The sequence below is a fragment of the Pseudorca crassidens genome, chromosome 1 (assembly GCF_039906515.1).
Source record: "Pseudorca crassidens isolate mPseCra1 chromosome 1, mPseCra1.hap1, whole genome shotgun sequence".
Lineage (NCBI taxonomy): Eukaryota > Metazoa > Chordata > Mammalia > Artiodactyla > Delphinidae > Pseudorca > Pseudorca crassidens.
This window is the reverse complement of record NC_090296.1, coordinates 6,943,327-7,015,415: the sequence shown is the minus strand read 5'-3', so window position 1 is coordinate 7,015,415 and position 72,089 is coordinate 6,943,327.

The window sequence follows — 72,089 nt, the reverse complement described above, 5'->3', positions numbered from 1 at the left end:
AAGTGAGGCTGTGTGTAGGTGAGAGGAGACTGAAAAAAGGATTTTCGGTCCAAGCAGACCCAGCTCTATCCAGGCCGGCCAGGGGCTTACTTGCCTTAGAACATCAGGCACTGTTCACCATGCAGGGAAACTGCTCTCCCTCCCAGGGGGTAGGAAGGCTTGGCAGGGAGGTGGCCGACTGCTCAGTTGGTTGAGGAGATAACGGTGCTTGGGATCTGTTTATCAACCATCTTTGAATGGAAGTCCCAGAATTCCTAATTAACTAGCATCCGTGGGCCGCTAGCTCTTCTAAGAGCCCAATTGTGTCAAATCACTAACATTCTCCATGCGTCTATCTCTCCCCAAAACCTGTGCTCAGTATCTGATAAATAGAAGTTTCAAGAGACAATAATGAATGAATGGTTGGGGAGGAAGGGGCAGGCTTTGTGGAAGACCCCAAATCCCCAGAGCTCCCAAGAATTAAAGTTGATTTTCTGCCAAAAGGAGGCCTCTGTGGACAACATGCCATGAGGAAAGGGCCAGGGATGCTCAGCTGTTCTGAATTTACCCAGGAACGCAGGGGCCGCAGTCCTGGGCCACCTGGCACCCAGCTGTTCACAGCATCAGAGCCCCTGAATCCTGTCCTGGTGGGGCCCCCAGAGACCAGCTAACAGCCCTTCATTGTTCACCCTTTGCTGGGTCTGCCCAGCTCCTTAGTGACAGACACAGGACAGAGACCCATGTCATCCTGGAGGGGCCTGTCTCTCAAGTTGCATTCCCTGACCCGTGCTCCAGGCAGAGCTGACACTATTGTATCATCATTTTGTACAGGTCACCGTCCTGCTCGTACTGTCCCTTCCACCTAAACCCTCTGCCTTCTTTTCTCCTCTGGGAGAATCCCAAGTCAATGATCCAGGTTCAGCCCAGACTCCCTGGCTTGGAGAATCCTTCCTTGATTCCCTCCTTCATGGTGCTGAGTTAGGTGCCTTCCTCCACGCAGCACTTTCTGGCTGCACTGAAGTTCTCAGTGTCTGTGTCTGAGCTACACACTAGACCCTGAGCTTCTCAAAGACCCCATCGGGCTCCTGTCTATTTCTATCACCCCAGAACCCAAGGCAGAGCCTAGCAGAAAAGAATCGGTGCCCAGGTCATTCCTGGTGAATAAAAGAATGGGGGAATGAACAATGAGTGAGTGAGTCTTTTCTTTTTTAAAAAGATGTTTTAACTCTCTAAGGGCAGGGATGCTAATTTGGTTGTAAATAAATGATCTCATGGGGCTTGACTCTTGAAATCAAGCGAGTTGTAAAGAGGTATACAGGGGACTCTCCTGACATGCTTAAGGCAGACTTCAGAATGGCCCAGATGGCTCAGGGGTCAGCGAGCCCAGCCTGAGTGACAGCACACCCTGTCCGATGGACGCGTATCTCTGAGCACTCAGGAGGCCCAGCGAGGGGTCCCTGTCCACGACCCGGGCCTGAGGAGGAGGTTAAAATTTATTCCTCCCACTAGAGCTCAAAAACCACACCTCTTCTTCCACAGCAGCAAAGGTTAGCTGCTGTGTCTGTTTCTGCTGAAACACAAAAGGATTCTCAACGTGGTTGAGAGGCTCCAGGCCTAGCTGGACTAGAATGTTTTCCTCCATCGGATGAGAAGATCACGGCGTGTGCTTAGGTCCAGACACAGAGAAGTTCAGACTCATATATGGGGTGCTTTCTAAGGGGTGGTGTTTGACAATAATGCTATGGGGTGAGTGACTCAGACCACCTGGGCCTCAGTTTCTTCAGCTAGAAAACACATTGACAGCATCTCCTCTGCAGGGGACAAGAGGTACATCAGGCAGGGAAAGGGTTTGATGCCATGTCTCAAGTCTCCCTGGACTCATACCCGCTGCCTTTTTCCAGGCTGGACTTGGGGAGACCAGTGAGGGACAAGGGGCCGTTTTCTCCCAGACACACCTCCTTAAACGAGCTATTAGCTCCTACCTGCCTGGGCTCTCAGCGGCATTAAAGGTGTGGGTTTTCTTCCTTGAAGGTTCACATGCAAGATAATAAAACATCCATCTCCACCAACCTATTGCCTTTCTAAAGACCAAGCAATAAGTATTTGAATTCAATCCATCTTCCTGGTGTGAAAATCACTGTACCTCCTAAAACTCAAATAAGGTTAAGTTTATCAACTTCCTATCTGTTTCCATGTAGATATTCCTAATATAGAGTTCAATAAACGTCCTAATGCTGCAAATATATTTCAAGCCACAAGGAGCCTCTGGACATCACACAAATACTTTGGAGGCCAACAGAAATAATCATGTTTGGGGTCGGACTTTTCTCCGTGTGCAAATCTTAATGGCAAATCTCACCTGCCACGGTCTGCTCTTCCCAGATCCCGGCTTGCACTGGGCCAAGCAGTGCAAGATCTTGACTGTTGCCCACGTGGGGGAGGCACAAACCCAAAGGCTCAAGAGTAATATAAAGAAGGGAGCCTCAAAGATGTAAGTGACCAAGAGTGAGGGGCAGCTGGTGAGTCATCCGTTGGTTCACCTGGCATTTCTGAGGGCCCTCTGGGTGCAGGCACTGTTCTAGGTGTGGGGCTCTTTGGTGAGCGAGATGAAAAGAGTCAGTGCTTTCACAGAGAGCTAGAGTGTGTGAGGGGCCCAGGGAATCAGCAAACCCAGATCAATCGTCTTACAACAAAGACAGGCAGTTATATGACCCCTAAAGCAGTTTTAGGGCATAGAGAGGTTCGGGAGCTTCTGCTTTAGTTAAGCCCAGCTTGGCAGGCCTCTCTGAGGAGCTCACATGGGGGACCACGGAGATAGTGACATTGTGAGCCCCAGGCAATGCAGCTGGGCACGCTAGGCAGGGCAGCTGCAAGAGCAAAGGCCCAGAGGCAGGACTGTGCTGGGCGTACCTGAAGAGCCAGGGGATGGGGACCACAGCAGATGGCACTAGGGACAGGGCATGGTGTGAAAGGTATGGGTTTTTATCAGAGAGGAAGCAGGGGGACTGGAACATCAAGACCTGGGAAACCACCGAGGTGATGACTTTGGCTTCTCCAAGGTGGGAGGGTTAGAGGCAAGTCATGACCAGATGTAACTTAGATTTTTAAAATTTGCTCACTTGGGGAGGAAAAGGCTTGGAAGCCAGGCAGAACCAAGCCAGAAAGCCCAAGTACATCATTATTTAACTGAAGAAAGAGCTATTGTGAGGATTGAATACCCAATGTATCACTCAGCTCAACCACCACGAGCACAGAGAACCTACCTACCAACGCTGGTTTCCTTCCCAGTGTGTTTTCCCAAACCCACAGCTCCCAGCACTTATGCAGCTAACAGTATGTCTCCAGAACATATGCAGCTAATAGTGTTGCGGGAAAACAGCCCTTCCTTCTGAGGTGACCGGCCTATCCTGTGTAGCTCTTTAAACCCCGATATTTAACATTCGGTACATACTCCCTTTGGGTTCCACACACAGCCATGATAGGGACCATTTAAATTCCTGTTCCCATCCACGCCCCTCAGTCCAGAAATACAGAGACATCCTGAGAGTTTAATTTTCCTGGATGCAGCTGGCATGGACCATGCATTTACTCAAAATAATACTAATAATACTAATACTAGTGCTATAATTACCTGGATATCCACTGAGTCTCTCCCAATGCAATTTTCATAATACTAAGATAATGCAAAGTGTCTCCTTTTGCTGCTGCTTCTCAGAATAAAAGTTGTGGACAAAACACTGAAATCCTGGAACAGGGTTCAGCCAGCTCGGCTTCTGATGCTGAGAAAACTCACCCTTCTCACTGCCTCAGACCCTGTTTCAGAAATTACCTTTGTGCTATACAGTAGGTCCTTGTTGGTTATCTATTTTATACATAGTAGGATGTAAGACCAGCCTAATTCAACAGAGGCACCTGGCTCAGGCCACACAAAAGCTCAGGCTGCCCTGTTGAGGGGTGTTATCAGCAGTTCATTCTACTGCTGTGAACCCCGTGCGTCACAGGCCTATGATTTGTCAAAGTAGCAGGTGAGCCAGGAGCCTGGGCTCCAGAGCCTTCCAAAGAGCTTCACCACAGCTACTGTGCACTGACTGCCCACCCCGTGCCAGGTGCTGTCTGTGAATCTCGTCCAAATCCAGAGATATTCCTGCAAGGATTCTCATCTCCAGGGGTAAACGGAGGCTCCAGGTAGATACAGAACTTGCCCAGAATCTCAGCTAGCACGTGTCTAAGCTAAGAACTGGGGCACTCCCAACTTACATCATGCCACCCGTCACAAGGAGAACTTGTCGTGGAATCTCAGGCTTGGTTCGGGTTCCTGCAGAAGCAGAACTTGACACAACGATTAGCAAACAGGGAGTTTATTTGGGACTGCGGGAAGCACAGGTGGGGGAGGTGGACATGAGACAGTGAAGGGAAGACAGCCACAAAGGGGTACGCTACCCAGGCAAGGCCACCTCAGAGAGCAATGGGGCTTTCTCCCACCCAAGACTCCAGGAGACAATGTACAACATGCCTGGAAACCACCCACACACAAACCAGGGGCTAGGGAGCTGGGGTGTTGATCCACCCTCTTGCCATCCATTGCTGGTTGAGGGCTGTTTCCAAGGGCATTAACTACGAAGCATTTTTGACTTCCCACACCTATGGGCTTCCTACAAGGAAGAGAAACCCTCAGGCAGACATTAACCACAAATGGCCAAAGGAAGGCAAGGAGATGGCATTTTTTGAGCATCTCCTACATGCCAAGCACAGGGCATCTATCTCCGGACCTCATATAGAGATAGGCAATGCCTAATTATGATAAGGAGTGTGGGTAACTGGAGTCAACATTTATAAGCTATATGATCTTGAACAAATCTAATGTTTGCAGCAAGATGGGAAGGGTTATAATGCCCACCACGCAGAATGAAACTTGGATTGAAAGAGATTATGTGTATCAAGCAGTCAACGTAGTGTCTAGAACACAGTGAGTTCTCAGATAGGGTGAACTTATGTGAAGACCATAATACCCTTAGGTCATTCAATCCTCACACTGACCTGTGATGACAGTGAGTCTCACGGGGGTGAAACAAAGTGCCTGATGTCCTCCAAACATCAGACAGCAGAACAGTACTTGATCCAAGGCTAGGAGACACCAACTCACAGAGGGGAGTGTGGTACCCGTGAGGACCGTGTCATGATGAAGATCAGGGTGCCAGCTCCTGTCTCCCTTTGTGTGTCTTCTCCCCGCTCCAAGGAGCTCACAGCTCAGAGTAAGGGTAAGCTCCGCACCTTCTGTCTTCGCAGCGTGGATCCGGAACGCAGTGAACTTTGCAGCTGCCTTCCTCTCCAGAGGTATAATATATCCATTCCCCTAAGTGCTTGACATAGACACATTGGAGATTTGAAGGCATTCTTGAAAGCTCAGTATTTCTGTGATTAATGTTTTATTGGATGGTGGGCAACACAAATGCTACCCAGGCGCAAAAGAAATCATTTAAATAGGGAACATGGTCCTTTGCATAAAACCTCCATTTAAAAGGTTTAAAAATTTTTTTTCTTTATTTTTTAAAAGTGACTTCTGAAGAAAGCTTCAACCTGAGGAGAAGGATTAAAAGTAACACTGATGGCTTCAGGGTGAAATTTTTTTTCCTTCGGTAATTTAAGTGTCCGGATAGAGATAATGATGTCCACCTGTCAAGGCGAGAAGGCAGGAGACACTGCAGAGAAAGATAGCGGGGACCTTCACAGAGAATGTGCGGTTCCGAGAGCTTCGTTAAGGGGCTGGGAGGGAACGAGCAATTGCCCTCTCTCTGTCCTTATGCTGCCCTCTTTCTCCAAGCCTGAGAAAGGATCTGAAGGCTCCTATGATCCCCAGGAAGCTGATGAGGGCACGGGGCTCCCAGTCCTGCATGGCTCATGAATCATCACCCTCTGTGTCTGGCGCTGTGCAAAGCCCCTCACCTAAATGAAACCAGGAAGCTTCCCGGGACCCATGAGGATGGCTCCCAACATCCCTGCTTTACAAATGAGGAAACCGAAGCCCCAAGAACTCAGAGTCACTCGACCAAGATGTGGCAGAGACTCGGTCAGTCTGAGCTCCAGCCACTGTGTCACACTGCCCCACACTCCCAGTCACCCATGATCCTCAGCACGGTGCTGCCAGAGTTTGAGTTTGTGGCTCATTTCAGAGTAAAGGAATCCAGAACCAGAGAGGGGCAAGGACTTGTCTAAGGTCACACAGCCTGACCTTGAACCAGAGTGGTCTGACTCCAGGCTACTTCCCAGCTGGTGGGAGTGTGGAGGGCTTTAGCTGGTTGGCTTTCCTTCATGGCTCATTTTAGTTAGTAAATCAGGTTTTTTAATAGTTTTTGTTATAATTAGCTTCTTATGTTTTGTGCTACTGTATCAATAAAGAGTAAAATATACTTGACATTTGTGTTAACTTTGTGTTTTTTTCTTAAAAAAAAATGGGGGGCTTCCCTGGTGGCGCAGTGGCTGAGAGTCCGCCTGCTGATGCAGGGGACACGGGTTCATGCCCCAGTCCGGGAAGGATCCCACGTGCTGTGGAGCGGCTGGGCCCGTGAGCCATGGCCGCTGAGCCTGTGCGTCTGGAGCCTGTGCTCCGCAACGGGAGAGGCCAAAGCGGTGAGAGGCCCACGTACCACAAAAAAAAAAAGAAAAAAATGGGGCTGCTAAGTCACCTTGAAAGAAGTTGGTATTATAGTTATTCCACATAGCAGGTATAGACAAACCTGTAGGTGTATCTAATACACATAAGTATCACTACATACATGTTTCATGTATGTAAATATATTACATACGTATCAATTCACACACTACTCACCTCTTTGTATTGCTTAGAATTACTGACAGTCATTGAGTATGTTGATCTCTGATGCTACTCTTCTTGAACATATTGTTGCCCCATAATAAACAGGATAGATCTTATTGCAAAGCAAGACTTGAATGACGTAAAGTTTTGCCCTTGTGACTTACAATGCGGAACTCATCCTCAGAACCACTGCTCATCCTCTTTGTCCACAGGATATTCATACTATAGTCTATCTTTCCTGATAAGCCATCACATGTACCTCTCATCAAATCTCAAGGTCAGAGAGTGCTGCCTGCCTTTCTTGTGGAAAAGCCATCAAGGCCCCCGAAATGAATGTTACCTACACCCTAGGCACAAGTTTAACATTCAACCAACCAAACCCAGAGTGCAGAAATCTGTCCAGCCATTTTGGTTTGATATTGTGACAAAGAGAAAAAGATGTTAAATGTATTATATGGTTTTATGTACACCTCAATTTATTCTGCAGAGTGTCAAAGGTGGTATAAGCAAGATGTAGATCTGGATGCCTAATATATCATCTCCATTCCAGAGGGCTTCATGTTTCATTCAGTTTGAAACTAGACATAATCAGGTCATTATGTAAATAATAAAATGTGATCTGTAATTTCTTTAAAGAATAGCTGATAAGTTATCTGTGATCATTTTCGTTTTGGTGTTAAGTTCATATAGCAAGCATTACTTTACTATGAACCCCACATGTCAATAATCTATCTTAAAATATGAGCCAGGGTCTGGTGAAAGTTTAGCTCTGGTGTGGTGGGCGTGAGCTCATGCTGACCTCAGCCTTGCTTCTCAATGTGGAAGAGGCTGAGAACATGATACCTGGGTGGAGGGTCACTGTTCTGAACAGCAAGTTCATTGCCTACCATTCTTACTAACTCAATGAAATTTCCTTTGAAATTCACTGGTATCAAAATGACACTCTACCATGTAATAAGTAAGTTCAATTATATTCTCTAGTTGCATTTCAGGTCTAACCCTTCAAGAGGTTATGCCCCTTTCTTTATATTAAACTTGTATTTCTAAATAAATTTGAAACACTTAGGCAGAGTCGCTGCACGGTCTTCTTTTTATTTTCCAAGTGTATGGGGAGAATGGCTCATTTGAATGGCTGGCCCTCATCTTTCTCAAAGCAGAATTGATGTTTGGTGGGTCTTAAATCCAGTAGCTTTATTCCTTCCCTCTAAATCCTTTAATTCATAGAAGTTTCAAACATGAAGATCCTTACATCAAACTCTTGTTTTTAAGATGGTCTATCTGAAGATCAGAGAAGGAAAATGAATTAACCAAAGTCACACAGCAAGTTCATGGCAGAGCTGAGACTAGATCCAAGCAATCTGAGAGTAGGATGACCGTTCACTTCACCACACTACTTCACCCTAACTCAGAAATATTCACATTTTATGAAGAGGGTTGTGCCCCAGGTACTGCCTGTCTACCCATCTTTGGCCATGGGTCCATATTGTCCAGTGTGACTGTCCACACTTTCACCCTCCAAACTTCACCCATCAAGAATTTCTCCACCTCACCATTGCAAACACTTCTTGGATGTGCCATCATAAACCAATTTTCACTATGTCCATGTCTAGAAGGGCTGCCAAATCAGACCCCATCTTGGAGGAGAGGTTGTACTTTGTATCAGCGCATTTTCAGAGGGATGAGATGAATCTGGGTATTGCTCAGGAAAGGGGGTTAAAATAATCACAAAATAAAAAATAGGTACACTGAGCATTGTTGCCAAATATCTAAAGAAAAGTTGGTGATATACATGAGGAATTAAAATTTTATCCACAGCATGAAACTAGGGCCATTCAAGTGTTTGGTCCCTTTGTATACTAATCAAAGATCTTTCTGTCCATTACAGTTGACCAACAAAAAAAAATAAAATAAAATAAGGAAGATGTATTATCTCATGAGGAAAGAGTTTCCCAATCTAAGAATTACAAGGAAAAGCATCACAGCGGTCAAAGCAGCTCTGGGTTCATGTCTTAGCTCTGACTTACAAGCTGTGAGACTTTGTAGCTATACAAAATGATGAGCATGCCAATGATGGTCACGAGGATGATGACAGTGATGAAAAAGCGGTGATAAGGAAGACACAAAGATGATAACAGCATAAATAAAAGCTGCTTCTGGGAAAAATGTTAAGAGATCATTGCATTGGGTGGAAAGTGGGAACCAGGTGACATCTAAGGTTTCCTACTTCCCTATGATTCTGTGCCTTTTTAGTGAAATAAAAAGAACAGAGCTTTAGAGTCAGATCAACAACAGGACAGATTCACTAGGTATGAACCTATGATTTTGGTCAAATTATTTATGTTCTTTGGGCTTTTTTTTTAACCCTGGAAAATTGTGATAAAGTATCTACCATGCAGAGTGGTGGACAGAATAACACATTTTAATTTTATAACGTACCTGTTGCAGGCATATGAGACTCGCCCAATAAATATCAATTTCTGTTGAAGGATGAAAGGAAATGGCGGGTATTGGCCTAAAGTACTGATGGTTCAAAAGCCAGAATGACTGGACTGATGTTTATCAAGGACATTTTGAGAACCATGTTCAGTAGCTATGCCTTGGATCTTTAGAAAACCAAGTAATAGGGAAGGTCTCTTTGTTATCCTTGTAAGATGCCAGGTGGACTTAGGTCTGGAAATTTCCCCCCCAACCCAAATAAGCCTGGACTTCAACCTGCCTTTGAGCCTTTTCAAACTTTTTCCGATTTTGTCCAAAGTTGAATTCCAACCAGGCTGCTCACTCATTCATTTGTTCAACACACCCTTATTAATTACATACCATACACTAAGATCTGTTAAGCATGGAGGATGGATAAGTGAATATGACCAAGCCCTGACCGTGCTCTGGTGATGGGATGGAGGATAGAGACCTGCGTGCAAGCTGTCACAACATGGCGCATTAAGCGCTGAAGTAAAGATGTACACAGAATGCAAAGATGGTGTGGTGCAAAGTCTGCTGAATTCTGTCTGGGCAGCAAGTGGAGGTGAGGATTCTTCCTGGAGAGGATATGTCAATTTAGGAGAACTGGGTGAAGGGAGTAAGCAGCACAGCCCAAGATTAACTTTTGTAAGTACTGAGGGTTCTTTGTATATTCAATAAATATTTATTGAAGACCTTCTAAGGGGCATGTCTTGAGGGAAGCACTGATGCAGGGAGAGCAAGACAGACACAGAGTCTGCTCTGCACTATTTCTGAGGGAGGAAGCAGGAACTTTAAGCGTAGTTAGGAAAGTAAGTGGATGGATGGATGACACAGGAGGGAGGAAGACAAGGCATTTTTCTTTAATAATGTCAAATAGAAGGAAATCAAGACAAGAAAGCAGGGTGATGTGATGGAGAGAGATCAGAGGGGAGGGCCTCATCAGAGAGGCCTTTGCCTGTCCTTGTCCTGGAAAAGCTGTGGGCCATGACCCATGCAAAGCCCCAGGCAGCTTCTGCCGACACATACCAAATGCTCATTGGAAATAGTTCTTATCCTGGACACAGATATGTAGGGGTCTGGAATGGGTCCCTCTGATCACTGACTCCATAAATACAATGAGGTGGCCTGTGGGGGTGAGTGAGGGAAAGGAACTGGAAGCCTGGGCACTCATCAGTAACGATGCTGTGCTGAGGGCTGTGCCCACATCCCTGAGCCCCCTTTTGCTCTCCTAGCCCCATGGGGGTGCACTGGTAGTGTCCCCACGACATGACGTTCTTCATGGGGTCCTGCTTTGCATTCTATTCCCTCCTTCCCATTGAATTCCCTGCATCCAGCACACAGCCTGCCACAGAGAAATGAGTAATGATAATTGAATGAATGGAGGCACAGATGAAAGAGTGTAATTATGAGAATGGCAGTATTCCTGCTTTTCAGATAAGGAAACTGAAGCTCAGAGAGGTTATGTGATTTGCACAAGATCACAGAGCAAGAAGTTGGGAAGATGGTGTCAAGCCACAATTTATCCATCCATCCATCCATTCATTCATTCATTCATTCAATCATATTTGTAACAGACTTTGTTAAGAGCTTTGACTATGCATCCATCGGCCACTCTCTTCTGCCAGCTGGTGTTGTAAATACAGACAAGGCAGGTCACTGTCTTTAAGTTGCTCATCAAATGGAGAAATGATTGGGTTGTCAAATTCCAGAGTCCAAATTTCAAATATGTCTTCGACATGAGATGAATTCATGGAAGTTACAAGAATAAAAGTGTTGTTATAATGTAAAAAAGATCACTTTAACATTTCTGTGTCTGGGAATGCTTGTTCTGGCTGGGTGACTTCCTTCTCTCTGGAATATTCAAGGTAAGGCTGAACACTCCTTGGTCAGACCCAGGAGAGAGGTTACCCAAGCTCAGGTTGCATGTTATACTGGGTGGGCCATCAAGGGTGGGTCCCTGCCTCCTGCAGGACCCAAGGACACAGGGGCAGATCTGCAGCGTTGTGCCCTGCATGACTCCAGGCACTGAGTCCTGGAGCAACTGGCCAGCATCCAGCTTTCCGAGCAGACAGGCTCCTGCATCTGCAGCTCTGCCTAGAGGCACCCATTCCCTGAAAGAGCAGTCAGTGCACCATCTGGGACCGGCAGAAGATTTCCATCCACACTGCCACTCTCTCCTGTTTTGTTCTCTTGAGTGGGAAGAGTTACAGGAACCAGTGGTGATTTAGTAAGACTCTAAGTGGAGCTTCTCAGAGGTAATGAGGTCAGCTTCTATGGAGGTCATGCTAGAGAAAAGAGCAAAAGTTAGAAAAGCAGTGGGACAAAGACGTCTCCAATATCTCTGGTCCCACAGCAGTAAGAACGCACAGGTGGCAGCCAATGTGTCTGGTGCAGGATGACTGCTTCTTGTCACTCTGCAAGTTGACCCCTTAGGTGTGGGTGGGACTAACTGGGGTCACGACTAGCATTCAGGGAGGACAGGCTTTCATGGGCCAGTGCTTCATACATACAAAGCATCCAGCAAGCTTCTGAACAACCTGGCAGGTTGTTCCGCATTTCACAGAAGGAACCATAGGCTCAAAGAGGTGGGATAAAATATCCATGGTCATGTAGGTAGTGAAGGCCAAAGTCACAGGCCTTTCACTGCCTCACTCTCTCGTCTTCTTGGTGTGTTTATAGAAGTCAAATAAAAGAGACAACTTCAACTGACAGATTAGAAAAATCACTGGCCCGTCTTCTTCCACACAAGGTGGTCTAATCCACTTGGGCAATCTTCACTGGGTTAGATTTGACCTGCCTACATGTATGTTTCTCCCAACAGACTTAGCTCATTTGTGGTAAAGAAAATAGTTAACCCATGGTTATATCCCAGAGCCTATAGCAGGGACCTGGCACATAGCTGAGTCTTGAGTGTAGGGAACACAACGTATGAGATGGTGATTGCCTGAATCATTAGCAGGGTCTCTAGCTTCTAAGCCATTCCCCCTTGCCTAGGCCAGTCCTAGCATGGTGTGCAGTGCCCACACCATGTCCAAGGTCACTAAGCTATTAAGCAAAGATAATATTCAAACTCTGTTATTCCATTTCACCTTGCCACCAATACCACATCATACTACAGACAGACTGATGTGGTAGCCAAAGCCATCCAATGGGCACTGATCATGTACTTCCTATAAGCCACCGGGCAGTAGGTTAGACTGGAGAGAAGATTCCCTTACAGACAAGTAGGGGACAAATACCTTAGCATGGAAACAGTAAGTTGTCAGTTTCCACCAAGACGCTGTATCAAGGTAAATGCTGGCTGCAAAATGCCAGAGGTACCATGACGTGAAGATGTGACCCTGTGTGGGATTGGAGAAGGGGATCGTGTTGACAAGGCCCTGAGATGGGCTATACCCCCGTCATAAGCCTGCATGACCCTTTGAGGTCCCTGTGACAACTCTGTGCTAGAAGACTGTGCGTTTGCAAGGCCCAGAGCATGGGAGGAGCTAATGGCTAAAGAGATGTTTCTAGAAGCCCCCAAGAGCCACACAAGGACCCGAGAGTCCTCATCTGGGTCCTGGGCATGGGGGGCTTGGTTTAGAGATGGGAGGAATACACTCAGAAACACTTAGCGGGGGGCAGAGCGGATGTCTATTGCAGAGGGACACACAGATGGTCCGCTGCTGGGAGACACTGGGAAAAGCTTCCAGAGAATGGTACTCTGGAGCTAGATGTTTGAAATGCAGAGATGGGGGACGGGCCTGGAGGCCGGGGTCACCGAAGGGACAAAGGCAAGGAGATTTTTTCTGGGGAAACAAGCGTTGTCCCAGAAAACCTTGCTGGAGCGCCTGTCACATGTGAGAATTTGTGTGAAGCTCAGGGAGGACATGTGGAGGGGTGAAGAGTCAACTTGTCCAGTCCTCCCCAACCTCCCAGTTCACTGGGCCAAGCCAGCAGTCACCTCTCACAAGGCAGATCAAGACATAAGGCTAAAAAGACAGATCGGAATTGTAGGTGAAGAGAAGTGGGAGAGATGAGGTCCCGACAGCTGGATTTAAGCCCTACATCAGGACGTCATTCAGAGCTAGAATGCTTCTGCGGAAGAATCAGAAGTCCCCTGATTTAAAACAAAAGCGAAGAAACAAAAAGCACACAATAACTTAGCAAATTTATTCGGGGGGAGGGGTGTCAGGTACGGATGTTCAAAATGCCATTTGTTGCCTTCCTGGGATGGCCCCAGACTTTTACAATTCTTAATCTTCCCTTGGAGAAGGCAGAGGAAGCCCGCGGGGACCCCAGGGCCCTTAGCAGAACCCACCAAAAAATGTTGTGTCTTTGCATTCAGAGGATGGGCTCTTCTGGAGAAGATTACTTGATGAGCTGTCATTAACATCCACAGGGAATTAAGGGAGCTTGGGGAAAGAACAACATATACATAGGGTATTATGGGGAGGGATTATCAGGTTTCAGTCAAATGCTGTGTCCTCACCTGTTATTGATTTTCTTCTCTGTTTGAAGATGGAGATTTAAACTGAGGGAGGGGAACAGACCCTGAACTGCCCTTTCCTCTCAAGGCTGGGAGGACCGGAGCCACATGGGGGTGGCCAGATGACAGCAGAGGGTGCGGAGACGGAGGGAGGATTTGCTCATCTTCTGATGAAGCACCAAATGCCTTTGGCTCTGTGCCTCTCCTTCCTTGCTATTTTTGGGCCATCGTAGCATACAAATCTGAATCTCCCATCTTGAAACCTCTCTCTCTGAACTCTGGGTCGACAGCTTATCCTCTTCTCTTCCGGAAACTGCCCTGTTCCTCACACCTGAAGCTCCAAACAGGAAGCTCTCACCTCCAGCAATTCCTTCCCCTGTGGTTTGGGTACCCTCCACCACAGTTGCTCAAGACAGAAAGTGGGGCCCCACTCCCTCTCCTGAATTCCTAGCATCCTAAAGATTTTATCTCCTCAGGTTTTCTTGATTCATTTCCTACATCACTACAATTTCTATTCACCCTCAAAGTCATCCTGCACCTAGAGGACACAGTCCCAGTTCCTTAGCAAGACTTAGAACGTCCTTCTCGATTTGACTGGACCTCTCTCTACGTCCTCGTGTCTTTCAATTCCAACAACACCAAAGAGCTTGCGTCTCCCAGCTTAGACTGTGCACCAGGTGACTTCACACTTTCCACTTCCTTGATCTGTTCATGACTTTCCTGACTCATATGAGGCTTCAGCTCCTCCAGGAAGTCTTTGCTGATTCCCCCCAGGCTGGGTTGGGTACAATTTCCATCATGAGTAACCATGTATTCGTGGTTACGCCCTGACCCAGTACGCTACAGTTTGTCACTACTCAACACTGTCACGAGTGACGTTGTGTGTCTGTGTCACCCACTGGACCGTGGGCTCCTTGGGCTAAACCTCTCTCTACCCCAGAACCCACTTCAGTTCATGCAACTGCCTGTGCTCACAAAGTATGTGTCCAAAGAATGCATAATGAATTTCCTTTCCCTGGAGAACAGAGCTGCACTCGTTGCTCAAGAATTTCTCCCTAAGATCAGCTTGGTGCTTTGTGACCACACAGAGGGGTGGGATAGGGAGGGTGGGAGGGAGACGCAAGAGGGAGGGAATATGGGGATATATGTATACATAGAGCTGATTCACTTTGTTATACAGCAGAAACTAGCACAACATTGTAAAGCAATTATACTCCAATAAAGATGTTAAAAAAAAAAAAAAGAATTTCTCCCTAAAGAGTCTCAGAACTGTAGGGAAACTCTTCCCACCCCCACTTCACAAATGTGGAAACTGAGGCCCTGGGAGGGAAAAGCTCTTTGCCACTCCTGGACTGGCCTGGGTGCCCGACACTGGTCCTGGACTCCTCTGCTGGCAGCAAACCGTCTCTCTCACTCTCCTCTCTGCTGATGCTGACCCCTGGGCCAACCAGAAGCAGCGCTCAGGACCCCCCACCTTACCCTGAATCAGCTTCAGTTACACTAAGAATTGGAGTCAGATAGAGGCAGAAATAGGGTTGAAAAGAGGCTTGAAACTGTTGTCAGAGACTATATCCCAGCTTCCTGAGAACCCCCGCTGTCAGTGACTTCTAGAGGCCAAGACAGTAATCAGAGTCTGCCCAAACTCTGACGTCCCATTCAGCATGTTCTTGTGAAATTCCAATTCTGTGATGTGTGTAGACCTATCCTTGACTCACCTGCTAGACTATAGGATCCTGTAGGGCAGCCCTGGGGGTCTCATTCCTATACCTATCAGCCCCCAATACCTCGAGTCAAAAGCCAGGCAAACAGTAGGTGTTCAGGAAAGAGTGGTTGAAAGAATTTAGTTCTCCTGACTCTCAGAGTAGGGCATCGCCATCATCTCAGGCAGGTTAGAACCCAAGCCAGCAGGAAGCACCAACAAGGATGTGGTGCTTATGCACCTGGCCCTGGGCTATGCTTTTACATCATTGCCTCATTTCATCCTCAGCCCCATCACAGGAAACAGTCACTGCTATGGTTCCCATTTTAGAGATGGGGAGACTGAGGTTGTGTAACCTGCTTATGCATTTAAGCCCTGGTTCACTTGACCCCATAGGCTTAAGTCTCTCAATTTGTGATAGAAAACAAAACAAAACAAAACAAAACTGGATGACAAGAAGGAGAAACATCTGCAGCCAATGTCAGGCTCAGTCAAAGTGTTGAGTGAGCCGGAAGCCGGGGTGGTGACCCAAGATCCGTTTGGATCACATCTAATTAAGACACGTTCTTTTTCTTTTATTCTGTTTCTTTTGTCATGGCTGCACTATTGGCTTGTGCTGTCTAAAGAGAAAATAGTTAATTGGTTTATTTAGCCAACTATAGATGTAGTCAGTATTATTCTTCATTGTGTGAATTAAATTAAATAGTTTATTTACCCCCATGCATTTCATTCAGTTCATTTAATTTAATTTCATAGTTATAACATGGGGAACAAACTAACTAGATTTTCCCCTTTGGGATGGAAATGGGCAAATATTTTGGTTCTGAATTAACAGGCAGCAAAGCTGATATTTATAATAAATCATCCATTGTTAGTCATCCTGATAATTATTCTGTGAATGGTCTAAAACAGACATGGGCATGTAATAGACATATTGTTGGCTTTTACTGCAGTTTAGTTCTTTGTGTTAATGAACAATCTAAACTGGAAACTGAGAGATGCCTCCAGAGCAAATTGGTTTGTTTCACAGGCAGGAATTGAATACCTACTATGTGCCCACCCCCCTGAAACAGCTTCATATGTGTTCTCCATCACACCAGCTCCTGCTGTAAACATGTCTACATCTTCCGTCTCCCACAGGAAGATGTCCAAGCCCCTTAGCAAGACTTGCAGGAGCCCCATGACCTGGTCCCACTCGCTTCCCACCCTCAACTCCAGGTCCTTGCCCTCTGTACCCCACTTTCCCCCCAGATTTGCTAAAGGCATTATCAATGCTAAACTCTTGGCACTCGTGCTAACATGCTGAGCTGCACTGGGATGGTGGGTCTTTGTTTCCTCTGTCCTCTCCCTGGTGAGCTCTGATTAGTCCTTCAAACGTTGGCTTAGTGTCTACCCTGCTCTAAGCACTGTGCCCTATAACATCAGCAGCACAGTTGATACCACCCTCCTTTATCCTTTAAGCAAATGAGCATCACATCCTGATGCAAGTGGTCCCATCACCCACCGTAAGGGTGTGGCCTTTGCCATCCTGGATAAAGGAGGAGCCCCGTCTCTACCTCCTCCTTTCTCATCTGAAACCCTCACATCCCTAAAATAGGCTGATAATAATACCTTCCTTGTACAGTTGTTTGTTTTCAGGACTAAATGAGGTTACAGTGTGTAAAGGATTAAATGACAATGTACGTAAAAGTAAGCCTCTAATAAACATTAATCGTCACTATCTGATTATATATCACACGTTGTACTAGACTGTGAGTTGGTGGTGAACCAAGACTTTGTTATTCACGGTTCCCTGTGACTAGCACAGTGCTTTGAATAGAACTGTTTTTCTTTGATAAATGAATATTTCATAATTGATGAAGATTGCTAGAGAATTTCAGGTGACAATTAAGATTCATTCAGGCAATGAAAAAGGAGAGAAGAAAGGGGCCCAGAGCTCTGTAATTTGAGGGGCACCAAAAATTGCAGACAAAAGCTCCCTGCTCTTCCATAGGTCTGGAACCTCCCATGGAGGATGGAACTGGATATTAGGAAAAGGGTTGATTTCAGGAGCAAGCAGAGAGCCTGCAGCCCAAAACTTACATCAGTTGGGAAGCTTTGAGCAGGTATAAGTTCCCCCTGAAAAAAACACAGCCCTTTCATCTTTCTTCCCCTAATAATGAATAAACTCCTGAGCAGTCCTTTGGGGATAATAGAGCAGAATTGTAAGGAGTGTAGGAGACACTTTCTTTGAATGAGAGGAACAGATTCAGAAAGAAAAGAAGCTCAAAGCTGACAGATTCACGTTTGGCTCTCATCTTGGTCCATCATGAGGTGTGTCATCTGGGGCCGATCACCACCTCCTGGGGTTGAAGATCCCTCACCTGTGAAAAGGGGAGACAACAGGAGTGTGGCGGGGGTGAGCTGAAGTCAGGGAGTGCCCGGGAGAAAGTTGGGAAGAAGTGGAAGTGGTCACAGGCGGCATCACTCTTGCCCACGCCCGGCACAGCAGCCCTGCGATACCCGCTTTCCACGCACTTAGGGCTGCGTATCAATTAGTCCCAGGCCTTAAAGCTGAATGCAATTAATTCTATAATGTGCTGCTCTTCCTGCTGCATTCCAGTGAAATCACATCATGAGATCAGGGTACGATGAAGGATTTCTGACAAAGGGAAGGCAGTTCTGAGTCAACCCTCCATATGGCCTTCATGTAAGGGTCTGGTCCAGGATGCCTGAGCCAAGTGAGGACCTTGGATGTTCTGCCACATGCTCTGCAAAGGGGAAACACATGGAGGTCCTGAGTGATGGCTCCTCATTCCAGGGGAGTGCGACCAGAGCTAGAGAAAGAATGAGAGATAGGCAGGAAAGGGCAATCAGGACCTAGGAGTGGTTTCTTCCTCGAAGCCACATCCAGCTGCTTTTCCCTGCATCCTCTCCGCAAAGATGCTGGGAAATAGGAGTTTTTATATTATTTTTATTGTGGTAAAATAGACATACCATAAAACTTACCATCTTAATAATTTTTAAATATACTATTCGGCGGCATTAAGTACTTTCATGTTGTTGTGCAGCCGTCACCACCATCCATCTCCAGAAATCTATCATCATCCCAAACGAAACACATCCTCTCCATTCAAGAATAACCTCCTCATGTCCTCCCACTACCAGCCCCTGGAAACCACTATTCTATTCTCTGTCTCTATGAATTTGCCTATTCTTGATGGCTCGTGTAAGTGGAATCGTATATATTTGTCGTTTTACACCTGGCTTATTTTACTCAGCACAATGTCCTTAAAGATCATTCATGCTTTATCATATATCAGAATTTCATCCATTTTTAAGGCTGAATAATATTTCATTCTATAGATAGAATGTTACTTCATTTTGTTCACCCATTCCTCTGTTGATGGACATTTGGGTTGTCTCCACGTTTGGCTATTGTGAATAACGCTGCTATGAACACTGTTGTACAAGTATCTGTTCAAGCACTTTCCTTCAATTCTTTTGAGTGCATACCCAGATGTGAAATGGCTGCATTTTATGATAATTCTACATTTAACTTCCTGGGTAACTGCCGTTCCGTCTTCTACAGTGGCTGTGTCATTTACATTCCCACCAGCAATGCTCAAGGATTCCAATTTCCCCACATTCTCAGCAACTCCTTTTGCTTTCTTTTGGGGGGGGGGTATCATTTCTAGATTAGGGGTATTGCTCCTTCCAATAACGTAGGGATTCTGCTAATAAGGACGGCATGGGGAATGGACCTTGGGAGGAAAGAAAGTTGTTTTTTGGTTTTTTTTTTTTTTCGTCCTGGTACCTAATAATGTAACTACCAAATTACAAAGACTAAAAATTTGATTGAACTACCAGAAAAACACAGGTAAACCCCCAACCCAAATGAGCTTCTCTGACACACCTAAAGCAAAAAATGATAAAACAGGTGTAACACAAGTAAAAGATACAGTGGAGTTGAAATTCACTATTGAAATGCTGATGTACCACACACATGTAAGTACATAGGTGTAGAATAACTTATAGATATACTGCTAGAGGCAGAAAATGTGTATACCCAACAGACAGAAAATGTATATCTTTTACATTTGGTGCATATGGAAAATTACAAAAATTGATCATGTTCTAAGTCTAATCCTCCTCTCTTCTCCCAAAATATGTATCATGCAAATCATGGTCACAGTACAATTAGAAATCAACAGCAAAAAAGATAACCAAGAAGAAGGACAATGCACTTTGGAGTGAGGAAATAACAGTGTCTGCAGGCCCTGGACCAGGATGAGGGGGAGCTGGGACTCCAAAGGCAGGCTTCACCCACCACCCACGGCACCCCTCTCCACCCAAGCTCCATTGCTTGACCACCTCTGGGTTTATACTTTGGGTTAGTTCTTGTGTTCACAAATGGCCAAGGAAGACTTACGTCTAGAAATTCCAGCTGGGTGAATCTTTATCATGAGGATTAGAAAGTAGAATTTCAAGGATCTTTGCTTGTCTCTGTGGATCGCGGTTCAGGACCCATGTTCTCTGTGAGCTGAGCTCAGATCACAGCCTCCCAGCTAAACATCCAAGTGCAGCCTGTGCTCAGAGGTCAGAGCATGCCTCACGCCTGCCTTTCTTCTGGTACCCTTGCTCTCTCCCAATTTTCTTTCTTTCTTTCTAGAGAATGAAGATTCTATGACCTTGCAGCCCAGTGGCAACTTTGAGCAGGTGGCCAAATCCAGACCACCGGACTGTTTCTGTAAGGCCTGCAAATCCCAAATGGTTTTTACATTTTTAAGAGTACCACTAGTTCATAACCTATAAATTAGTCATTTTATCGTCAAATAGCATCTTCTTTGTCCTTTTTTTGCCAGGTATTAATATTGACATACCAACTTTCTTTAAGTGAGGGTTTTGCCTGGATGTCTCTTTCCATCTATTTTCTTTTTTTTTTTAATTGAAGTATAGTTGATTTACAACGTTTTGTTAGCTTCAGGTATACAGTACAGTGATTCAGTTATATATATATTCTTTTTCAGATTCTTTTCCCTTATAGGTAATTATAAAACACTGACTATAGTTCCCTGTGCTTTACAGTAGGACCTTGTTATTTATCTATTTTACATATAGTAGTGTGTACATGTTAATTCCAAACTCTTAATTTATCCCTTCCCCCCCACCTTCTCTTTCTCCTTTGGTGACGGTAAGTTTGTTTTCTATGTCTGTGGGTCTGTTTCTGTTTTGTAAGTAAGTTCACTTGTATCTTTTTCTTTTTCTTTTTTTTTTTAGCCATTCATTTTCAATCTTTGGAACTATTTGTTCAGCAAGATCTCTTGCAAACAGCATTTTGTCATATTTTGGTGGGTCTGTTTTAGGTGAGTTTAACTTCTTTTATGTTGGAGTTACTCAAATTTGGTGCTTATTTCTACCTTCTCTATACTTTCTACTATGTTTTTTGTTTTCTTATTTTTCCCCTTTCTCTCTTTCCACTTGATGATTGAGGTTTCTTTAATACTTTTTATTTTACTCCAACTAATGTAGGAATTGTACATTCTCTTTATTTTTTAATGTCTCTCAACATTTTTCAATACATGTATGAATTTTTTTTCTGAAAGACACAAATATCATCTGTACCACCATGTCCTAAGCAAGACAATCTGCATAGATTATTTGCTTTTTCCCCAAAACTCCCTATCTGATTACTTTGTCGTCTGAAATTTAGTTCCAGCTTGTTTTACACATTTAATTTTTTTTCAAGGATGATTATAATACTATTATTATTAGTTAGCAGTCTTTATTTAGAGGTCTGAACTTTTCTAGCTTGTTCTCTCTTTCAACTGTTACGGTGTTGGAGGTTTCCTTTGTTAAGCACATGTTGTAAGGGACATTTTATTTTCAAAAACAAGTATTTTTGTACATGGAAGTTAGCATTACCTTTTCTATCCTAACTCCCTGTTATTATTTAAAAGTCTCTTTTCCTCCACAGCCGTCTTTCCTTTTCTTGTGGCTGCTTTGCAGCCTTTATTTTTTTCAGGATGTGAAAAACACTTTAAGTTTCTTTTCAGATTTCTTTGTGATCTTTTCTTTTCATCACATGACTATTCTTCCACTCCTTGCAGTTTTGTGTGTCTCCCATGGGCTTCAGCTTCCTTCAGTGTTTTGTGATTCTTGGTTATGTGGTCATCATTGCCCTGGGGAATTTCTATTTTTTGCATCCTGGGATTCTCAGGGTGCATTGTCATGGCTTCCAATCATGGCATGTGTCTGAGTTTGGACCCCATGCTCTATGTTGCACTTGTCTCAGGACAGACTTTACCCTTTGGTGGCTTTGGGCCCTGCCACGGGCAGAAGATACTGCTCAAGTCTCCAGACTAGAGAGGGCTTTAAACCAGACCCCTGGGTAGACAGACAGCAGTGCAGACTCTAGAAATGGGGGTCAGGTAGCAGATTTCCAGCCCTCACTTCAGATTCACAGATTTAAGTGCAGTCTTCAGCCACACCCAGATCCCAGATGTAGCCCCAGCCCTTCCTAGGACTCAAAGCCATGACCAACTTCATACTTGGAACTGGACTCTTCCCAGCACTCCCTTGGGCCTCAGGGATTCAGACCCTCCTAATCACAGCAAGAGCCCTCTTTTCAGGAAATATTTCCATGTCTGGTATCTGGAGACTCCCCTTTCTTATTTTAGGTCACTGTTATGTGTTTAGTACACCTTGCCAATATTTTCCCCATCTTCCCCATGTGTGCACAGAAGTAGGGTAAAATGACAGCAATTATTCTGTGTACCGTCTTGAGCTAAAATTCTCATTGCTATGTGAGTATAATGGAGTAATCATAACCATCTCTCAGGATTATTTTTGAAGCGAAGAAAGATAAAAGCTTTGGAAACCATGAAGTGCCTAAAATATAACAGTCCTTATTCTTTTTTTTACATCTTAGCAAAACCCCACAGATTCAGTGTCAATGAGAGAAAGTCAGATTAACTGGGGGTAGCACTGATTTCTGTGGATATCAGTGCAATGATAGAAGGGTTCTAGGGCGAAATAACTTGGGAAAAAGCAGCAAGTTATAGCACCCACTCGGAGGTTCCAAATATATATCTGTGTATTACAGGCTTTGAAAAACCCTACTGAAAGGACACTAATGTAGATTCGTTTAATCTCATATTTCCAAAGTGCATTGATCATGAAAACCTTTTTAATATAGTGACGAAGATATACATGAATGATTGAATCAGGGCACACAGTAAGGAATCCTGATTTTGTGAAAAGACCAAATGATCTAAGCGTTCTAAATGAGGCTTTACTAATATTAGGCACAGAATTAGCAAGAAATTTTAGACAGTACCAAGACATCATAGGAAGTAATATATTGAAAAAACTGCAATCCAAAATAGGTTTACCTTAATTAGTAATGTATCAAATACAAGAATTTGATTCATACCTCAGAATGTCCTGAAAGACCAATAAACTGAAGGCCCACTATGAGGATGCTTAATGAGACTGGGGCCCTTTAAGTAGAATGGGCTCATATCATAGATATGAGTTTGAATATTAATTTCAACCTCCCTTAGCCTCAGTGTTATCTTCTGTGAAATGGGAATGATATCAACCACAGCAGCATGTTATAAACATCCAACACACAGGGACCACTGGATAAATACACATTCTCTTCTGCTGTATCCACAGCACACCCCCCCACGGTGAAGAGGACATTGAATGAAAACCATATGCATCAACTTGCAAAGTTGTGACTACTGGTGGTGAAAGAAATTCTCTTATTTTCTAGACCCATATTATGTCTTAAATATTAGAGAGCTGGCAGATTATGGAATTTTAGACCTTACATATTAAATATTAGACAACTAATAGACTGTGAGATTTTAGAGCTGGAATGGGTCTGATAGTTCATTTATTTAGATCCTCTCAATGCTTAGAAAAAGAGTCTGAGGTTCAGAGACAACCCATGACCTGTCCAAGGTTAGTGACAGGTGGCAATTAGTACCTTGTTTCCCTGGCTGTCTGCCCAGTGGTCTTCGAGGATTCTACAATGCCTCTCTATCAGTGAGACAAAAGTTTAGCCAAGTCCAGGCAAAAAACCTAGGGCTTTAAAGAGGGGAAAGTTTCCAAACTTCTTATTTTTCTTGAGCAGATCTTACAACACAAAAGGGGTGAATCACATTCTACTTTCATTTAAGGCACATTCCTCCTGATTTCTACAAATAAATGAGAGTTCTGCATATTTCTGATGGCCGGCAGAGAGGGTGAATTTTTGCTCCATATCAAACACAGCTGCTACTTTCCTAGCATCTTGTCTGGAAGACTGAGCCAGGAGTTGTCCGTGCTGGTCCCCAGGAGCGATGTGCGCTTGGGTTGTGTTTCTGTCACCTGGAAGGCAACCGTCAAAGCCAGCCATGTGTGCCTGTGAGATGCCTCTGTGTATTTTTAGAAAGTTTTTAAGAGGGAGACAGCCAAAATATTTTTACTGCACAGCAGGCACTGTGTCATGCTGGAGTGTTGGAAAGAAAAAGAGGAAAAAAGAAAGAAAGGGAGGAGAAGATTTAAAACTGGCGCACAGATTGAAATGGTTAATGGCTTCGCGGGCCTGGAGCACAATCCCTCTGAGCTGGGAACACTCTGTCACAGTTTCCTTTCCTCCAAATGTCCCCACACAGATTCCAGTAACCATATAACGTAGGCACAGCCCACCACGTGTGAACCTTGACGATCAGGTAGGACTCGAAGGCAAGAGGACACAGGGAAGAGCACGTCAGCCAAGGCAGGGTGAGAGCAAAGCTCTGTGGGGTGGACGTCATGTGGAGAATCACAAGGAATGAGGCGGAAAAGGAAAAGGGGGACAGCCTTCAAAACAGGCTCTGGGGTATGGACACTGCCCATGGACAGAAGAGTTATAAAATAACCTCACACTCGCAGTTGTGCTTTGCAGCTCAGAGGGCATTTACACACCGCACAGGCGTTGGGCCCCTGTGGGTTGGCACTATGACTAACTCCATGGCATAGATGGGGAAACTGAGGCTCGGGAGGGATTAGGATTTGAATCCAGATTTTCTAATACCACCTCCAGCGTGCCTTCCTTACAGGCAGTGTGTTTTAAAGATTTTTGAGCAGGGTAGTGACCCAGTGTGTTGAGTTAGGTGGGGGAGGGGCCCTTGGAGCTAGAGGAAGATGGAAATGTTACAAAGTGAAGAATGGTCCAGAGCAAGCGTCAGCAAGAGGTATCCGTAAAAGGCCAGGCTGTAAATAGTTTAGGCTTTGTGGTCTTCGTTGCATCTCCTTCTTTGTTTTTATTGTTTGTTTGTTTGGTTGGCTTTTACAACCCTTTAAAAACTGTAAAAATATTCTTAGCTTCAGAGTCATTAAAATAGACCCAGGGCTGGATTTGGTCACTGACTGTGGTTTGCTAACTCCTGGTCTAGAGTCTCGATAAAGAGGACAATTTGTAAGGCTGCCGAAATTACCCCAGGTGAGGGATGGTGAGGAGTGTGTCGGGATGGAGAACACAGACACCCAGCCCTACAAAGAGCCAGCGTGATGCAGGGCTCGGGGAAGGATGGACAGCAGGAGAGGGGGCAGCTCCAGGACCTGGCTCCCTCCTCTGTGCCCACAGCAGGCAGACTTACCAAGGCCAGTCTCTCATGGAGCACTCTCCCTCCACACCTTTGCTAACCAGGGCATGGAAGCAAGAGCTGAAGGCTCAAGGCCGTCAGTGGGAGCTGGAGTAGAATCACTTCTAGAAGCCGGGGGCATCAAAAAGAGCCTGTGGCCAGTTTGGGGCACATAGAGGACTCAGCCAGGCCATGCAAGCAGGGGTAAAGCCCACATTTGCATTCCACCACCGTGGGGACAGGAGACATCAGTGATGTTCCAAGTACCGCCTCAATATGAGACGTAACAAATAGCACAGCCTGACACTTACACGGCCAGCTGCTGGCTAAGCATTTTACCAGCACCACCTTGCTCAATTGGCCATTCCATCCCCACAAGGTACTGCTAACTCTAATCGCTCCTACACCTGGCGACTAAGGTGGCAAAGGCTTAGAAAGCTCAACCATGGTGGTCATGAGTGACAGTCTGGTGCCAGACTCCACTGTCCCAAGGATGTTTCCAGCAGTGGGATCCAGGACAACAGGTTTACTTCATTCTGTCTCAGTTTCTTCACCTGTGAAATAAAGATCGTGATCATAACGTGAAGGGGAGTGAAGGGACCACGAACCCTTAGCCTAAGGCCCAACAGGTGCATTGTGTTTTTGGTGGCGTCATGGGGGTTGTTCCCACATCACACAGCTAGTAAGTAGCAAGGTCAAAATCTGAATCCAGAAAGATCACTAATTGATCATAGGAAAAGACCCTGACCATTCTAAGTCTCTGAATTTCCTCCTATGGAAAATGAGGCTGTGAGCCCTGCCAATCTTAGAAAAAGGATGAAATAAGATAAAAGTTAGAGTCCTTTATCAAAGCAAGGATTGTTACTGCTTGGTTCAATGATGACAATAATACAATTTAAAATCTGCGAGCCGGGGTGACCTTGCCGTCAGAGCAGTGCTGGCCCTTTTGGACGCCGAAGTTTGACGTACACTGGGCAGAGAGGCCAAGGGAAGAGCAGTTCCCATCCTTGGGGGGGGGAGTCTCCCTGTGTCCAGTCCTTTCAAGAATTTCAATCCCCCTCCAGGTGAGCATTCTGCCTTTTTTTTTTTTTTTTTTTTTTTTTTACAGAAGAGAAATGTGAATTCCAGAGAAGGTAAAGAAATGTATTCAGGGTCATGTCATCACCAAATGAGGTCTGATCTGACAATCCCTGCTCTTTGTGTGACACCACGATTTAAGTAGCTCTTCAAAAGAACAGTGGAAGAGAAGTCACAGCTGAAAATATCCTTGAAGGAAGTCAGATCTCATAGATAAATACTGGCCTTCTCCATTCACCTCTTCCTTCCCTATAACTTTGGATAACGGGGGTTTTATTGTCAGCGAGGCTTATGCATGTGTCAGGAGAGTGCTGGAGGAGAGTAATCTATGTGGCAGACCCCCCGGGATAGGAAATAGAAAGTCTGCTCATGCTGACAGTTCTAGAAAATTCTCCCCTTTTTGTGAAATATGTGCTTGTCAAGTGGTCATGAGATAGCTGGAAATCTGAGCCATGCAGTAAGAGCGGAGACCCTGAGGAGGGAGAGGCTTCTGAGGATATTTTGAGAGTTTGTGCCCCAGTCATGAACTCCCCATCCAGAAGCCCTACCTCTCTGCCCAGCTAGGCCAGGAGCAGGGAGTCCTCTCCTGTTCTGTGGGCCAAGCACTCATGGCAACAGTACTCCAACGTTGCTGTGCTTAAGAATCATCAGTGGATCTTGTTCAAAATATTCATTTCCAGACTCTAGTTCCTAAGAATTCCAATTAAGTCTGAGGACACCCAGGAATTTGCACTTTTACATGTTTATTCCAGACCATGCACAAAGAAACATTCACCCTGGGATCCATTGTATCCTGGAATTAACTGAACAATTACAAGCCACCAAGAGCTGATAAAGAAGACCCTGGATGGCACAGGAGTGTAAACCAAGGGTAGGCATTTAAGGACACATCCCCCAAGAAGTTCCTGTTTCAGTGGAGACCCGAGAACAAGTGAATTGGAAATATTGGTAGGTCAGAGGAAACGGCTGGAAGAAAGATTGAGGGTACAGGGAGATCACAGCATGGAAGAGAAACTGAAAGAATTTTGACAAGTCTAGTCGGGAACGGAGGAAGAGAGAAGCTGGAAACATGTTGGGGATATAGGTCGGAGTTGGTGGGCAGAGCCTTGTAAGCCGTGTAAAGATGTTGGGTTTTAGCTAAGATCCATGGGGAGCCATCAAAGAGTTTTAAGCTGGAGAATCACATGACTAGACTTGTGTATTTAAAGCTACTCTCACTGCTCTGTGGGAGATGGCTGGGGGAAATGCAGGGCTCCAGTGAAGGGCTGTCTGCCGCACCATCCGGGCGACAGATGAGAGTGCTTTTAAATAGGTTGGAGGTCATAGAAAGAAAGGAAGAAGCAGACATGAAAAGTAGTGAAATTTTCAGAAAGCGAAATCCATAGGACATGCTGGAGGCTTACATGCAGGGGAGGAAGGCATCCAGGTGAATTCCCAGATATTGGACCAGGGCCACCGGTACGTTGTTGGTGACACTTACCGGGATCAAGGGTGCCTGAGACCCACCAGATGTGAGCTCCACAAGCTCAGGACTTTGTCAGACTCTTGCCGCTGCCTCCTCAGCATCCTCCACGTGGCCCAGTGCATGATAGAGGCTGCAATGAATTGTTGAACCAGTGAGGAAAGATAGGGGGATGTGTCTGGGAAACGTTGAGTCTGAGACTCCTTAGTGGACATGTCAGGTGGATGGTCTATCTAGATATGGATACTGGATATCCAGAAGGGAGGGCTGGAGAGAAGCATCATTTGGAGCATCAGTGTACGTAGATAGTAACTGAAAGCAGGAAGCATTTAAGATGATTAGGGAGCCTAGAATGATAGAAAGGCAGGAAGGGAGGAAAGCCAAAGAGAAGAGGGGAGAGAAGGGAGGGGAAGGAGGAGAGGAAGGTGGGGGGATTATTTATTTTGGAACATCATCTACATTGTCCCTTGAATTAACACCTCTGAAAAGACTAAGGGTAACTTATAGAAGACGTACATTGTGTCACACTTCTTATACATTTTAACCATGAAAATAAAACTATACTAGATGATTTCCATAAGCAAGGCATTGCACTAAGTATTTCACATATATTATCTCATTTAATCCTAATAGCAGACCTATAAGGTAGGTATTACTATCCTCAGTTTTCACATAAGGATGCAAAAATGCTAGAGCCTTTAAGAGACTTGTCCAAACTCTCCAGCCATTGAGATTCAAACGCAGTTCACCACATACCTCCCTCTGCAAAGTTCTGTGAGCAAAGTAAAAAGGCAAATTCCCAGTGAAGGCAGATTGGAGAGAGAAAAATTCAACTATGTAAAGTCAGAAGTGTTCATTACTTTGTGGCGAATAAATGGGGCCTCTGAGCTCTGTCCTTCCCTGAGTGTTGGTCAGAATACAGCCCAACCAGGACCCCATACACGTGACCTCTGCTGAGAGCTAGAAAATGCAGCGTTGGATACCTGACAGCTCTCTTGGCCTGATTTATGGGTGTGTTTGTTGTGCTTACATCATAAATCTCCACCCCCAGGACATTTCAGTTCTGGTATTTATTGACCAAAGACAACTTGTGTTAAAAAATGTTTTGAGATTTTGCTAGATAATTGCTATGAAATATTTGAGAAAACATGCTGTCCTCAGGTCAATGAAATTCTGCAGGTAGCTGATTTTCCTACTGGGGCAAATACCTTCCCTGTCTACTATTTTATTGCCTTTTTGTAAAACTTGTTTTAATCAAAGAGGCAGATTCTTCATATGTGTCACTTTATCACCTCACCAGTTCATCAAGGGAAAACTGAGGGGAATTATCAAAAGAGATTTCCCTCAGGGCCTGGGAGAGTTTTGTTTCTTTTGAACAAGAACTTTTGGCCAAGTGTGTCTCAGAAGCATTCAGGTGGCAAAACACCTGGAGAAAAACTGTGACATGTAGATCCTTCCATGGAAAAAACCAAAGATAGAAATGTGAGCTAAATCTGACATTGATGCCAGATTCTAGTATAAACAAGCTGAAGACTTGAGAGAAGAATTCTGGAGAAAAAGGAAGGAAAACTCCCAATAATCAGCTTTGCTTAGTGTAAGCGTGTGTGTGCTCTTTCAATGAATTTGGAAAATACCCTAAATGATCAATATTATTGACCACCTTATCCAGTTTAAAAAGAAATAGTGTCCTAGTTGGAACACAGTCAACGATTGTTTTCAATCAGGAGTGCCAAATTCTAAGTCTGCAAGGCTCAGAGGTGTCAAGGAGGAGTGACTGGTGTAAGAAAACACAGAGACATGAAGCACCACCCGAGGATCCTGGAGAGCAGGTGTCTCTCTTAAAGGAGACATCCACTTCTGTGGGTACATTGTGATGTGAACCCAAAGTTTGTCAGAGCTTCTGTTCTCTCAGTAGAATCTGAAAAGTCTGATTTTATCATGGAGGATCCAAGCTTTAAATGTGAATTGCTAATTTTGTTTTTGAAACAGTGTGTGGGCCAAATGGAACACATATACAAGCCAGACGTGACAAGGGCCACCGGCTGTGGCCGATGTTAAGACTATTACTGCGAACTCAGAGTCATGGGACAGTTGAACAATTGCTGTTCCTTGTAGTAAGATATTGGCCCTTGACTTTCTATAATTATGCAGATTGGGTGCTTGTTGTTGGGCTCAGAAAACTGAGTGTTTCGAAAAGCAAAAGTAGGGAGGGTTGCTGAGTCTCTGCCCCTGGCCGAGACCTTTACTGGTCTTTTCTTCTGATACCATTTGCCCTTGGACCCTTCTGTGAATGACGCCCCTGCTTTTTGCCCCACTTGGGTACTGAGCTTGCTATTTCCTCTACTGGTGGGAATAATGACAGTAGGGGTTAATGACCTGTCACGTGGGAGTTGTCAGTTCTCCATCCCATCGTCCCATCCAGTCTTCACTTTGAGATAGACGCCATCCTCACTCTCACTCCACAGAGAGAGGCTGAGCGGATGAAATGCATGTCCAAGGCCACTCGCCTGGTAAGTGCCAGATCCAGGATTCAAGCCGAGTTCCCTGTCTCCACACCCACCTGTGCTGCTTGTAACCAGCTCCCACCACGCCTACTTGGGCTCCATATTTCTTCTGCAGCCCACCTGGGCTTCTGTGCATTCTGATCTCCAATCTCAAGGCCTGTCCTTCTTCTTAGCCTTGAGTTTTCTGCCCCAGCATCGGTGACTTGCATCAGCCCTGCTCTCCATTGGGATGAGGGTCCCCTACTCCTACGTGATATATCCCCACTTGGTAATCAGAGGGCACACACTTCAAATTGCCTTCCAGACTTAAGCAGACTGAGGCTGACTCTCTCAGTGGTTGTACGAAGTTTCAAAACAACTATCCTGATCAATGCACCATCCATCCAGCAGCAGAAGCTACACCCTAGGAGTCAGATTTGGACAACCTGTACCCCCACCCCAATCTAATCAATCAGCAAACCCTGTGGGTGGATGCCTCAACATCGCAGGTATCTGTCAGCCTCTCTCCATGAGCACTCCTGCCTCAGCAGCCTGAGCTTACACCGCTCTCACCTGAAACACCAGAGCTTTCCACCTGGATTCTGCTCATGGGATCTTGACCACTCTCTATGGGTCTTCAGATAAAAACCACAGCCTCCTACTCTCCGCACGAGCTGATCCCTGCCTGCCTCTCCTGATTCTTGTAGATTTCAGGTCAAAGTCCTCTTTCTACACCTGTCACAAGTCAGGCCCTCTTTCTTTGTATCTTACTAAAGTTCCCAGTATCTATCTCCATTTAAATTAAATAACTAAATTCATAACTAGGGTAATGTCTGCCTCCCTGAAAAGAACGTAAGTATCATGGGGAAAAGGATAGAGTCATTACTCTTGGATTCATGGTGCCTACATGGTGTCTGCTGAGTGGTAACCACTTCATAGATCTTCATAGAGATAAAGAGAGGAAAGGAAAAGAGTGAGGAAGGAGATGTTCCTTCTTCGGGACACAAGTGAGAAGTAAAGTCCTTTCGTGGCCGAATGAATTGCTTTGGCTGGTAATTCACTGACTTACCCACGATCCATCTTGTCCTTTTCCTTGAAAGGATAACAGTCTCACCATATCCTTCTGCCCCAGGTCCAGGATCATCTTCCCTCCAGCCAAGCTCTAGTGGCCTTTTCAGATTTAGAATCTTAATCTTTGGAAGAGTAGACTATTTCCTTCACTTGAGGATTTTTAAAAATTTCACTTGCTAGCATCATCAAATCCACTTCCTCTGAAGATGGGGATGACATCCTTTGGGCACAACACATCTACTCTGCCCAGAGCATATTCATCAGGGGTGTCAGAAAGGACCACCAGGCAGCTATGCAGTACCCACTCCCACAATAGATGCATGTTTCTCATTGCCGCCACTTTTTAAAATGAATAAGTGAATCTAGATCGCTTGCATAGATTCTGGTCTCACAGAAATACGGGATCAAAGGCTTCTCAACCTTTATCCCAGATCGCATTCCTGGGAACTCAAAATCGCAATGACGTAAAAGCAATTTGCTTGAGGATTACAAAGGGGGGTGCCAAAACATGCCCGCCTGCATGTGGCTCATCGGGTAAATAGCACCATCCTCTTCCATTCTGTAGATGCTATGGCTCTGATAAGTTTGTGCAGCAGGCGAATTAGGAAAGAGACTAGCATAAATGCAAAGGGGTGGGAGCCCAGGGAGAGAGACGGAACTGTTCATCACCCAGAAAGTTTGTACATATGGGCTCTGCCATTACCAGGAGATGTGTGTAATTATCCAGCAGCTTGGGAGAGGTCTCTGACTGAAACCCGCAAATAAAACTCTCCAGTTCCTGGTGAAGCCGGCCTGATCCCTTTCCAGAGGAAACAATGACTCTGAGTAACCTTTTAACGCATCTCCTTTTCTCTCCCTGATACACTGGATAATTATTTATTTTGTCATCTAATCAGTTAATTAGGCTGGCATTGCGTTTTAAGTCGAACATCCTGTTGTTTAGGTACTAGGAAATGGCTTTCTGTTTGTTTGGGGTTTTTTGCAGGGTAGTGGGGACTTATTAACTGAGTGGTTGGCTCTGGGCGAAGTTGCTCAGGGACACAGTGCAGACTTTCTGGGAGTAAACTGATGCATTAGCAGCGGAAGGTTGTGTTCAAAACAAGAGCACCTGGGTGCGGGCAGAGTCTTGGTGGATGGTTTCCGTTGTCATTTCACTTCCTCATGTTTATGTGGCAATTTACAGTGTGCAAATCCCGTTCACTTAAAATAGCTCATTTAGCCCTAAGGAAATCACCTTTGGAATGCATTTTATTGCTCCTAATTTACAAATGGGGCAACCGAGGGTCTGACAGGCAGTGGCTGGCTCCCACCTTCTCTGCCCTGCTCTAGAAGCCGTCTGTTCCGTAGGGTGATAAAGAGGAAATTAAAGGCGGTGGGCTCGGGAGGGGAAGATCCTAGGTGTGAGTCCAACTTCCTCCACTTTTTAAATTTTATCCAACATTTGACAAACCTTAGCCAACATGCTAGAGATACAAATGTGAATAACACAGGCCCCCTCGCTACCCTGGACTAGCTTACATGACTGACATCCTTCTATCAGACAGGCAGGTTGCTGTTGACCCTGAAGGACTGTGATCACGTTGAGAGATGGCCAATGTAAAGCACGAAGCCCAGATTGTGGCACCTCACAGGTGCTTTAGGACGGGAGCTATTCTTAATTTGACTCCAGGCCCATCTGTCACTTTATTGAGTCACAGGCTTAAGCTCCACTTCTGGAGGAATTGTCCTTTAGCAGCGCCCCCTTGCAGCCTTTCCATCCAATTCTTGCTCTGACTCAGTACACCTTGCTCTCCGTGGCCCCCTCCCCTCCCTTCCCATGGGCTCAAGTGACTCTCAGGTTCTCGCCTCCAGAACTATCTTCCTCCCTCAGCTGGTAACTGGGTCTCATGAGGCAGGCCCCATGCGAGTGGTTTACCCTCCTGGCCTTCATACGATTCCATCTTATTTCCCTACAATTCCATAAAGTGTGTGTTTGAGTTTGCTAGGGCTGCCGCAGCAAAAGACTCCAAACTGGGTGACTTCAGCAACAGCAATGTATTGTCTCACAAGTCTGGAGGCTGGAAGTTCAATATCAACGTGTCTTCAAGGTTGGTTCCTTCTAAAGGCTCTGAGGGAGAATCCCTTCCATGCCTCCTTCCCAGCTTCTAGTGGTTGGCTGGCGATCTTGGGCGTTCCTTGGGTTGTAGGAGAAACACCCTGACCTCTGTTTCCATCTCATTTATGTGACGCCCTCCCTGTGTGCCCGTCTGTGTCAAAATCTCTCCTTTTTACAAGGACGCCAGTCATTTTGGATTAGGGGCCACCCTTCTTCCGTATGACTTCACCTTAACTCATTACATCTGCAATAACCCTATTCTCAAATAAGATGAACTTCTGAGGTACTGGAGGTTAGGATTTCAAAATTCAACATGAACTTTGAGGGGGGACACTATTCAACCATGACAGTGGGTCTTAATTTTTCCATTTCTCGGTTAAAGACGTGAACCTCAGAGAAGCAGTAGGTACAGGTCTCAGAGCTAGTTTTCGACACAACCATTCCAAAGCACGTCTCCCAAACAGCTCTAAGGATCCATCTTCTTTTCAGCAAGTGACCTCTCTAGAAACAAGAGGTGCAAGACAGGCCTCAGTCTGGAGGTGAAGAGACCAGCAGATTTTCCTGTGGCTGCTGTTTGCCACCCCCCTTGCAGGTTGCCCCTGCGCAAGCCTGAGGCTGTTTGGGGAAAGCATCCTCTGAACAGCAAAGAGGCCAGGACCACCTCACTGACTCCTGTTTTTATTAGAACTCAGACATGCAGGGACTAGCTAGCCCCTGGAATCCAGGCCACCTGGCCAGCAGGTGCTCATCCAGTACCTGGGCCCTCTGAGCTCTCAGCACACCTCACATTCGCTCTTCATCCAACGTGCTCCTCGTTGTCAAGACCCTGGGCCACTGCTCGGGCTGTTCCTCTGCCCACTGACGGCTCATCTGCCTACGAGTGCCACCTAAATGCCCCCTTTTCTCCCTGGAGCTGCCGCCCGCTGCTCCACAGGCAGAATCAATGCTTCCTTCAGCTTTCTTTTTGCTAAAATGTGACTTTGTTCACTCTCTCCATGTATCACCTTAACATCATTTTGACTCATCTTCTGGCTTCCACCTTAGATGATGCCCTGTTTGCAGAAACTTGACAACTTTGAATTCGAGTTTTAAGTCCCTGCTAGGAGGTTCATCTCTGTATTTCCAGCACCAGGCAGGGGAGGCCTTGGGAATAGAAGGTGCTGAATAAATGTTACTGGAGAATTGTTCCCTCCGTTTCAGGGCACTGGCCCTCAAGAGGGATATTGAAAAAAAGAAATGGGTCTGATTTAAATCCGTGGTCTACATCTGATCTAAATCTGAATCTGAATCAGCATTATCATAATCATAAAAGAGAGAATTCAAACTTAAGTCAGTGGAAGGACAGTTGAAGGAACCATCAGAGTTCGCCCTAAGGAAGAGGTGATTCAAAGGACCCAAGATCACTGGTTTCCAATCAGAAGGGCTGTGTTGGAACAAGCAGAGAGGATGTGACCTTGTGTTCTCAGGGTGACCACAGGGCTCACACACAGAACCTACAGGGAATCAGGTTTTATTTCAAGTTGAGGGAGAATTCCCTCATGGGAACTGACAAAAATAAACTAAACTAATAAAATAAAATAAAATTGCATAAGTAATAAAATAAAACATGAAGACTGTGCCACTCCATCCCCAGTCCAGAATGAGTTCTCCAAGTCTAGGACAGTGGCTCTCAACCAGGGGCAATTTTGGCCCCCTTGGAACGTTTGGCAATGTCTGGGAACATTTGGGCTTGTCACACTGGGGGGAGGTTTTGCTCCTGGCATCTAACAGGGAGGAGCAGAGATGCTGAAAAACATCCCACCACAAAGAATCATTTGGCCCCCAAGTTCCATAGTACAGAAGTTGAGAAACCCTGCCCTAGAGGTGTTTAAACCCAGGTCAGATGACATAGCAGGATCATGGCATGAGGCAGTAGAGTTTATCATGCACAAAAATCATCAGATAAGCTGATTAAAAGTATTTACTCTTGGGTCCCAGCTCTTAGAGATGTTATTCTAGTGCGTCTAGGATGAGCTTGGGACTGGGTTTCATGTGAACAAACACTCCTGGTAAACCTAAGTAGGAATTTGGAGCCCACCCTCTGAGGAACATCACACCGGATGATCTTTGAGGTACACCCCCATCATCTCCTGACTCCAGGAGAGAGGCAGCAGAAAGATAAAAAGCCTTTACTTCCTCACCCACCTTTAGAAAATACTAGTGGAGCGAGGGGCCCAATTAATTAGTATTTTTAAAAGAATTTGGAGATCTGTTTTTTTTTTAATAAGGAAATGAACATAAGTGCAAAGCATCATGACTACTCATTATTTAATTTAACGATTTGTGAAGATTCTGTTGCCATGGTGACTAAGCACTATTTATAAAAATTAAGAACATAAATTATAAATAATAATATTATTACATGCAGAAGGGACTCGAACCTCTCAATCAGAGAGCAATAATTTCCAGATGGGAAAAAAGAAACCAAACATAGTTTGCATCACATATGGGGAAGAGTTCTGGAGAATTTACATTTGCACAGTGTTCTAGAGGGAAAAAACAGGTCAGGATGACGATTTTATGTCATTTTCATGACAGCCTGAGTCTTTGTATTCCATGGGGTGCTTTTGATTCAGGAGAGCGAGGGTGGGGCTGGCAATGGTGTCAGGGCGTAGAAGCAGGGGTTGGGATGTCAGCTCTGAGAAAGTAGAGCCACTCCCCCATCCCACACAACTCCCAACCACCTGGTGGTACATGCCAGCATCCCAGTGGTTTCTAGACTCAGGGAGGGTCAAGCCTCCACTCAGTGATGTCAGGCAAGGTGGCTCTCAGTCCCATTAGACTCATTTGGATTTGATCAACATGTTTGAGCATCTTGCTGTAAGGCTGTTGAAGCCAGGGAGACAGGGCAGCCAGGGAGACTGAGCTAGCTAGTGGTCAGGGAACAAAATTGCTGCAGCCAGACCCTACTGGCACCCTATTAAGTGTGGGGTCCCAAGTTGGGAGAGATTTCAATCTCCTTGTTCCACCAAGGAGACACAGGAGGGGAATTGAGTCCAGGTGCTCAGTCAAGGCCCCCACACAACAAGCTGGTAGCAGAGCCAGTATCAGAACCCAGATAGCCTACCTCCTAATCCAAGTGTCTTCTCCCAGGTCACCGTTCTCTTCTCGAATCCTCCCAGGGTCCTCGGCCAAGAAACTACGGCCATGGATGACTAATTGACACTCCTGTCACCATCCTGGTGTTGTCCTGACAATAACCTACAAATTCTGGCTAGAATCAGACTGGATTACCCTAAGAGGTTAGTTCAGGGGGCAGAGGGGAAGGGACAATATGATGTCAGATCTGGTTAAATCACTAGTTTCCCAGTAGAGTTGACTATGGATTTGATTAGTAGTTGTGTTTATACTAGGGACTTCCACTTAAATGCTGTTCTCCTTACCTCTTGCCCGTCCAAACCCTGTCCATCCCACGAGGACTAAAATAAGTGACTACTGACTCCAAGAATCCTTCTCTGACTCCCCACCCATCCCTCATATTTTGCAGCAACGTGTTGAAAAGCAGAGAGTAGGCATGCAAACGCCGACACAACACCCATTGTGGAGGGAACAATGCCCTCAGCTTGGTCCCAGACTAGCCTTGGGTCAGGGGGGTCTGCATCTGGGCAGGGAAGTGGCAGTCAGACTCTGCCAGCTGTCAGCAGGAACCTCGAAAGGGTGGACCCCAATATAATCCTCTCCTCCATGGAATTTCTTCAAATTTTTAAGGTGCTTTTAAGGATGCAGGGTTAACCAAGATAAATTCTAGGCACTGATAATAAATGGAATGTTTACAGAATATAATTGCCTTTCCTTGCCATGACAAAGGGAATTAGGTCTCTACAGAGCTGGTGCTAAGGTGAATACTTGAACACTTCATGAACGTAAGATAAAGTGCACCAAAGCAAGTGTATATTAAAGAGGAGAATGCTTAAGCACTTGAACTTTTACACTCCATAACTTCACCCCACAAAAATGATTATCTGATTTTTTAAAAATAGCTAAGTTAGTTACCAGTGAAACTGTGGTATATCCTGGCCAATAAAAACCTAACAAACATGTTTCTGCATATGGGAAGGGTGGTTCCATTAAAATTTGATTCAAGAGGAGAAGGAGAAGAAGCCTCTAGAATCGGAGGAATGGGATTTTCTCTAAAAGTCATGTAGTCAGCAGTTGCAATGGATGTGCTACCTCTCCTGCGGGGAGCGCCAAAGACCAGGGGCAGCTGAGCATAGCATTTGCACGGAGTTGCATTCACCCTGCTGCCTTCCTTCCTGCCCCTCTTGTTGTAAAGGTCAGAAAGAGTACTGCTTTGGATCCAGATAATCTCCTTGAGGCTTGAATGGTTATCCTCTCTCATTGCTCATGAATGTACTCTTTTTCCTGAAGAGGAGAAAAATGTGGTTCGTCCATACGACTTTATAAATTGGAGGCACGTGGCATCCAGAGAGGTCAGAATTACATAGAGATTCACGAGTCTGATTGTGTTCCTCACGACCTACAACCTGGACCTGATAGCGCTCTTCCATCCAGGGCCCCCAAAGTGGGACAGCCTTCAGCACAGTGACCTTCCACATCTGTCACCACCTCCTGCTTTGCAATCTGCCTCCCGACCTGCTGGATTTACCTCTTCACCTCTCATCTAAGCAGTGGCCTGATGGGGTTCTCTGCTGCTTCCTGAGACTTATTGGGGAATGTGACCCTCCCTGCATGCACAGATTGTGGGCTCCCACGGGTTACATTCACCTACACTCACCCCTGAAAATGCATCATCGCTCTGTGCCCTCCAGACCACAGCCTAAGCCAGGTGTCGTTCTGATGACTGTAACTGCAATCCAAGCAGGTCTGACCCAAGATATAGCAACCGGACCCCTTGTTCCAGGTCTGCTTAAACCTGTGTGGAGAACATGACTGCCTAAGGGTCTCCACATCAGCGTGAGACCTGGACAGTCCGTGTCTGTACCCTGGGAAACTCCAACAAAATAGCCCTCTGTTCTCATATACCTGAGTGATTGACACTCTGTGATCAGAAACATTTTACGATGTTGATTATTTCTTCCAAATGAGAGAAGGTGGAAGTAAAAAAAACAAAAAAGCATCTACACTTGGCTAGTTCTAGGATTAACTGTATGGCAGGTATGGACATCTTGCTTGGAGGACAGCCCAGGAGCCCCACACCCACGAGGGAACCTGACAACACGGAGTGTGAGGACAGGAGGGCCGGACCTTGCTGATTTTCCTCACAGGTTTGGTCCGAGTCCATCCCTCCACAGGGTTTGTTGATTGACACCGAAGCTGCCACAGCCTGTACACTTGTTCCTTAGGATCTGGCTTGGGTGGACAGTGTGAGATTTGTTTTTATTTTTCTTCCAGGGGAAGAGGGTAGGAGGGGGATGGGAAGAGGAGGGTACCTTCATTGGCTTGTTTGAGTCCCATAAATAATAATTCATCAAAGGTTAGAAAATGATTCGTTTTCCATGGAGACACTGCAGGCTCTTTGCCCAACATTTGTATAAACATTTATTTAGGCAGATAGTCTATGAATTATACAGTGCTTTGTAAAACGGGGTGGTGGGGAAAAGAAGGATAGCCTCCTGAAGAGCTTTCCTTGATTCCTTCAGAACTAGAATGAGGAGTTCCAGTCAAAGAGGCAAGGATCCCCACCCCGGCCCTGCCTCGCTGACCACTCTTGGTCACCCTCTGCCTGCACAGTGGTGGTAAAGGGCTCTGGATCCACAAAGTAGAGAAATGAAGTGGGCTATTTGAAGATGGAAGAAACCTACAGGCCGTTTGTTCCCAGCAGAATGAGTGTGTGATACACGCCCAACACGTTTTCATCATCTTCAATATGCACAGGCTACCTGAAGCCCTCTGAGAGCACCCTGAAGGTCCTAGGATCCAGTTAGAGAGAGCTCCTATAGCCCAATTTTATAGATGTGGAAATCCAACAGAGCCAGGAAGGGTCCGGTCAGGTAATAAGTCCGTGACCCTGTCAGATGAGCCTCAAGCCTTTTTGACTCCTGACCCTGCACCACATAGAAAACAAGAGAATCAAGAAAGAGGCATAGCCAGTGGGGCGTGGAGGTACGTCCAAGATGGCAGCTCCCAGAGATCTCTGTCTGAGAATCTGAACACGCAGGTGTTTGGTGGTTGTTATGAGACCAGAGACATCTGAGCATCCTTGCTGCTTAATGCACACTTGCAGGGCTCACTTGTGTAATATCAGGTGAATTAACAAAAATATGCTGATTTCTACTCTGCATCAGGAGCTAAAGACACAAAGATGAACACAACAGAGTCTGGTGAAGAAAAGAGAAGGAAAAAAAAAAAGAAACTAAGTGTCATGTGGTTTGTAATAAAAAGAGAGACACATTGAATAGAGGACCTGATAGAGTAATGACGGGTGATTTCTGTGGGAGATGCCATAGAAAGTTTCAATCAGGAAATGAGATTTGACCTGGATCTTGAAACACAATGAAAAGGTCACCATATTTATTAGGGTTCAAAATGAATTTAAATAAGGAGAGAAAAAGAAGGCAGGTTGGGAGTGAGAGGGGAAGGAGGGAAGGAGAAGGATCCAGTTGGGAAAATAGAAACTACACTGGGTGCTTCAACTAGAGGGAGTCCAATCCTGCGGATTGGTTATATGGCCCTTGGAACAGCTGGGGATTAAATATGAGAAAATCGAGAGAATCCAGGGATTCATCACAGCTGGAAGCCACCACCATCACCACCAAGAAAGGAGGTGGTGCTATCACAATCCGGAAGCTGGAGTGCAGTTGGGTCAGGGAAACTCGGAACTAAGGTGGATCAATTCCTAACAAGGGCACAGGGAGGCAGCTTGGGCTGCCTTCCCCACTGTCAGATGAAAACTGAAACTCAGAGCCCTTAGCCATTTCCCCAAGATCTTGTAGCTTGTAAGACCTGAATGGGTCTCTCTTTCCCTAGAGACTTTGCCCTTAACCATACTTAATAAATGCCTCTCGTATTGAGCCTTCACTAAATACTTGCTCATTATCCAATTTTCAAAGTGCTTTCATGTAGTTCCTATTTTTCAAATCAGATTTCTTTCTCAACCAAACTTTCCAGTGTCTTGGTGCTAATCCTAGATGCTATCCAATGGCAACTCCTTGCTTTCAGGAAGCATGGCAAAATTTTATTCTTCTTGTAAAAAATTAAAAACAATTATTATTTGTGAAACTTTGCCAGATAATTGAGTAATTAAGTTTTTATCTTAAGTAATAGTTTTTGTCTTATTATGAGAATTACATTTCTGGCACCAAAATCAGAGGTCTTATGAAATCCCAGCATCAGTGATCTTTGGGAAGCATTTAAGGATGGTGACCCCAGACTGCAAATATGGGACCTCATGTTAATCTAAGACACTTTCTATTGACAAGAGTTAAGCTGTTGCCAGCACCCCAAATCCAGATTGTTCCAAACCCCTTTGGCAAAATAGGTGCCTCTCTTACAGGCAATTTTTGCTTAAAGGTTTCATCTTGGTCATTACTGTTGCTGCAGTTGATTTAAATATTTTAATGAATGATGTTATTGTGTCTGTGCCTGGGGGTCTTTTCAGCAAAGGTCACAATTTGAAGGAGAAAAAAAATACAGAAAAATAGCTCTAAATAAGTCAGTGACAATGGATGACTCACTTCGGATGTGTAGCGAAACTCAAGCTAGAGGTTTCGGTGCTAATGAAGGATGCCCCCCTGTCTAGCAGAGGAGGGGGTTCTGAGGCATAGAGGTGTGTTATTGGAGGAACTAGGACCATCTTCCAAGAGCATCGTCACCAGATTTTACCATCAACCAAAACTAAGGGACTGGATGGAGGTGACTTCAGAAGAGCTTGTACGATGGAGTAGCACTATGGACAGTCATTATAAGCATCTGGGGTTGGGGGGTGTGGGGAGCAGGGTGGAGGGGAAAGTGAATCATTTAAATATTGTGGAGAATTCTGTCTCTTATTCCACTCAAAGAGAATTTTTGCCCCAATTTTTGCCCCTGAGCATGACCAGGAAGTGTGACTTCTATATTCTTACACTAAGTAGATCCCAGTTCCAACACGTGTGAGTGTCTCACCGTGGAGGGTGTGATTCTAGCCTTTCAAGATGGGCATTTCAACATGGATCTGAAACTTGGGTCTAGTCCTGCCTCTGATGTGCTACTGAAGAAACAGTAGCATGTTCCACCACGAAGGGAAAACTGCAGGTGGGTGGGGGTTGATTGAGAGATGGTCCATCTGCCTCCAACATGGCAGCCTCCAATGGATCTCAGGAGCCTTGGGCCTTGTACAATCTTCACCGTCCTTGCTGACTTTGGACCCTTATGGTCACAACGCCCATTCATCCATTTAACTATGCACTTAACCGCTTTTATTGAGCACTTGCTCTGCTCCAGGCAGTGATCTGCAGATGCCCAAGATACAGTGATGAGCAGTCAGTGGTGAGGGAGATGGACAAGAAGCAAGACCACAAATCGGTAAATAGTGTGACTTCAGGTAGCGGTCATAGTTCTAGAAAACAATGAAGCACAATAAGTAAGTGGGGTGGGAGTTGTCATTTGGGATATCGGGGACCCAGAGTCAGCAAGCACTTCTCTGAGGAGGTGACAACTGAGCAGGTAACAGTGATGTGAAGGGGAGTGTTGGGGACAGATCCAGAGAAAGAATTCCAGAGAAAGAAGCCTCAAGTGAAGAGTTGAGCATGTTTGAGTAATAGCTCATACCGCTATTCACTAATCTGTGTGACTCCTCCCAAAAAATGATGGGGTGGCAGGTGAGATGTGATTAACCCCATTTTAGAGATCAAGAGCCTGGGTTGTGAAGTTTCTGCTCAGGGTGTGGCCAAGCCCAGCAGAGCAGACAGAGGCAGATGTGACCAGGGAAGGCATTTCCAGGCAGATCCCAGGAACAGAGCTGACAAAAGTACAATCCAGTGGAGGCTAGGCCAGAGAACCAGAATCTGTGGTCAGACAAGGGTCAGGCCATGGTCATGAACACAATTACCAAGATAGGCCCAAGGTGGAAGCCCAATTGCCAGGAATCAGTCAGTGCTAGGGAGTCTCTTTGTGGATGATCTCGGGTCAAGAGTTAGTAAAAGCACCAAGATAGGGTGTAAAGTCTTTCTCAAGAGGCTCCTAGGAGCCTGGCTTCCTGAGATTTGATCTTGCCTATTTCTAAATCTATGTGCAACAGGTGATGATGTTTAGACATACATGGAATTAATTTGTTAAAATAATGCTTAAAAAATAATACTCAAGGATCATTTGAAAGACGAAGGGGGAAGGTAAACCCATAGAGGCTCTTGGATGAAATGGTTGCCGTAGTTGTCTGGGGCTGAGTGTTGGGTCACTGACAGCCAAAGCCAGGATTCTGTTATGCAATTGTCACAGAGAGAAGAGAGGGACCTTTCCTGGGAGATAATTTTCCAGCTCTGAATTTATTTTTTGGGTCCTCACGTAAGAGACGCCTTTCTGAACAGAATTTTTATGGACAATACCTAGGTCAGCTTCTACTGGGAAGGTATGCTATATCTTGTGTATGTTTGTCAACTACCACTCCGGAAAATTCCAGGGCATGGGTAGGGTGCTGGCTAGTTTTGGGGCCCCACCTGTGTGAGAATCCTGCCTATTTGTCAGCTTTCAATTCTCCCCTAAACAATTCCCAGAGCGTAGCCAGACAGGGCGGCAGCTTCCATTGCCGTGAAGCCCTGGGGCTTGCTGTGGCCAGTGTAGACATGGAGAATCCAGGAGCCAACAAAAGAGGTATCACCCACCGCCTACACCCTCGGACTTGCCACAGAGATTTCCTGCCTTGGGGATCTGGTCTTAAACAATGCAAACAGTGAGAGTCCATCATAATTAAAGTTTTCAAGATTTCTGCTTCAGTTATTTTGCTCAAAAAAACATAATCTCTCGGAGGTTAAAATGATGAAACTTGTATTTACAAAGTCTAAATGGCCTCAATCCCTGGGCCTTGGCGGGGCAGATTGGGAGGGGAAGGAAGGCCAGGGGAAGGACAGGAAATGCTTTCTGCTTTGAGGAGGTTCTGGCAGGCAGCCTTCTACAGCTAGCAGGAGCTTTGCAAGATTTACTGCACCACCCTCCACCCAGCCATTGTGCCCCCATATTCCCTTCTGGGCTAATCCAGAACGTGATCCAATGAAAAGGTTTAGAAATCTCACCTCCATTTTCAGACATCTTAGCTGCTGTAAGGAACTCTATTCTCCTCAAGACCTCCCACTAGAAATATGTATGTTTGCCTGCAAACATTCATCTCACATCAACGTAAGATCAGCATCTCCAGTCCATTGAGGTCAACATGTTTTTACCAGAACTAATAGGTATTATGTTCAAGAAAATCGCATGCATAAAAATCCATAATGGGGCTTCCCTGGTGGCACAGTGGTTGAGAGTCCGCCTGCCGATGCAGGGGACACAGGTTCGTGCCCCGGTCCGGGAAGATCCCACATGCCGCGGAGCGGTTGGGCCCATGAGCCATGGCCGCTGAGCCTGCGCGTCCGGAGCCTGTGCTCTGGAACAGGAGAGGCCGCAACAGTGAGAGGCCCACGTACCGCAAAAAAAAAAAAAAAAAAAATCCATAATGATTAGAAGGAGGGGATGCTCAGACAAATTCAATTCATTTTAATAAACATCAGTTGAGTATCTTCTACGTAGGACCCTTCATACCTATGTAGTACATCTGTGTTGTTACCTCCATGCTGGGCAGCAGGCTAAGTTCTAGCAACAATAACGACCAGTAACTTCTGTGAAACTACAGGTTAATAAGCCTTTCACAACCATTGCCTCATTGATGTATACCACAAGCCTGTGAGACTCTTACTGTTAAAATAATTTGACAGAGGACAGCAAGGCTCAGAGACATCAAATAACTTTCTCAGGGTCACACCATTATTTAAGCAGCAGAATTGGGCTTGAAACCAAGTTTTCAGACTTTCAATTGAGTGTCCCATTCTCCTCATGGGGCTGCCAGTGTGGATACAGGGCCATCAGAAAATTGGAAGATTAATACCTTGTTTAAATATGATGGAAATATTTCTTATTGATTCACACCTGTCTGTATTGGTCTCATATAGCTAATTTTCCATCAAAGCTGTAGCTCTTAAAATTGGCAATCAAAATTATCAATATACGTTGCCATAATCACATACACACACATGCACACACACTTACCTGTGCTAAACACTTTATACCAATCATTTATTTCACCTGTACACAATCCTATGGGGTAAATACTCTCATCAACCTTATTTGCAAAGGCTTAAAGAAATGAAGTAACTTGTCCAGTCACATAATTGGTGAGAGTCCCATAACCAACCTTGGTTGTTCTGTCTCCAGAGTTCAAACCATGACACTATTTATATCTATATTTATTTTCTATGGCTGCCAAAACAAAACGCCTCAAACTGAGTGACTTTACACAAGAGAAATTTATTCTCACAATGCTGAAGGCCAGAGGTCCCAAATCAAGGTGTCAGCAGGGCCATGCTTCTTCTGCAGGCTCTAGGGAAGTATCTGTCCTTGATTCTTCCAGCGTTTGGTGGCTCCAGGCATCCTCTGGTGTGTGGGAACCGAAACTTCAATCTCTGCCTCTGACTTCCACGACCATGTTCCCTCTGTGCTGGTCTGTGTCCTCACGTCTTCTTCTTATAAGGACACCCATTCATTTTATTGGATTAGAACCCATCCTAAGTCAGCATGACCTCCTCTTAGCTTGATTACATCCTCCAAGACTGTAATTACAAATAATGTCACATTCACAGATACCAGGGGTTCAGGCTCTGATAAACCTTTGGGGGCGGCGGCACAATTCAACCCATATGCTACTCATTGTCTTCCTCTTCACCCTTCTTCCAAGTCACCTCTGTCTCATTTCATAGAAGGGTCATCTTTCAGCTGGGAATTATAAAGTGCTCAAAGATGACAGAAGGCAAAATTGACCCCTAGGGAAAGAATCACAGAGTGCAATCTGAATCATTCCCCCTTCCTACGATCCACCAATCCTCGCAAATTTTTTTTCAGAACATAATGAGTTTCACCTTCCAAATCAGGATGTATTGCTGAGAAATGGAACTGAGCATGACTAAATATTTGTTAAACCTGACTCCTGAAGCTTCCGTCTTAAAAAGATCAACAAAATATTTGTTACTGTAATGAAAAAAGAAAAATCTTCTATTTACTCAGTACACATGACTCCAATGGTCCTAAAAATGATTAAGTACTGCATCCAGTGTCTTGTGTGATTAATAGAGTTGTTGTCCATTCTAAATGTTGTTGTTTTTCTTGTCTGAGATTATGCTAAAGTCATCGCATGGAAGGCCAATATCCTGATGTATCAATAAATGTGGAGAAAAGCTTTCACTTCATGCCCTTCATGGCTACTTAAGTGTCTTGCAATGATAAGTTAGTGGGAAATCTCAAAGTGTGCACAGCCCAAATGATGTGAATATTCAGAAATGAGTCTGAGCATTGAGTTACTCAAAATCTACACTGCCCAGGCAGAAGCCTGCATTTTCAAAATAAATTACTTGTAAAATGCAATGTCTCAATGAAATATTCAAGTTTAAACCCATTTTGTATTCCCAATTTTAAATACAGACACAAACTTAGGCTGTAGCTTCTCCGGCTGTATCTGAAAGTGAGCAGGTGCATTGAATCAATCAGCTGGAGCTGGAAGAGCGAAAAATAATCCCCCCGTCCAAAGGCAACTGAAAAAATCCGTAAATAAAAAACAGAGCTACAGAAAATCTCAGTTATAAAGGAAAGTTTGTACATGTGCATTTAAAGACAACTTATTTTCTCCCCCAGCTTGGAGATTTAAGGGTCCTGTTTTAATAGGCAAATATGTATGAACTTGACTTTCACCAAAAACTTGTCTACAGTTGCAGATGTTTTTAACCAGAGTTACACTTGGGAGCAGAATATTGTTTGCACAGCAATGAAAGAGGAATTTAAAAATCTTATTGAATCAGGATTAGCTATGTGCAGGAAGAGGAAGAACAGAAAGCCGATTTCCATGAACTCTTTGCCTCCTCTTCCAGGAAGCCACTCATCTCCATGTGCCTTGGGGCATGTGCAAATCTAAGGAAGAAGGGGGAAAACCCACACAGCAGAGGACCCCTAGCTTGGGGGTCCCTCTGATCTTAGGATTCACCTGTTGAGTTATTTGGCAACTGGGGAAATGAAAATTGGGAGCATCTTGTTTGAGATTTTGGGGTACCAGAGCTCCACATGCCACGTTCAGGTCCTTTCCTTTCTGGAAGATTCCCATCCCTTCACATCAGAATGACTCAGCTCCTCAGGAATCTCATTCTGTTCAGCACATATAACTCTTCGTACTTAAGGCTGTGCCCTCTGATTTTCCCAGGCCAACTCTGCCACTTTTAGCAGAATGAACCTTGGATCATCAATAGCACCAGAGCCCACCTCTGCTAAGACAAAACAATATGCAAAAGTAAACAATGATTCAAAGTTGTTATAAATAGACTCACCTTTCATACAGCAAAGATAAGTTATGAGACCCTTGCTTCATATTGTCCCCTGATCAATACTAACAATCAATAACAAGCAATAGCAGTCAATACTAACAACAATGGCAGCCCTGCATCTTAGGCATGATTTGCCCTACTGTTTTGTTTATAATTTTTGCAGTTTTCCCCTCTTTTTTTCTCTTCCTCATTTCCTGTTGACTTCCTTCTCACCCTCTTGCTTTAACACATTGGTCTCGTAATTTCCAGCTCAAGTCTAGAAGCACCAGTTGTGTTCATGACATTCTGAGCCAGGAGGCAGTTTAGAGAGGAGGAGTCAGGCCAGAGGAGGCATCTCAAGCTAGGGAAGCCCAGGTGGGGAGGAACGGGGAAGACCAAGCACCTGGTGACACCCCCTTCCTCCATCTCCCCTATGGCTCACTCCCACACACTCCAGATGTGCTAAGGTAAGTCAGCAGGTCATTGTTCTGGACAACATTACTTGTGGATGCTATCCAGGTCAAGGACACGACTGCAGCCCGTGCAACCCCCAGCTCAACCCCATTATCATCCCAGAAAAGCCCCCCATCCCACCTCCTTGTTAACTCTGTTTGCAATTATCAAAAAGGATATATCTGAAGGAAAACTCAAGACTAGAGGAGAAAGTGGTGGCGATGAAGCTTGGCACACAAAGCAGAACATGTGATGATTCCAGCTCAAGAATCTGATCTGAACACCCTCTTCCCTAAAAGCCTCCAGCGCCTCCCGCATCCCCAAGATGATGCCCCACCCTGCTGCCCTCAGCCCACGTGCTCCTGAGCTGCCCAGGCTGGCCTCTCTGCTTCCATTTCCCCGTTTACTGTTTCAGCCTCTGAGCTTCAGACTCCCCCAACACGCTGGGTGCTCCAAAGCTGCTACACTTCCTGGATGAGGAGACTTCTTGGTCCTCATCTCCTCTTCATTAAATACCACTTGATCAGCCATTAGCTGAGACATCACTGCTCCAGGAAAGCTTTTGGTTTCAGCTACACACACGTACACACACACACACACACACACGCACTCTCCTCCTCCTAGATTGAAAATTGCACAAGTATAGAGGTTATAACTATTGTGTAAAGGTATGTCTGTCTGTGAACATCTGTATGTCAGAGAGATGGGAGAGAGAAAACATCATTTATTTTGGACTTGATCCCATGGAACACCTCAGATTCCCTACCACTGTGATAAATGTTGGGTGCTTGATAGATATTGAAGGAATGAATGTCTTGCCCCACCATCTCCACCCTGGATAAGATGCCTCTTCTGAGTCCCCATAGCATCTTCTTCTCACTTCCACCCTAGGGGCTACCAAATCTGACTGTTTCCACATCTGTCTCCCCTCCAGACTGTGAGTGCTTTGAAGACCGGGACCACGTCTTGTGGGTTTCTCTGTCTTCAGCATCCCAGCCAGAGACTGGTAAAACAAAACAAAACAAAACACCTCAGACTATCTATTGAATAATGAGCACGAATGTGTACAAGGCTCCAACTCTAGTCTTTTGCTCTATAAGTTTATAAAATCTTCTTTTAATGTTTTCAAATATCTTTTTGGTTGAGAGGAACCTGGAACACGAGGTCCTCTCAAACCCTCCTGCTGCATCCGTATTCCAGAGATGGTCCCCATCATCCCCAACCCGACCAGATATGACCAAGCTGGCAGGAGCTGAAGATAACACACCTCCGAGGGCACCTGTGAGGGATGAGGTGAGCAGAGCCCCTGCCGCTGCCCTCGGCAGGTGATTTTTTAGCTCTAAACATAATGTAATAAGATGTAATAATAAACACACCACGCAGGGAAACAAATCACTCCTGCTCTCTACTGCTGTCTTGCTTGCACAGGCTGCGTAAACCATGAAACAAATGTAACTCTGTTCAACCAAACCACATTTCTAAAGCTAAGTGAATATTTTTTAAAATGCTAAATGATGCTACTGGATAGAGAATATTAGCATTTTTCTCAAAATAGCCAACAGCAGCTGCTTAAAAGCCATCAGGTCCATTTTAAAAAAGAAGGAAGGGAAGAAAAATAATAATAAAAACCAGAAGGAGCAGTGAAAGCTAGTTGCTTTCCCTGGAAGTCCTGAAAAAAGAGCCTTATTTTAAGTCCCTCTCTAGAATGGAACTAAGCTATTTTGCATCCAGTTTTATGAACATTAAAAATAAAGTTAGATGAGTTCTCACTTCTTTTTTCTCTGAAGACCCTCAAGTGTCTCTTAGGCCAGATATACAAGATAACAGGTAACAGGTCATAACAATTTTTGTAAATACAGTCCAGTCAGCACCAAATAGGGGAAAAATAAATCAAAAGTATGGAAGGATGGGAAAACAAACAGTACTCTTTGCCACGATGGGCTGTTAGCATTATTTATTTAACCACAGTTCTCTCCCTGAGAGGGGCCTCATTTTCAAATAAACAAGAAGCCTTTCTAATAAACAAGAAGCCTTTCTTTTGGCAAATTGCATCATAAAATAGTCCTGTCTCCTTTAGCCTTCCACCAGCTAAAACCAAAACTCAAGGAGCTTCCCCATTCATTGTCCCCTGTCTTAAGGAGAACAAAGAAAGTGACCAGACTTATTTTTGACAAGAAGCAGGCTAAGGTGACTTTTTCAAGATCACATAATGTCAGGGTTGTCTGGTCCAGGGCTTTGCCGCTACAGCAGCACCCACTACTATCAAAAGTGTTTGGGGTTTTGTTAAATGAAGCTCCCGATTCTTAAATCTTGATGGTCAATTTGATACTGCCAAGACTGTGGGGCTGAAAGCCCATAGAGATATTTCCTACTCAAGATCCAATACACATAGATACATGTATATTTATAAGTGAATCACCTTTCTGTACACCTGAAAGTAACACAACATTGTTAATCAACTATGCTCCAATATAAAATAAAAATTTAAACATAAAAATAAAATGAAAAGATCCAATATGCAATCCAGTCTGGAGATGAAAACAATGCCCAGGGCCAAAGGGAGCCCTCCTGATCTTCCAAACCCTCCTCCCATCACACGTAGCCCACAGTTTACTCCAGCAGACCACCATCTCTTCTGTTGGATCTAGGCACCAAAATCACGGTTGCCATTTCAGGCTGAGTCTAAATATATCCATCAAAACGTGCTCCCAGGCACTTTACAAACACAGCAACAGGACTGCTTATGAATGAATGAACTCACAGTCCAGGTGTCCCCCACGAAGGTCAACCAGCATCGACCTCACCAAGACCTGGACCACGGACCCCAAAGGAGTTCTTCTGGCTCTTTCTCCTCAAGCTCCTTCTTCAATGGGCTCTGCTGCAAGTGTCATAGGGATTTCTCTGTGTGGTGGGAGTCCCGTGCATCTCTACTGGGGTCGCCCATGTTCTTACCCCTTGTTCTCGGCTCTGACATGCTCTTACCCTTGGGTCAAGGTCCTCAGTCTGTTCTGCAAAACATCTGGGATCATTTGTATCCATCAATGAGATAGTTCCCTTTCAGTGCTTTGTCTTCAGCAATTGTTTTCTCTGGGGGATTCTCTCTCCGTGAGAGTCTACAAAAGTCTACATGAACATTTATCGTTAACCAGGGGCTGGTCCTGTCTTTCATGTCAGCACTCTTTGCCCCATCCTTCACCTCAGCTTGCTACTACAAAGGGAGGAATGCCTTAGGGACTTTCTGTGCGCAAAGATTATTCAAGCCTGAGTTCAAGCCTGAGAATAACGGGATCATGTCTGCTCCTATCTCTCATTTCAAACCACAGAGAACATGGCATGGAGAGCCTGCCACTGGCTGGCTGAGAACCCCTGCCTGCCTGCTTAGAGAGTGACTGCACGGCCCAGTTCCATACAGGCGTCATATTCCAAAATAGAAACGAGGATCTAGCCGAACACTTTGTCTTGCCTTCCCCCAGCACTGTCTTGGGAGACCCTTGACAGGAAAGGTAGACAAAGGAGACCAAAGATAATCTAGAGCCACAGTCGAGCTGAAGGTACCTACACCCCTTCTCTTTGAACGCCTGCAGCTCTCAAGTGAAAGCACATGAGCCTGAGACCCCAGACTCTGGTCAGCCCCAATAACCCATATCTTAATCCCCTCCTTCTCCTGTTGTCCAAAAACACATAATAAATGTCATCTTTCTTGATGCAAGTGGACTTCTCATCCTGCCCATTTGGAAGCTTTTTTCCTTCTCCAACCTACTCATAGATAACCACACCGTCTCCATGCTTGCACCACGCCATGTACATGCCCAAGAGTGTCCTACTGACCAACTCCCCTGTCCATTTCCCACACTGGCATGTGAATTTCTTGTGTCCTCTGTGTGTGTGTATAGGAATTTCCTGTGTTCATTCTCTCTCTCTCTTTCCTCTCCACCCTCCCTTCTTTCTTTCCTTCAATTTTTCATTAAATAAAATTAAATTGCTATCCTACATCTTGCTAGGCACTGTCTGGGGCATTGGAGGTAGAGTAGAGAAAAGGTAAGATGGGATCTGCCCTCATGGAACCAATATTTAGTGGAGGGAGAGTTGAGGAGAGAGGGAGGTATGGTGAAAAGAGACTGAGCTATGGACTCAGAAAAAAATAAATGCAAATGCAATCCCTAATCCCACAATTTACTAAAAACAACATTGGGGCAAATTGGGTGACATCCTTCATTCTCAGGTTCCTGATTAATTAAAAATGGTTGTGCTTACTCTGTAGGGTTATCATGAAGATTTAATTGAATAATGCTTGCAAGCAACTTATACGTAGTAGGTGATCAATAAATGTAACCATTATATAAGGACCAACTGTATAGCACGGGGAGTGCTGCTCAATATTCTGTAATAACCTAAATGGAAAAATAATTTGAAAAAGAATAGATACATGTATATGTATAACTGACTCACTTTGTTGTACACCTAAAACTAATACAATATTGTTAATCAAATATGCCCCAATAAAAGATTTAAAAAATTTAATAAAATAAAAAAATAAATGTAATGATTTTTATCATTGTGGCCATTGTCTTAAGTAGTGGTATCAAAACGTTTCTTGTAAATACTAAGCATGACTTCCCAATATATGTCTATGTATGATATAAATTACACATGTGTAAATATTAGCAAATATGCATATTGTTTACATAGAGTTTAATTTTCACTTATATTTTTAGATGACAATAAATACAAATAAAGTATGTTCTAGTATATTTTCTCACACCACAATAAATCATTCTGGGTACCCCTATGAGCAAACACCCCACTTTGAAGATCATTGGTTGAAAATGTGGGTTTCCAGGGAATTTATGAGTGCAACTTCACAGGAAAAAAATATTTCCCCAAATTCCATGCTTTTTGTAACTCTCCTAGGAGTGTCTTGTTAATAAAGGTATTGCCCAATTCACTGAAGAGGAGCTAAAATGGCCAATAAACATTTGAAAAGAAAAGCTCAATGAAATGAGGAATCAGGGAAATGCAACTTAAAATAATGAGATACTCTTTCTCAATCAACAGATTGGCAAATATGAAAAAGTCCTCAAATACCAAGTGCTGGCAAGGGTGCGGGAAATGGGAATTCCCATATTTTGCTAGTGGGTATGTCAAGTGAACGGTAAAATCTTTTATTAGAGCACTTGTCAATGTCTACTAAAGAGCAAATTGGGAGCACCATGTGCCCTAGAAATTATATTGTTAAGAGTATTCACCTTGGAGAAGGGCTTATTTATTTATTTTTGTCATGGACCTTGTTGACAGTCTTGTGATATGTATGTACATATGCATATGCATTATTATAGGTATACTATGTTATATATGTATATGTATGCATATAATATGTGTAAATATATTATACAATATGTATATTATATACATTATAACATGTAATATTATAATGTGTACAATAAATGCATACAAAGATTTTAAAGGAAACCAATTATATGGAAAGCAGCTATAAATGTTTAAAAAACAAATTTTTGAGATTGTAATATGTGTTCTTTCTTAACTCACTAAACTAAAATCTACTAATATTCTCATAATTACTGTAAATTTGAAGTGTTGATGCTCATCAACAATATTTTTAGGTAACTTCAGCAACTGTAACGTGATCTTAAACTGTGATTCCCATTGGCGACAAAGCCACAGCACTACCAATGCTACTAGAGTTTGTTGTCTGCATTCACAAGGAAATGCTAAGTTTCAGGTAAATGCCAATAAAAATAAAGATTAACTTTTTTTTTTCTCTTTCAAGTCCTGGACCCCTAAATTTTCCCCACATGTTTACAAGAAGACATAGTCAAGGATGTGCATTCCAGCACTGTTTGTGATAGCTAAAAATGAAAAATAACCAAAGGGTGGATAAATAAGTGCAATATGCTCATCAAACCGGATATTACAAAGCAGGTAAAAGAGATTAAGTGTAGGGAGAGCTCTCAAACTCACCGCTGAGTATAAAAAGCAGGGAGTAAGACAAACAAAACCACAGTGTTCTTCCATTCAGGTCAATTATTTTAATAGCAAAAAATAAGCTGGTTACTAGCTACTGTAAAAAAAAATGCATTTCTGGTGGATTTACATTCAATAACACATTAAAGCATGAACTAAAATGATTCACAGAAAATGCCTGATAATAGTTCTCTTTGAACAAGGAGAGAGGAAAATGGGGTCATGGAGGGAAAAAAAGTGAGCTCAAATTGTATACTTGTAATGTATTCCAGACAGAAAGGCAGAGAGAGAGAGAGAGAGAAGGAGGGAGGGAGGGAGGGGTAGAGGATACATAGGTAGAATTCTAGATGTGTGGTGTATTTTACCATCTTCAAAATATGAAACATATATATATGTATGTGTGTGTTTATATGTGTGTATATGTATATATGTGTACATCTATATATAGAGATAGATGTACCCAGATATTTCTGTTCATCAAGAGGTCCAAGGAGATCTTCTCTATGGCAAATTTTAAGACTGTATTTAAACAATAACCTAGAGCTTTTTTAAGTTCCAAAGTCATGAAGGAAGAAAAGAAAATGAAAATAAACATGCAAAGTTCATTGGTTTGCCATTCAGTTTCTCAATAATCCTGACATCATTTTTGGAAGAATATTAGAAGGCAGAATTATTGGCACCAATATTTTGTAAGGTTCATTTTTCTAACTCTGTGATAAGTTAGTTGCACCTTTCATAAAAATTGTTGCTTGATGGCCGGATGTGAAGATTCAAGTTAGGAAGAAAGTAAAAGACCTCTGCATATAGCGATGCCCCAGAAAAGGGCAGGTTCAAGTTTTATTAAGAATTTATTTGTCATTTTGTAAATGGCATCAACCCCAGAAAATGACATGGTGAGCTCCCTGGTCCATCACTGCCGCCATGCAAGGCAGTGTCTCTCTATGAATTGTTCTCATTACTTTGTTTCAAAGCAGCATTTGGCGTTTGCTGTTGCGGAGGTTGATCACCAATGTCTCAGAAAGCACACAAGATAATGCAGGTGAGGGAGAAATCTTTGGAATGATACAACGTGGGGAGATAAAGTAAAAGCTCTTTCCAGTCCTGAAAATAAAATCAATCTGAATAGGGAGCTGTCTCTGGGTGGAACATTACACACAGTGCACATGTGCTGGTTTTAAGATATTCAGTAGGCTCTAAAATGGTGACTATAACCAGCTGTGCCAGTCTTTTGCAATGTGCAGGTTCACAAAATCCCGGTGTTAGAGGAGAGCTTAACTATCATATGCTCCTTACACACCTCTAACCCTTGAATTAAGTCAGTGACGATGATGATGACGATAACAGCTAAAGATTGCAATGGACGAGGCACCGTTTAAGCATCTTCCATTTCTTCAATGACCTGGAGGCCATTTCGTCTCTAATTGCATGTCTTCAGTGACAGAGAGCTCATCACCTCCTGATGAAGTCCATTCATCTTTGGAGAGCACTGGTTGGACAGCTCTATATCAGCCTGAAAACTGTGTCCCTTGGATTCTACTCACTGGCCCTAATTCTATGCCTAAGAAGGGAAGCCCTCCTTTCTTATCCTTATTTGTATATTTGAAGGCAGCTCCCATGTCTTCTGCAAGACTCGCCCCACAGCTGTCCCAGTGACCAGCCTGTGGCTTGCACCAACTTCCCTGTAAATCCTATTACTACCTCCATGACGCTCCAGTGAATTCCAATGGCCAACATGTCATTTAAAATACCCACAATGAATGCGATAATCTTGATGTGTTCTGGTAAGCAGGACAATCACTTCCCTATTTAAGAAACTGCTTGCATCCATGCAACCTGACCTCAGTTTTGTATTCTTGCAAACTCTGGAATGTTACATGAAGAAGTAGAGGGCATGTGAAAGAAAATGATGGGGAAGGATACTAGCGAATGTTCTTAGAGCCTCTAAGATGCCCACTGACTTGTCTGGACACTATCCTAGAGGCACGGGGTTCCACTGAGTTTTTTAAATAAATTTGTATTGGAGTATAATTGATTCACAACGTGGTGTAGTTTCAGGTGTACAGCAAAGTGAATCAGTTATACATATACATGTATCCACTCTTTTTTAGAGTCTTTTCCCATATAGGCCATTACAGACTATTGAGTAGAGTTCCCTGTGCTATACAGTAGGTTCTTATTAGTTATCCATTTTATATACTATTAGTTCTCTATTTTATATACAGTATTGTGTGTTTGTCAATCCCAATCTCATAATTTATCCCTCCCCCCACATTTTCCCCCTTGGTAACCATGAGTTTGTTTTTTACATGTGACTCTATTTCTGTTTTGTAAATAAGTTCATTTGTATCATTTTTTGGATTCCACATGTAAATGATATCATATGATATTTGTCTTTCTCTGTCTGACTTACTTCACTCAGGATGACAATCTCTAGGTCCACCTACATCACTACAAATGGCATTATTTAATTCTTTTTATGGCTAAGTAATATTCCATTGTATATATGTACCACAGCTTCTTTATCCACTGACTTTTATAACTCGAGAGCACCAACATGACTGAATCTTGAAAAGGGTGCAAAGGTGGTCTGGAGAAATTCAAAGTGGGGAGCAAAGAGACCAGGTGGACCATTAGGAAAATAAAACTAAAACTATGAGTGCTTAGATGGGGTTCATGAGAGGAGGACTAGAGAGTTCTCATGATCTAGGGTGCATCAGAATAACCTTGGGAGTGTGCTTGAAATATCCATCACCAGACTCTCTCAATGGCCTCTAAATGGGGCCAGGGCATCTGCATCTTGAGAACCTCAGGCTCCTGAGACACAAGATGTCATGGTGAAGAAACTCACTGATAAAGGAGGGAGAGCTTGCAAATGAATTCGGTACATCAACCCCTGGAAACTGGACAGGACAGGTTGTTAACACAAGGAATAATGGGACACAGGAGGCAAAATAAAATTAAGGGGAATAGAAGATTATTTTTCTTTTTCCATGCTGAGTTTGCATGGTCTGTGGGACTCCCATGTAGAGATACCCAGCAGATGCTTAGAAAACAAAGTTAGGACTCGGCTAGGTAAAATCTACTGGGGGGTGAATTTCTTTCAAATCTATAGAATCCAGCCCCTTATTTTTTTTTTTTTTTTTTTTTTACTTAAATTCAAAATAGCATCTGTGAACTATTTAGATCTAAATGCTCAACTGGGGTGAAGGTTTGAAAAAAAACACCTGTTTAAGTCAGATGCTAAAAGGACTAATATAAACTCACTTTTGATTTTAAACTTTTAAATAACTTTCTATTTTTTTAAAAAAAAAGTCGCCTTCAAGGAATGCAAGTGCTCTCACCCAACAGGCAGTCCGCGAGAGTGGTTACTGAAATATCAATGTGTTCTTTCACAGGTGCTGAAAAATAAATGCAAGTCATGAAAAACGTAATGAATCAACTTGAAAACCCAGTGGGATGGCAACCTCTTGGAGCAATAATAGCACACTCTCTGTCAGGACGGATGGCGCATTAGAAAGGTGTTTGCACCCAACCTTGTTCCCATGAAAAGCCTAGAAGTACTCAGTAGCAAGGGCTGCTGGCAGGATCCTGACAATCTTTAAAAATATCTACCGTCTGAAAGAGCTTGTCACACCAGAGTTATCTCCTGTACAGAGAGACGTTGAAAGTATGGATGGGTGCAGGCTGTATAGAGGAAAAACCCAGAGTAATCCAGAGAGAAGAGGTGTCAGGTGGGAGAGGGGGGGTCTTATCATGGCTGAGGCAAACCTCCCTATTAAGAAGCTAACGAGGGGCTTCCCTGGTGGCGCAGTGGTTGAGAGTCCGCCTGCCGATGCAGGGGACGCAGGTTCGTGCCCCAGTCCGGGAAGATCCCACATGCCGCGGAGCGGCTGGGCCGGTGAGCCATGGCTGCTGAGCCTGCGCGTCTGGAGCCTGTGCTCTGCAACGGGAGAGGCCACGACAGTGAGAGGCCCGAGAACTGCAAAAAAAACAAAAAAAAAAGGCATCAAACTAGCCGCCTCAGAGAGAATTTCCTGCAACCTCTTACTACAGTAATTCTGAACACAGAATAATGGTAAATGCACAAAACATTTTAGAGCCCTGCCATTTTTGACCCAGATGGTGTGATAAGGGCTTAACACAGTTTTTCATTAGTACTCCCCACCACCCTCCAAAGGCAGGACTATGAAAATTAACTAGTTTGCTGATGAGAAATCAGAGGCTCAGAAAGATGCAGAACAAAAGCTCACTAAATCAACACTTACAAGGAGGCTTGACAATCAGCCCAGTGCAAACATCTGGCCAGAGCAAGCCTGGGTGCATAACTCAGGGGACAGGACAGAAGACTGATATTCCTGGCCTGGCCTGGCCTGTCATTGCTGAGAAAGTGAGCCCACCTCTCTGAGATAGGGAGAAGGACCCTGCAGCCGCCATCAGGGGTCCTCTGGGACAGAAATGTAAGATGCAGCCAAAGCAGGGATCTAGGAACTCACTTTCTCTCATTTTAATTTCAGCACCTCACCCCTGCCTACCCCTCTTCCTCCAGCAGCCGTCCTTACTGCGTAAGGGGTAGAGGCATCAGGACAGCTCTGACTCCGTGTTTTTAGCTGTAAAACAGGAATACTAACTAACAGCACCTCTTTTCCAGGGATTCTATGAGTAATCGTGGGATTAACACAGGTAAAGTACTTCACACAGTACAGAGCACATCAGAGACCCTGTGGAGAGGTCACCTGGTTCCATTCTTACTGCTCATCTCACAGTTTTCTAGTTTTTAAGAGATTGTAATAATCAGAAAAGAAGCGGATCAAAAGTCAACAAGGGCACCCAGTGGTGGCATGACAGGTCTTGGATGGTGTGGTCTCCGTATCTGAGGCACATGAAGCAGAAACAGAGGCAAGAAGGTCTTGATAGCGGCTCCTGCTGGAAATGGCAGTTTTGCACAAGTCCCACGTGTTCACTGAGTCTGAGCCTGAACCTGAGACTATGAAAAGGGGCACCTTGAGTGCACAGAGCCTCCTTCCATGACCCCACCAGACCTATCCCATATTACATGGTGAGCTAAAGACAGGATTCTGCTGTCTTGGCTGGATGGACAACCTCCGTCAAGGTGTGCACTTTTCTAGCCCCCCAGTGTTCTCATCTGTGAAATTTACTACAATAGATAACGCAGGATCACTGGGAGAATAAATGAGCTCATGTATGAATAGCAGTCAGCAAGGGCCCCTAACCTCCCGGCCGCAGACCGGGTACCGTCCATGACCTGTTAGGAACCGGGGCGCAGCAGGAGGTGAGCAGCGGGCGAGCGAGCGAAGCTTCATCTGCCGCTCCCCATTGCTCCCCATCTCTCGCCGCCCCACCCCCGACCCATTCCTCCGCAAAACCGGTCCCTGGTGCCAAAAAGGTTGGGGACCCCTGGCACTCAGCATATTGACGGCCATGTGCTAATCCTTAATCAGAATCAGGTAGTGTCACTATTTCTATTGTGTTTATTCACACCATTATCATAGAAGATGTTTGCATTGAGGAGCTCAGAATATGTATAATCTATAAATGGCCAAATGAGGAGAGAGCACATATGGGAACGTTGTGTACACATCTCAGCTTTGGTCAACACAGGGTCAGGAAAGCTCTCTCCTCACTTGAGGATGAGTCAACAGGGAACGGAGCTTATTAGAAAGAACAACACTGCAGAAGAAAAGGAGGGGAAAGACAACATCAGCTTGAACAGTCCCTGAAAAACCAGGACACATAGAGTGATTTAGTGCTGATTTTTTTTAAAGGAAAATTGTCTACATGATTGGGCATCATCAGTGGGGACCAGCTGGAAGTCATGAAGAGAAACAGTGCCAAAGCAAACAACTACACCCGAAGAAAAAGGAGATGAGAGGGGTGAGAAAGGATTGGAGAAGCTCTAAGATGCCCCAGGTCTGCAAAGAGGAGAACTGGCACCATGAAAAAATAAAATCAGTGACCAGGAGCAAAGGGTAATAGATCTTTTAGAATTCAGAACAACAACAACAACAAAAGACCACAAGGATCTGAAAGTAATTCAGGAGAAGATGAGAGAAAGTAACGAGAATGAGAAAAATTTTGACTATCTGAGTTAAAGGAGATCATAAGTAAAAAGAATAATCAGAATAGAAGTAACAAGTAGGTTGAAAGGAGACCAGGGCATTTTTACCATAAATGCTGATCTTATTTAGGGGTGGGGGGAGGATCAAAGAAAAAAGAAGCAAATACTAGCAAAATTGATGTTATTACAAGGAGAAAGAAAAAATAAGACCTATAATACCCAACATATAATATAGATGACTTAGAAAGTAATAGAACTCAGGATAGATTCTATCTTCTCTGAGATTAAATGATAGAAGATCATGAAGAAACATCTACAGAAGTTTGAGGAGCAAAATTCATGTCCCAAGAGAATTAGATGCAGCAAAATTATCTTTCATGTATGAATGCAAAAGAAAGTCATTTACTCTCAGCCAGACAAGAGGTCAGAACATATATCTGTCCTCAAAAGCCTGTCTCCAAAAATTTAGTTGAAAATGTATGCAAAACCACTGAAATCAATCAATATTAGGAACTGAATGATGGTATTTAAAAACTGGCAATGAGCATAAAAGCCAGGAATACTTGAGGTTAAATCTAAACTGCTATTGAATTTTGGTCTCAGACCTAATAAGACATTGTAAGATGAGCACTCTCACTGCCAAAAATTTTGTAAATTGAGGCAATTTTGCAGAAAAATAATTTGGTAATTTATTTCACAAGCCTTAAAATAAGTATACACATTGACTTGATTAATCTAAATCCAAAATTTTATTTTAAATAAATAACCAAAATTGCCCTCAAAGATTTAAGTTGTAATATATTTATTTTCTCTTTGTTAATAATATTTAAAAGATGAATATCACCTAAAAATGCCCAATGAAATAAAAATTTAAATGGCTTAATGAATTATACAGCCATATAATGAAGTGTTAATTTCCTTTAAAAACAATACTTAAGGGCTTCCCTGGTGGCGCAGTGGTTGGGAGTCCGCCTGCCGATGCAAGGGACGCGGGTTCATGCCCCGGTCCAGGAGGATCCCACATGCCGCGGAGCGGCTGGGCCCATGAGCCATGGTCACTGGGCCTGCGCGTCTGGAGCCTGTGCTCCGCAACGGAAGATGCCACAGCAGTGAGAGGCCCACGTACCGCAAACAAACAAACAATACTTAACATAGGAATATGCTCAGGATATAATGCTAAGTTAAAAAAAATATTAAACAAAACTGTATAAATGTTCCTATTTCATTTTTTGAATGGACTGATAGATATATTATTGATTGGTGGGCAGCTATTTAGATAAATGCAGGGGAAAGTATTGAAAACAATATCAAAATATTAACTATTTTAATCCCCTGTTTAATAAAATAGGGCTAATTTTTTTCTACACATGTCCATTTTTTTTTAATTTCTAGTGTATTAGGATGTGTAGAAATTTCTACACACCATAGAAAGTAAAAGAAAAATAAAGAATATAAAGAAAAATAATTTTTTTAAGGTAAGAATACACAGCGGTCTTCAAAATCTATAGGGAAAAGTAACTAGGAAGTGTCAACTTTACCTCTTAACTGCATTCATCCACTCATCCTTTCTTCCACCCACTCATTTACCTGTTCACCACAGACCTATAGATTCCTAACTCCCACCAGATTCTAAGCTAGATTCGGGGCACACAGAGGAGAAAACTCCAGGTAAGACCTTGGCCTTCATGGAGTAAACAAACATGCAACCAGCTCTAAAGCAGTCGCAGTGGGAAGTAAACACAAATGAGATTGGTGGTGCACTGGGAGAATGAAGGACTGAGTCCGTGGGTTCGTGGAGAAAGATGAAGGTACTTTCCTTGCGTGGACCTGAGGTGGTGCCCTGGGGGCATAGCTAGAGGAGCTCTCACTAGACCTTGGGCACATGGGCAGCATGATGGACTTTTTGAAGCATTTTCAGTCTAAGATGACATCAGTTCCTTTTTCTAACCTGAAGTGGGAGAGTAAGAGGATGGAGAAACCAATGATAATGAGTTTAACTTTTCCCCCTTCAGGTTTAATATGAGTCTTACAGGGCAGATGGAGCTAGAAACCAGGTCTGGAATCTCATGATCCTGACCAGGCTCTACCAAAATATCCTCCTCCCACTCCTCTCCTCCAAGACCCAACTCAAATGTCCCTTCCACTGTGAAATAGTCCCAGTTACCCCACACATGTTGGTCATTATCCCTCTTGACTCTTCGAGAACTGACTTCTAATTGTAGACTCTCGACATTGAACCCTATTATCTTTCATTTAAACTATTTGGAGAGGAAACTCTTATGATTGTCTCCCAGCTACAGTGGGAGATCCCTAGGTCAGGCTGGATCTTCTTCTATTTGTTTGTCTTTTGTTGATTCTCATCTCCATGTGTCCAGACCATCGTAAAGACCCTGATACATAGGTCTGAGTTCAGATGGATTCACTGGAGTTAGTGGTGAAACTAATACATGTATGACTCTATGCAGCTTACACATGAATTATTTATAATTACACACAGTAACAGGCAGAATATATTCTGGGTGTCTTATCCTGAAGCCAGCAGAAAGACTCACATACAAATCACCCCTCCCAAGGCAGATGACCAGAGAGATAGCAGATCTCAAAGAGCCCTACCCTCCCAAACTAATCATATCTCTGTCCTTCTGCACATCACCAGATGCAGGCTCTGCCTCCCTACATCAGTCATAAATCTGCCCTTGGGCACATTGCTCATCTGTCAGCAGCCTTTATTACGTTTGTGCAACTGGGACACTCCATCTGGGATCACAGGACAGGACCCAGCTCAACACACTATAGGGCAGTGGGGGAGGTCCATCAGGGGTTCCCTCTTTTCTGTTGGAAGAGAGATCCACCCACCATCCTGCCCTCCTGCCATCAGGCACTGAGCCCTCAGAGGCTGGCCTGGGGGGTCCTCCATCCACAGGCATGCCTCCCATTCCTGTGCATGACTTCAGCCTTCACTTTATTTTAAATTGAACTATAGTTGATTTACAATATTGTGTTAATTTCTGGTGTACAGCAAAGTGATTCAATTATATATACGTAATATATATATATTCTTTTTCAGATTCTTTTCCATTGTAGTTTATTACAAGATACTGAACCAGCTTCTGATGCCTCTTCCACACAGATACGCTGGGCTCAAAGTGGTACCCGGTCTCCCTTTCTGAAAGTTCTGCTTCCTTGATTCTCCTTTAAGAACCTTCTTGGATCTCTAGATTCAAAGGTACTTCCCGGGATGGGTGGGGACGAGAACGAATGTTCATTAAATGCCTCCCAAGTGATGGGCATTGCAGCCTTGCAGCCTTGCAGCCATGCTGTCGTGGAGAAAAGAACTGTCCTTTATTTAAGACCACCAACAACACCACAAAGGCTAAGAGATTTGGAATAATTCACTCTGTGTCACACGCTAGTAAGAAAAAGCAAACCTGGGGTGAAAAACCAGGGCTGCCTGTCTCCAGAGCTTATGTTCGTTCTATTACATGAGGGCCTGACTAAGAAAGGGTGCCCCTAGCTCCACACTGCGTCCCTCACTGTGTGTGTTAATACAAAAGGAAGGTGGAAAATGAAAGAGGAGAGAAAGAAGTTTTATAGCTCATTTACTCCTCCCACCAGGGCAGCCTCCACCCCGACCCCGCCAACAATCAAGCAGCTAGGACAGGTGAGCTCTGACCCCTTCTGGCCCCAGGGAGGGGCTCAGCTCTGCACCCTCTCAATTTTCTCATTTCTGTTGTATTTACCTTGCCAGGGCCCTCCCTGAGTGTGGGGTGGGTCAGGGTGCTGAGAAAGTCAGGGTGTGGAGCCATGGCAGTGCCTGAGGGAGTCCTTCCCACCACACACCTGTGAGCCCTTCAGCCTCCTCCTACTGACAGCTGCTTTAGACCTTCAACTCTCACCAAAGCCTGTTTTTGCTGAACTTGCATTAAACAAAGACCTGGAAACACGGGTCAACAAAATCCAAACATTTTCCTCCTTCAAGAAGTTGTGTGAGGAGCTCCATCCCTTCTGTGAAACAACGTTAGCAAATACGGCAAAGGGAGCCATGCCTCATTCTGGGAACCGCCACTCAACAAGCCCCAGACCTCAGATAAAGTGGAAACTCCTTACCTCGATTTGTCAGGCTCTGTGACGTCTTGCCCTCGCTGCTCTCCTGCCTCATTGCCATTCATCCCAGTTAAGCCTTTAGTTCACTTTCCTCCCTCCCTTCCTTCCTTCCCTCCTTCCTTCCTTTCCTCCTTCCTTCTTTCCTATCTCTCCTTCCTCCCTCCCTCCCTCTCTCTTTCCTTCCTTTCTTCTCTCCTTCCTTCCCAATAAATACTGAGCACCTATTTACTCCTGGGTGATGAGTCAGGTGCTGCAGACACAATTCCCAAGGCAAACAGACTCAATGTTCTTTCTCCGTTTCACGTCCTTGTGCCTGCAGTCCCCTTCACACGGAATGCCCTCACCTACTCTACCTGGATAAAACCTGCTCATCCTTCAACTCGCAGATGAAATATCAATTTTGTTTTGTTTCCTAAATAATCCTTCCCTATTCCCCACCGTCCCTCCTCCAGGTGGGGTCAGGTGCCTCTCTGTCTCCCTCTTTTCCTACCCTTCCCATTGCACTCTTCATCTTTGGCGCCATCATCTGCTCACTTGCCTGTATCCTCAACTAAACTGCAAGATCCTTAAAGGCAAGGGTGCTCAGTCTTTTTCATCTATGCATCCTCCTGAGCCAGCTCTCACCACACACCTCTAGGCCTTCCAAGATTCCCAGGCTCACCAGCAGCAGAAAACTTGTTCCTCTTAGAGAAAATACAAACCCTCAGATAAAAATACTCAACTTCCAGCTTCCAAACCTACGCTCACCTGTATATGCTCCCACTGTTTTCTCTGGAGTCCCAGATCACTACACCCAACTGTCTACTCAGAGTCTCTGCTGGGACAGCTGGCAGTCAATTCCAACTCAGTTTCTCTAAGACAAACTCATCCTCTTCCCTTCCAAACAGACGTCCCCCATTTTCTGTAGGTTCCCCAAAACGCAGTCACCTAAGCTAACACTCGGAGCCAACTCTGAGGCTTCCTTCTTCCTCATCCCATGCATACCAAGAGCCACTTATTAATGTGGAATCTGGACCCTAAATATAATCCATCTACATCTCTGCCACTCTGTTCCACGCCTCCGTCATTTATCTCCAGGATTTCTGAAACAGGCTCTGGACTTGTCTTTCTGCCTCAGCCTTGCCTCCTGACAATCCATTTTCTACAATGAAGAGAGAGTAATCTTCTTAAGACATAACATGATGTCATTTGCTAGCTTAAAACACATAAACGCCTTCTCATTGCTCCAATGATAATATCGAAAGTCCGTCACGGAGCTTCCAGGGCCACTCGGATCCCAGCCTCTACCTTCCCATCTTGCTCACCTCCAGTCAACCCCCTTACCTCTGTCACACAGTCTCCAGCAAGACTGAGCCTTCAATTACTGAAAACCCCTTGCCCTCTGTGGCCTCCAGGCTGTTATGATCATGGTTTTCTCTGCCTGGAATATTCCTCTCCTTATTGCTGGCCTGGCTGTGAATGTCACCTCATCCTCATGCACCAGTCAAGCTTGCCAGGCAGTGCAGGGACAGAGACATCTCTTCACGTTCCTTTGGCCCCATAGATGCCTCGAGTGCCGTGGGGTGGCCTCCCTGGGCCCACTATAGCCCAGATGTTCCCCAAGATCCCCAGCGGGAGCTCCTGCTGCACCTCATTATCACCATCCCTGTAAATAACAGCAGCACTGACACCAGTCTGCAAAATGAACACATGCATATTTGATCTGTATAAACAGTGCATATAATATGACATTTCCTTTCAAAACTCCCTCACCACTCGGAAATTCAAATGAGAATCTGCACTACCCTTGGACTGGAGACTAATGAGGGCGTCATAAATATTTGATTAAAACCAGGCCAAATTCTAGGGTTTTCGCCTCACAACATTTTGAAGCCACTGCTGAAAGATGTCTTGAATATCTTAAGTACTTTTGGGGGGCAGCAAAAAGTAGCATCCCTCTCGAGGAATCTTCCACCTGCTTCCACTCTTGCACAGGGTGCCGGCTGCTATTTCTCTTGGATATTGGCAGGCATTTGGATCTGTCTTGGCTTTAAAATCACCTTCCACTTCAGAGTGTCGGTCAGTGAGCTTGTGTTCATCACAAAGAAACAGTGACAAGAGAAAGGAGTATTGGGCTACATTTCAGAAAACCTGCCCCTCAACCCGGCTGGCCAATGTCTGGCTCTGTCAACGTGGGGAGGGGTGTTGAACATCCCTTGGCCTCAATGTTTTCCACTGTAGTTGATGAGAAAATAAGTGGTTGCCAAGATGAGAATAGATGTTGTATACTAGAAATTGTTAAAGAAAACATGATAGATTGGGATTACTAGTTAACAAGCTAGGCTAAATATTTGGTCATCATTTTCCTTGTTGAGACTCTCCAAACAATACTATTTAGATGACAAAATAGGAGAACCCATTTGGAAAGCCATTCTAATATTCACAACTTTGCACCTATTGGTCATACTTTTCATGGGAATGAAATACTACACACTATGAAAAAAGTACTTATTTGGAAGAGTTTTTGTTTCTTCTCACTACCAAAAAATACTCTAAAATAATAGAAACCTTGAGAGCAATCTAAACAGCCAATAATAGGGTCAAAGAAATTATGATGTATCCCAACAGATTATTGTATAGAAAAATAGGCATTACAAAAATGCCTCTAATAATAAAGTTATATGATTAATAAATGAACTTATTTACAAAACAGAAGTAGAGCCACAGATGTAGAAAACAAACTTATGGCTACCAGGGGTAAGGGGGAGGGAAGGATAAGTTGGGAGATTGGGATTGACATACAGACACTACTATATATAAAATAGATAACTAATAAGAACCTACTGTATAGCAAGGGGACTCTACTCAATACTCTGTAATGGCCTATATGGGGAAAGAATCTTAAAAAAGAGTGGATATACTCACTTGCGGTGCACCCAAAATTAACACAATGTTGTAAGTCAACTATACTCCAATAAAAATTTTTAAAAATACAATGTTGAGTATGTAGAGTACAAAATCAAAAAATCAAATAGACAAGTCTATGTGAAATAAAAAATAAAATATTTTTTTAAAAAGTCAAACTCAAAAATCTAAAAGAAATCATTGAATATTGCCTAATCTCTGAATAAGGAAGAGAGTTCTAAGATTAAAAACATAGGATAAATTATTAAAACTGTTTAAAATTAATTTTACTATATAAAAATTTCAAAATTCTAAAGTAAATATACCATAAATAAAGTTTAAGAAAAATAACATTATAACAAATATGACAAAGATACCACTCTGTTTATTAAAAGAATCATGAAAATTCATAAGAATATAATCATTCCAGTAGATAATAGGGTGAGAATATGGACAGATAATTTAAGCACACAAAAGAAAAAATCATTTTATTTTTAAATAATCAAACCTACAAGTAAATAAACAAGTTGAATTTACTATAATTTTTGTCACATGATCAAGAGCTTTTTTTAATACACTAGTCAATGTTGGGGGAGGGAATTTATGCAGAGAGGGCATTCTGCTGCATTCTGATACATTGTTGGAAGAAATGTAAAGAAAAGTTTATAAATAGCAATTTTAAAATATAAATCAAAGGCCTTAAAAATGTTCAAATCTTTTACCCAATAATTTCATTTCTAGAAGTCTGCCCCCAAAGAAACAACCACATAAGCAGATAAAACTTTGTACCCCTAAGACTATCAGAGAATTATTTAAAGTACAAAAATTAAAACTATGTAAGTTGTTATAAGAATAATTAAACATCGGAAGGAGAATATCAATTTTAAAAGTACATAGTAGATGTGATACATACTCTTCTATCCATACTATTTCTAAGACAAAAACAAAACAAAGAGAATAAAAAATTTAAGAAAATTATTTCCTTCACAAAATCAGGAGATATATTCTGAAGTGAAAACTGATCTAACATTAAGTGAATATGTTGAAAAAAGATACCCAGTATGGCAAAGTCAGGACACCATAGATTCTTCAAAAAATAGGCAGATGATGGTGTAGCAGAGAGTCTCCATGGACAACAGACCAACACACAAACTTTCTCCCCACCACAAGTTGCCCCCTAACCACCCTTTCCTGGCCTCTCTCTTTCACATAGTCCAGCAGCATAGAGCTCATTGGAAGGGACACCCCCATTTACAGATGAGGGAAGACTAGGAACTAACAAAGGACCATCAACAAAATTCTAGTTTGAGAGTGTCAGAAACACAGCAAAGCAAAAGGAGATGATAAACATACCTCAGAAAAATTTTGGTATTCAGTAAATCAATAGCATGCCCTAACATTGTCTCATTGAAAGGAATAATAATCTCTGCAAAACAAAAGATCAAAGCAGAAATCTAAGAACCCAATTTTTAAAAAAGACAACCAAATGAAATAAAAATAAATTGGCAAAGAGCAAGAAAAAGTAGAAGAGAAAAAAATAAAATTATCTAATAAGTAAAGGTCATTTTAGAAGCAGTAAATAGGAAACAGACTCTGCCACAGTAATGATCAGGGACATGGCAGACAGACTTGAGAAACTTGAACAGATTAAAATAGAAAAAAATAACAAAAAGTTTACAATTATAGAAGAGAAATGATGACTGTGAAAGATGACAAAGAAGATCCAATGTATGCAAAATTGGAGACTGGAATTAATGAACAAAACAGATAGAACATACAAATTGTTCAAAGATGTAAGATAAGAAAAATATTTTTGAGATAAACACTTTACTTATTGAAATGACCAACAGTTCCCAGATAAGTCAAGGCAGTTCTGTAAGCAAAGAGGTACATTTTATTAGTTATTAAACCTCAAAAATAAAGAAGAAATCCTATAGCCAGGGAAAGTAAGTCAACTCATCTACAAGAGGAAAAAATCAACCTGCCTTTAGACTTCTCCCTGAGACACTCAGTGCTACAATATAATGGAAGAATGTCTTCAGAGTCCTCAGGGAAAAGGTGAGAAAATAATTTTATACCCAGCTAAAATGTCCTTTTAGAATAAGGAACAAATAGTTATTTTCAGGCATTCACAACTCAAGAAGGGGAGTTTCCATGATCTCTTCTTTTTTTTTTTTTTTTTATGGTAGTTCTATTTGTAGTTATTTTTTTTTTAACATCTTTATTGGGGTATAATTACTTTACAATGGTGTGTTAGTTTCTGCTTTATAACAAAGTGAATCAGTTATACATATACATATGTTCCCATATCTCTTCCCTCTTGTGTCTCCCTCCCTCCCACCCTCCCTATCCCACCCCTCCAGGCTGTCACAAAGCACCGAGCCAATATCCCTGTGCCATGCGGCTGCTTCCCACTAGCTATCTACCTTACTACGTTTGTTAGTGTGTATATGTCCATGACTCTCTCTCGCCCCGTCACAGCTCACCCTTCCCCCTCCCCATAACCTCAAGTCCATTCTCTAGGAGGTCTGCGTCTTTATTCCTGCCTTACCCCTAGGTTCTTCATGACATTTTTTTTTCTTAAATTCCATATATATGTGTTAGCATACTGTATTTGTCTTTTTCTTTCTGACTTACTTCACTGTGTATGACAGACTCTAGGTCTATCCACCTCATTACAAATAGCTCAATTTCGTTTCTTTTTATGGCTGAGTAATATTCCATTGTATATATGTGCCACATCTTCTTTATCCATTCATCCGATGATGGGCACTTAGGTTGTTTCCATCTCCGGGCTATTGTAAATAGAGCTGCGATGAACATTTTGGTACATGACTCTTTTTGAATTTCGGTTTTCTCAGGGTATATGCCCAGTAGTGGGATTGCTGGGTCATATGGTAATTCTATTTGTAGTTTTTTAAGGAACCTCCATACTGTTCTCCATAGTGGCTGAACCAATTCGCATTCCCACCAGCAGTGAAAGAGGGTTCCCTTTTCTCCACACCCTCTCCAGCATTTATTGTTTCTAGATTTTTTATGATGGCCATTCTGACTGGTGTGAGATGATATCTCATTGTAGTTTTGATTTGCATTTCTCTAATGATTAATGATGTTGAGCATTCTTTCATGTGTTTGTTGGCAATCTGTATATCTTCTTTGGAGAAATGTCTATTTAGGTCTTCTGCCCATTTTTGGATTGGGTTGTTTGTTTTTTTGTTGTTGAGCTGCATGAGCTGCTTGTAAATTTTGGAGATTAATCCTTTGTCGGTTGCTTCATTTGCAAATATTTTCTCCCATTCTGAGGGTTGTCTTTTGGTCTTGTTTATGGTTTCCTTTGCTGTGCAAAAGCTTTGAAGTTTCATTAGGTCCCATTTGTTTATTTTTGTTTTTATTTGCATTACTCTAGGGGGTGGGTCAGAAAGAATCTTGCTGTGATTTATGTCATAGAGTGTTCTGCCTATGTTTTCCTCTAAGAGTTTGATAGTTTCTGGCCTTAAATTTAGGTCTTTAATCCATTTTGAGCTTATTTTTGTGTATGGTGTTAGGGAGTGTTCTAATTTCATTCTTTTACATGTACCTGTCCAGTTTTCCCAGCACCACTTATTGAAGAGGCTGTCCTTTTTCCACTGTACATTCCTGCCACCTTTATCAAAGATAAGGTGTCCATATGTGCATGGGTTTATCTCTGGGCTTTCTATCCTGTTCCATTGATCTATCTTTCTGTTTTTGTGCCAGTACCATACCGTCTTGATAACTGTAGCTTTGTAGTATAGTCTGAAGTCAGGGAGCCTGATTCCTCCAGTTCCTTTTTTTGTTCTCAAGATTGCTTTGGCTATTCGGGGTCTTTTGTGTTTCCATACAAATTGCGAAATTTTTTGTTCTAGTTCTGTGAAAAATGCCAGTGGTAGTTTGATAGGGACTGCATTGAATCTATAGATTGCTTTGGGTAGTAGAGTCATTTTCACAATGTTGATTCTTCCAATCCAAGAACATGGTATATGTCTCCATCTATTTGTATCATCTTTAATTTCTTTCATCAGTGTCTTATAGTTTTCTGCATACTCCATGATCTCTTCTTAAAGGAAGTATTAAAAGTTCCTCTGTTGCCATTTCAGGAATAAAGGAAGAAGATACTGTAAAAAAGTTAGTGATAGTTATTATATTTAATTTAAATGAACTAATTTAAACAAATATTACACAGCTGTGGGAAAATATTGCTATCAGATAAAATGTATATTCTATCAGCTGCCACACCGAACCTATAAAAAATCAGAAGAGGAAAAAAGGGAAAGTTATGATATGAATGCCAGTCTCTTTGTCTCATGTAATGAAAGCTGGAAGATCAATATCTGTAATATTTAAAGCTGATAAATAAAGAAAAATATGTAAGTATATTATTTAAAGGTGTGAAGTATTCACTTGAATAAATAAAAATAATAATGTAACTAACCAAAATCAGGTGGTATGGAGAGGCTGGAGAGAGAATAAGTGGGAAGAAATCAAGAACCTTACAATGCATGCATTTCAATAAATACTGTCTGAAGAAGTAAAGATTACCTATATTTTATAAATTTAGTAATAAACATAACTACTAGAAGAAGTGAAAGTAAACCCACAATAGGCCTTCCAAAGTGCTAGAAGAAAACAGAACCATATACATATGCATGCAAACACACACTTCAAAGTACATACAAACCTTAAAATGTCATACAAGGATAAATTCAAGGCACAGAGTTTTAAAGGAGATCTGTATGACCATTTTTAAAGAGTAAACAAGCTACCATGGAGATATGGCAGTCCTGAATATTTATACAACAATGCAATTGTAGTAAATGTAAGAAGAAACAGAAAAAAACAAACACGAAATAATGTTAAGATATTTAATGCACCTCTCTCAGCCCACGAAAATAATAATTTAAATGAGATAAAGTAAAATAAAATGTGAATCTACAATCATATCAAAATAAAAAGGTTTTAGAAATATAAAAAATAAAATCAGGACATAGACAACCTAAATAGTATAAGACAGAACTAATTTAGGGATATTTAATATATTATATACAATTACATAATATATAGAATTGATTTTTATGCTTATGTAACATTCTGGGTTTGAAGTTGCCACAACAGAAGTTGTCTCTGGCTGATTAAGCACAGAAATGGAATTCATCAAAGATAATCAACAATTCACAGAAATATGACCACGTCTGGGGAGCCACGCTAATGGACACACACACAGGAAGAGTCCCCAGATCATGATTATAAAGTGACCTGATGAGGGCATTTTCTTCACTGCCAGGTCAAAGCCCCTTCTGTCCCAAAAACTCAACCCTGCTCTACCTGTTGGTATTAAATCCCTCAAATTGCTAAATTCTGTTTCTCTGCTTCTATACATTTCTCAAGATGCTCACTTCCAAACAGAAGTGTCACTGAGATGAATGGGATTAGTGGAGTTTGAGCCAGATGCAGGAGTTTTAATGGCAAAAGCAGCCGGGGGAGTAATTTTATGAGTCCCACCATGGGAGCCTTTGAGCAAGCCTTGGGCTTAATCCACCCCAAACACAACAAAGGTGTCCTATAAAGTCTTGGCAGCCTCAACACCTGGCAGACACCTGCCCCAGGTCACTCCAAAGCTGATCTGCAGGAGGAGGCATTGTGTCTTCTTTTCAAAGTCCGGTGGAATATTTACCAAAAAAAGTGAATAATAAATAGGCCGCAAACAAAACCTTACCAAATGTTCTCAAATAGCTATAGCTCAGATATTTTCTAAACACAAAGTAATAAAAATAAAAATGTCAGGGTGGTAAGGATTGTACCCCACCTGGAAATTAATAAAATAAGACATGCACGCACACAAACTCCCTCTTAAAAGGAATTCTTCT